Source organism: Panthera onca, chromosome D1 (genome assembly GCF_046562875.1).
Source record: "Panthera onca isolate mPanOnc1 chromosome D1, mPanOnc1 haplotype 2, whole genome shotgun sequence".
Classification (NCBI taxonomy): domain Eukaryota; kingdom Metazoa; phylum Chordata; class Mammalia; order Carnivora; family Felidae; genus Panthera; species Panthera onca.
The window spans coordinates 94,055,723-94,116,670 of NC_138348.1; the positions used below are offsets into that span (position 1 = coordinate 94,055,723).

Genomic DNA, 60,948 nt, shown 5'->3' on the forward strand with positions numbered 1-60,948 from the left:
TTAATGTGAAGGTTTAATAAAATAATGTATATGAATTTCTTAAAGAGAACTTCTTGGCACATTGTCAGAAATTAAACAATATAACTAACTTCTGCTTTCCCATTATACTGGTTATAATATAATAGTCATGCCATTGTTCTGTTTCACAAAGTACTTTTAGAGTTTAATATGCCTCATTCAATAAGCTATGTTAAATGCCTCTGTTGCTATCAGAGTAAGAGCTACAAATAAGTAGAAAACCTACTAAAAGGTAAAGTGGAAATCTATTGTTTTGGAGCAGGTATTTTAGATAATCTTAGGAACAAACAACTAAAGAAATTTCAAGCAAGTAGGTTATTAAAGACAGTGGTGGCTGATAGGTTCCAAATGCATGTCTGAAAGGTGAAAATAGGGTTTAAAAGGTTTGGCTTTCAAGCAAGGTGTAAGCAAGCAAGATTCAGTGTCAGGACAGAGAGTAAAAGTAATGGAGAAGAATGGAACCTAGAGAAAAGGGGTAGGAGTCTAGCCCAGTCAAGTCCTGATGCAGAAGACAGAATTCCTGTTCTTGGAGCAATGCTGGGTGGAAATGAAGGCAAACGTTCTGGTCTAGGAAAACAAAATAGGAATGCAGCATTTGAAAGGAAGTGAGGGATGGGGAACCATCTGGGTCATAGGAACAAGACATATCATGAATTCAGAACTTTAAGTTCTTTAGGGCATCCATGTAAAAGAACTGCTTTAGGTTGTAGAAGGACAGTAAGAAACAAGATAAGAAAAATCCATGCCTTCATGGAGTTTATGTTTTAGTTAGAAAGACAAACAATAAGTAGAAATAAATGTGATGAAGTAGGTGACTGTTTTAACAGTATGCTCTCAGGAGTCCTCTCTGTGCTTGTGGCATTTGAGCATCAAAGACTTAACTGAAGTGAGGAAGTAAGCTATGGAAATAGCAAGAAGAGTAGAAAAAATATATATAATTAAGTTTCTGGAGCACCGCCAATAAGGCAGATGAATACTTTGCTTTTGTGTTGTTTAATATGTACAGCAGCACTTGCAAGAAAAGTACTATCTTTATGTTATGGAGGAAGTAAACAAGGCTCACAACTAGTAGGGGACAGTGAAAAACATAGGTGAATTATTCCTCCTACTTACTAAGTGCCATGCTTTCTTTCTTCTACATGGTGATTTAAAGTTTTCTTAAAGATTTGTAAAGATTTGTAAAGTCTGATACAAAGCATACAGATATGGGAGACTGATTTGCTTAGGATTAGGAAAATTTCACATAGAAAATTATATTTTAACTAAATGTTTGATGATAAGAATGAGTTTGACCGGCTGAAGACTCTGGAAGGAGCACATGTGATAGAAAGAATAAAAGGCCCAGAGCTTAAGACATGTGAGTAGGAAAAACGTTCTCCCTTTCAAAAACATGAATCATCTTATCACCCTCACATGAGGCCCCAAACACTGGCTCAGTCTGGCAGATTCCCTGACTGCACTCTGATGCCAGAAAGAAGTAAGAGAAGAGAAGACTTGCCTTTGCCTCTGCCCCCTTCCCTCCCAATCTCCCCTCTCATCCCATCTCCCCCTTCCTTCCCATCACCCCCTTCTCATCCCATCACCCCCTTCTTTCCCATCACCCTCTTCCATTGCCACTACACCATTTCCTTCCTATCATCCCCTCTGTTCCCTCCTCCCTTTCCCTTCCCATCATCCCCTTCTCTTCCAATCATTTTCTTTCCTTTCTTCAAATTATTGTTTGTATTAGAAAGGCACATTTCACATGCTAAGCTCAGTAGGTAAAAGAACAAAAGAATGTTAGCAAAGAGAGCTAAAGTCACAGCCTTTTGGTAAGCAGAGAATCCAAAAGCAGACAGCAGTAGCAGCTTGGACTTTTTGCATTGACCCCTGGCTGTGCTGCAGATTTCAAAGACCAACTCAAATTCCTGATACTGAAAACAACAGAATTAGTCACCCTTTCACAGATTCTCCCTGTCTAGCCTCTTCACATTCTCTAGCGTCTCATCCACTGCCCCACCTCCCAGCCAATGGACTGTTTCTAGATCCAAGACTGACAGGCTTTGTAGGTGATCTCTGATTCACCCATAACAAGCCTGCCCCAGGTCTCATCCAGAGAAGCCCTTTTCCTTGACACAGCATCTTTACATTCCAGAAGTCACAGAATGTCACCAGGAGCAATGTGGTTGAAGCCCCCCCCCCCCCACCCGACTATCTCAAAAACTCCTAGACCATCAAATGGCAGCGTATCTGATGCAGGCATTTGAGAGAATAATTGGATAATCATGCCAAGATGAGGGAATGCTAGAGTAAGGGAAAAGGGAAAAGAAGGAGAGGATGTGGGAGGAGGAAAATAGGAAAAGAAAACAGAATGAGGAACAGCAGAACTAGGCTTTCTTGCAAAATGGGAAGAGATAATCCTTTGTAGGCAGCATAATTTATTAGTTATGTGGCTTTGAACAATCCACTTTATGACTTCAAACCTTAGCTTCTTTAAAAATTTTTTTTTAATGTTTATTTTTGAGGGAGGGAGGAGACAGAAAGAGAGAGAGAGAGAGAGAGAGAGAGAGAGAGAGAGAATCCCAAGCAGTTCTCTCACTGTCAGTGCAGAGCTTGATGCAGGGCTCGAACCCACAAACCACGAGATCATGACCTGAGCTGAAATCCAAGAGCCGAACACTTCACCGACAGCCACCCACGTGCTCCAAACCTTAGCTTCTTTATCTATCCAAGGGCCATTGATAACATCTGTGTCCTAGCAGTGTGGTGCTATTGAAGTGTAGTCACTAATCTCTATCATTGCTCAGGAAGGAAGGCTACCTGCCGTAGTACCTTCCTCAGAGAATATTTTACTTCTTTATTTCTCAAGCTGTAAATCAAGGGGTTCAGCATGGGGGTGACCAAGTTATTCAGGACCTGAACAGTTGCATTGAGCCAGGGATTGGGGGTGGGCTGCAGGTAGATGAGGACCACTGGCATAAAGGAGAGGAGGATGGCAGTAAGGTGGGCACTGCAGGTGGAGAAGGCACGGCGTCTGCCTTCACTAGAGCGGATCTGCAGGATGGAGCAGACAATGCGGCTGTAGGAGGTGAGGATGAGAAGGAAGCAGCTGAGGGGCATGAGGCCCACGCTGACGAACCCCACCCTCTCCAGGGCTGAGGTGTCAGCACAAGCCAGCTTCAGCATCACCGGGATATCACAGAAGTAATAGTCCACCTCATTGGGGCCACAGTAGGGCAACTGGAAGGTGAGAGTGGTTAGAAAGGTGGCCTGAATGCAGCCAAAAAAAGAGGTCCCCACGGCCAGGATGGCACACACCCTGTGGCTCATGATTACCGTGTAGCGGAGAGGGTAACAGACGGCGACAAAGCGGTCGTAGGCCATCACCGTGTACAGGAAGCACTCGGTACAGCCCAGGAAGTGGTAGAAGAAGAGCTGGGACACGCAGCCCGCATAAGAGATGGCCCGGCTGCTCCCCGAGAGGTAGAAGAGCATCTTGGGGGAGCTCACAGAAGGGAAAAATATGTCACACACAGACAGTTGACACAGGAAGAAGTACATGGGGGTGTGAAGCCGAGTGGAGGAGACAATCGCCAGTAGGATGAGCAGGTTCCCCATAAGAGTGAAGACGTAGCAGCCCAAAAACAGGACAAAGAGCGTAGTCTCCAGATCCTCCGTGTATGGGATGCCCAGCAGGATGAACTTGGTCACCACTGAAGCATTCCCCATCTTCGTCAGATGTTGGACTTCAAAACAGAACATAGGTGTCCAAAGTGTGAACACTGATGTAAAACTGAGAATCTCTCCAATGGATGGATGTGTAGGTTTCATGTTTTAACAATCAACAGTAAACCTTATGTAAGAGCATTTCTACATCAAAAGATAAAGAAAATAAAAATTTTTACTGTATTCTGAAAACTTTGGTTTGGGCCAAGTTAGATTCAGTTCACTATATTCTATCTTCCCCAGAGACTACAATTAAAAACTCTGGAGGGACGCCTGGCTGGCTCAGTCAGAAGAGCAGGCGAGTCTTGATCTCAGGATTGAGACTTTAAAGCCCCATGTTGGGTCTAGAGGTTTCTAAAATAAATAAAACTTAAAAAAAAAACCACCAGACAAAACACAAAATGTATTTACCTAAAAACTTTTGAACATAAACAGAAGGAAGCAGATTGTGAAAAGGAAATAAAACCTGGAGGAGAGGCCCCCACAGCTGTGCTTCCACTTTTTCCTTCTTTCTCTTGTGCTTTTGAGCTGAGAGGGGTCACTATTGCAGAATTGTGTGGTGGCTCCTCTGGATGCTGAAATTCCAATAGAAAACCCATCTCTTTGACAGGACAACTTGATAAAGGGTGCTTCCCAATCAAAGACCATGAAGAATTAACTGGTGTCCACCCCCGTCTTTTTTTTTCCAGCCCTGCCCCAAAGAAATTCTGAAATTATGTGGCAGCAGTATGAGCAATAAACATTTGCAGACGAATTCCAATTTATGGACAGAGGATTCTCACACTGAGGAGACAGGAGAGAATATTTGTGTGAAAACACACTGGGCTCTATATTTGCCATGTAATTTGAATGTTTGTGTACTTTAATAAAGCCATGAACTTAAGGAAAGAAAGAGAGAGAAAGAAAATTACCCAAAACCAACATGTAGTTACAATGCTAGATGCAGAGAAAAATGAAGACTCCAAAGAAAGAGTCCGTGACATCCTGAAAAAAAAATCACCTGTGTTTACCAGAAACTTGTTTCCTGTTACTCACTCTAGACATACTAGAAGATGGTCTGTGTGAAATTCTGACTTATCTGGATTCCGTCCTTGAAGAAGTTTCATCATAGCCTCGCCCTGGAAATCTTTCCTCTTTTGGTCAGTGAAGACTCAAGAGTTCTCTGACTGTAACCACGCGCAGTGATTAATACGCCATTCCATATTTAATGGCCACTAACTTGCCATTAAATATCCCATTCCAGGGATAATTTACGATCCCTAAGACAACAAATCTATGATCCTCTTGTTTTCTCAGTCCTTTTCAAGTAAGAGTCATCTTCAAGAATTAAAAACCTAACAACTCCCAACAACTGGATCCCCACACTTCGGTGAATAAGAAGCGAAAGATGTCTGTGAGAGGTGAGAAAAAATCTGAACACGCACCCTGTTCACAGGGAACATGGTGGAATTTTCTGTAGCACAATAACAAGATAACCCAAGTCACACTCTCTGGTTCCCAGAAGAACACAAAGTGCCCCAGCCGCAGGAACTGAGATTTAGGTGTTTATAAAATCAGGTACCAAGAGCATATACCCTCAAGACTTGAACACATTCATTCCCTCTGGGTCATCTCCTTCGGATCCCTTTGGACATTTCTCATGATTCACAGGGGTAGTTCTGAGGGAACAATTAGATTAAAATTAACCACATTTACCCCCAAGACAAAATAGTTATAGATGTTTTGAAATGGAAGACATCTACACCTCTTTCAAGTCTGCTGGCCTGGAGAATGGACTCCAATCTTGACTTCAAGGCTTCAGGCTGAGTACTTTTTTTTGCCTCCTTTACTTGCCTGTCTTTACATGTGGTAATATTGCAACACCTTATTTTCAAGGACGCAAACATTTTTAGGACTATGTAGATATTTACAATGAGTATCACTGTTGCAGATAGGATATAATCAGTAATAAGGAATTATTTAATTATCATCTTATGTGTTTTTTTCTAGCAAATGCACCTTACAAAAAAAACATTAATAAGCTAAGTACTTTCAAAGGAAGATTATAAATCGGTAAAGTGTCTTTAAACCATCCTGTATGAAAAAGATTTAATAAAAATAACAGTAATATACATTGAGCATTTGCCAGGTACTATGCTAATTTATTATTATTTTTTTGTTCTTTTATGTTTAAATTTAGGTCTCAAAACAATCTTATTAAATAGGAGAGGAAATAAAAGCACTGGGAGTTTTAGAACTTGATCATATAGCTGCAAAGTGAGCTGAGGTTAAATCTCAGATCTTTTCCAGATCTGATTCCAGACCAAAGCTTCAAACTTTTCCACTATGAAAGCTCCTGGGACGTTTTGCATACAAAAGCAGAGACATGACACTTATTTTCAAATTCATGAGCAGCTGCTAATTAGAATTATTACGTGCTTTTTCGCGGTGAATAACCAGTAAAAAAAAAGTGGAACTAATAAAAAGTTAGATTTCGTTTCAGTATAGAAAGAAAAAAATTAATGGGATAAAATGACTTGTGAAGGATTGAGTTTCTATCACTATAAGGGTTTAAGTATGAGTAAGAGGTCATGCTTACAGGGCAGAGGAGGCCTTTGAACACAACTGGTCTGGGCTCAAATGCAAAGTTAGGTGGAGACACACACACACACACACACACACACACACGCATGCATGCATGCTTGTGTAGAAACACACACACACAGCAATATAAAGGAATATTACTCAGCAATATAAAGGATGAGATCTTGTCATTTAGGACAACACAGATAGACCTGGAGGGTATTATGCTAAGTGAAATAAGTCAGACAGAGAAAAACAAATACTATATGATTTCACTCATATGTGGAATCTTAAAAACAAAAAAATGCAAAAACAAAAAAAAGCAGAAATAGACCCATAAATACAGAGAACAAACTGATAGTTGCTGGAGGGGAGGAGGCAGGGGATGTGAAAAATGAGTAAAAGGAAGACGGAGGTACAGGCATCCACTTATGAAATGAATAAATTACAGAAATGAAAGATCCAGTATAGGGAATATAGTCAATGGTATTGTCGCAGTGTTTTATGGCGAGACATGGTAGTTACGCTTGTGGTGAGCTTTGCATAATGTATAGAGTTGTCAGACCACTGCGTTATACACCTAAGACTAATGTAATGTGTGTCAACTATACTTAAATAAAAATAATAAAAATACATAAAAGGGGGAAAATCAAAGACCAAATTTTTAAAAAAGAGTATAATGTATCTCTACTGCTGGAAGCAATAACCAAGGCTTTATATTTAAATATTTAATGCCCTTTCTTCTTAAGTTTAAATAGCAAAGAATTTCCTCTATGCCAGTAGGTGGAATTATTTGGGTACGGTGGCCAGATGGGGTTGTTTCGGCCCCAGACATCATTCTACCACATGATTTGCCATCTTGACCCATTTGATTTCAAATCTACTTAATTTTTTTGAGTCTCTAAGGCTGCATACTTAAATTCACGAATAATTAGACTTGCTTTAGGGACTCCTTGATTGTTGACAGGATTTAATGACATAAAAAATCAGGTATTTGCAGGTTACCGTATCTATGCTGGGATTTGCCACAGAAGAATCTCAGGACTAGTATTTCTTAGTTTTTTTTTATTATTATTATTACATTTCTTTATTTTTGAGAAGCAGAGAGAGACAGAGCATGGGTGGGGGAGGGGCAGAGAGCAAGGGGGACACAGAATCTGAAGTAGGCTCCAGGCTCTGAGAGGTCAGCACAGAGCCCGATGTGGGACTTAAACTCACGAACCGTGAGATCATGACTTGAGCCAAAGTTGGATGCTCAACCGACTGAGCCACCCAGGTACCCCAGGACTAGTATTTCTTAGTCCTTGTACAGAAACAACTAGGGATGCTACAAGTTATCCTCGAGATCCTTAGAAAATTCTCCAAAGTTACACCTCATTGATTTAAACTGAAACCAGAAAGCCACATATATCACTTGAAGGGGTTAATGGGTGAAGACCTACGTTGGATAAATATTAGTTTTCATATGAATATTTTATAGGGGGAAAGTAATTACCAAGAAAATTATCAAGACCCTCTAGGTAGCAGGCATTGTGCTATTTGGAGATATGGCACTGAACTGCATGTACAGGGGTCTACCTTGATGGAGATTACAGTCTAGTGTGAACTTGGACAATACACAGATCATTGCAAACTAGATTAATGGATGCCAAAGCAGGAGGATATTGGATTGGGGACAATAACAGCACCTACATGGGCCTGTAACTCAGATTTAACGTTCTGTGCTTTTCCACGGTTAATAACCAGTAAAAAAAGAAAAAAATGGAACTAATAAAAAGTTAGATTTCCCTTCAGCATAAAAAGAAAAAATGTTTCTTAAGTATGAAAGAGAGGAAAAAAGTTTCTTAAGTTTCTTAAGTATGAAATAGAGGAAATAACTCAGAAAAAGAAAGTACAGGGTAGGATATAGTGGGAAAGAGGTTTTCCCAGGTTAGAGGTGTGCAAAAACTAGACATTACAGTCATTACATTGCTATGATTTTTATATTTTTGACTGCATAGAAAAAAAGGATATGGCTAAGCACTTCTGGAAGATACTTTCATTATGGTTGCAAACTGAGTTTTTATCAGTTTACCGAAGACAAGGGGAGGAGGTGATGGCAGTGGCATTAGTGGGTCCATGTATCCAGGTCATCCTTAGTACTTCTAATCTGTGTCTCAGTGATACTCATGGGAGAAAAATCCAGAGAGCAGTGACATCAAAAGGCCATAGGAGTAAGAAATAATGTGAATAGAATCCCACTAACTGAGGATGTGTATTGACAAATGGGCTGAAATTAAACACATTGATCCATACAATGTAACAGACAATGACTGAGACTAATAAATGATCCTCATGTTATTTCTAATCACAAGAATATTCTTCTCTCTAGCATTTTCTTCAGTGCGACATTGACATCTTTATTCCTCAGGCTGTAGATCAGGGGATTCAACATAGGCACAACAATAGTATAAAACACAGAAGACACTTTTCCTTGGTCCAGGGAGCTCACGGATGATGGCTGCAGGTACATGAACGCAGCGGATCCAAAGAAAACGGCAACAGCGGAGATGTGGGAGCTGCAGGTGCTGAAGGCTTTGGCTCTGCCTTCGGTGGAGCGGATGCGGAGCATGCTGGCAATGATGAAGATGTAGGAGCTAAGAATCATGAGGCTGGGGGCGAGGATATTAATTGCACTAAAGACTAGAATCAGTAATTCATTGACGTGGGTGCTAGAACAGGAGAGCTTTAAGAGGGAAAGAAGATCACAGAAATAATGGTTGATCACAGCAAATTTGCAGAAGTGAACCCTAAACAAGCAGCCTGTATGAACAAATGCACAAACCAGAGCTATTATATACACTCCCCAAATCAGGGAGAAACAAGCCTGATGGGACATGTTAATATTATAAAGCAGGGGGCTACAGATGGCAACATAGCGGTCGTATGCCATTGCAGTTAACATGTAACACTCTGAGATAGCAAAAACAAGGAAGAAATAGAGCTGAGTTATGCATTCAGAGTAGGAGATGGTGTTCATCTCTGTCACAAAGTTCACCAGCATTTTGGGGGTAATGACAGTGGAATGGCAGAGATCAATGAAGGACAAATTACTGAGGAAATAGTACATGGGGGTGTGTAGGTGAGCACTGAGCCCTATCAGTGTGATCATGACCAAGTTCCCCACCACTGTGACCACATAGATTCCTAGGAAGAGAAAGAAAAGGGGCAGCTGGAGTTCTGGCTGTTGTGTTAGCCCAGTGAGGATAAACGCAGCCACTGTGGAAAGATTTTCTGCTGCCATGTTCCTGTGAGTGGTTTCTGAAGGGGACAGAGAAAAACATGGTTGTTGGGAAAACTTCATTATTCTCTATTGAGAGGAAGATGCCCCATGTAGATGATTCTTGTTTTAGATATCCTCTTGGTCTATATGGTTATTTAACTCTAGGTCAATTTACATAAGTGAAATTCATCGTGATTTAATATTTATTAAGCCTCATTTTCAAATATAATAAATGTATGTATATAAAAATAACCATGTTTATAAATCATTAAAAATTTCCAAGTGTTTCCCATTTTGAACATTTCAATGATAATCAAGCCAATATTTCTAAGTTGAGACTCAGAAACCTAAATATTTAGAGAAGCCAGTGTAGATGAGTGAAACTGGCATCGTGACACCTTGAGGAGACCAAATACTGCTAAGCGCTAATAGCCTGCAATTAATTTCTGGCAGAAATGCATGAGATCTTATGATTTTCAGATCTTTACATTTTAAAAATAATTATCAGGAAATCTGAATCTCTACATAAAGTCTTCAGATGTTTAAATATTATTATTCAGATGAAACAACACCTACAGCTATCATTGTACAAATCTACCAAGTGGATTGGCCCACCATTAGTGGCTTTGTGGTCCTGGACCAAGTACTTCTGCCTTTGCTTGAAAGAAAGCAGTATGAGTAGTGGTTAAAAGGCAGGCCTTAAATTCTGATTCTGATACCATCATTTAGTTAGTAGCTGATACCCTTGGGACAAGTCAATCAATCTCTTTGTGTCTTGCCTTCTAAATCTATAAAAGAGAAATAACAATATTATCCACTTTGTCATAAAATTGGGAGAGATTTATCAATCAGAAAGAGAGAATAATCAATTACTGTGTTGTTTTTAATGATTAACAGTTTATCATTTGCAAAATAAGCTGTAACTTACTTCAAATTACAGAAACAGAAATGTTAGTATCTCAGTCCTTCTTTCTGTTCCTTCATCTTTGATATAAAGCAGAGGCATAAAATTAGAAAACAGAATTACAAATGTCCTCCCTATTCAGTTAAATGGCAAAAAGATTATTTTACCATTATGTGCACCAAAGTAAACATTTCAATGGATTAGAGTTGAATTTATGTAAATATAGAAAAGACTAAAAAATCTAAAAATTTCTATCTCGCCTCTGCTCCAATATAAACCTGCAATCAGATCTGAGCACAAAGACTAAAACATCAGAAAGAAGGGACTGAAGAAAATCTTTTAGATCATGGAGTAGTTTTAGATTTTTTTTAAAAAGGATATATATGTATGTATATATATATATATATACACAAGAATAATAACAAAAGCAAAAGATATAAACAACAAAAAACTAACCATAAAAATTGTTTACTTGTACTTCATCAAAATTAGGAGGGCACCTGTTGGGAGAAGCACTGGGTATTGTATGGAAACCAATTTGACAATAAATTTCATATTAAAAAAAAAATAAAAATAAAAATGACCATTAAGAAAATGAAAAGTGGGAAGACTGGGTGGCTCAGTGTCCGAATTCGGCTCAAGTCATGAACCCATGGTTCGTGGGTTGAAGCCCTGCGTCATGCTCTGTGCTGACAGCTTGGAGTCCAGAGCCTGCTCTGGATTCTGTCTCTCCCTGTCTCTCTGTCCCTCCCCCACTTGTGCTCTCTCTCTCTCGCTCTCTCTCTCTCTCTCAAAAATAAATAAATAAACATTAAAAAAAAAAAAAAAAAGGAAAAGAAAAGAAAATGAACAGTTAACCCCAAAGCACAAGCTTTGAGTTGGTGGGGCTCGAACTCACCAATAGTGAGATCATGACTTGAGCGGAAATCAAGAGTCAGTTGCTTAACCAACTGAGCCACCCAGGTGTCCCAATATTTGCAATTTTAATGTAAATACAAGCAACTTTTAAAAGTTTAAAATATATGAACAGATTCCTCACGAAAATGCATTTGAATAGTCAAGAAGTATATGAAAATATACTCAATATCCTTAGTCACCAAGGACACGAAAATTTAAAACTAAACGAGACACGTCTATACACCTACATTGGATTGGGTGATGAACAACCACAAATACCCTGGCAATACCAGATGTCGGTGAGCAGCAACTGGACTGATACAAAACTGGTGGGATACTAATATGGTTCAGCCACTTTGGGGAAGAAGTTGGCAATTTCTTGTAGATTGAAATAGACAATCCAACAATTAAAGTAAGTCCACATTAAAACAGATCTAGGGATGACAAGTGTGGAGCCTGCTTGGGATTCTCTCTCCCTCTATGCCCCTCCCCTGCTCTCACACACGCTCTCTCAAGCTCTCTCTCTCTCAAAATAAATAAATAAACTTAAAAAAAAAAGTTGTGCTCCCAACAATAGATAATAGCAAGTGGTCACGATATATATATATATATATACATATATATATAATATAAATATATTTATTAGATATATAATATAATTATATGTAAATATATCTGCATATATAAATATAAAAATTATATATAAATATATTTATAAATATATATAAATGTAAATAATTATATATAATTATATATACTATAATATAACATAAATATAAATATATATAAAATACTATATATATATAAAATCAGGGGTGCCTGGGTGGCTCCCTTGTTAAGCGTCAGATTTCAGCCAGGTTATGATCTCGCAGTTCCTGGTTGGAGTCCTGTGTCAGGCTCTGTGCTGACAGCTCAGAGCCTGGAGCCTCTTTCAGATTCTGTGTTTCCTTCTCTCTCTGCCCCTCCCCTATTCATGCTCTGTCTCTGTCTCTGACTCCCTCTCTCTCTCTCTCTCTCTCTCTCTCTCAAAAATAAACATTAAAATAAGTAAAAAAAATTAAAACAGATCTATTTAATCCAGTAATTCATTTATCCAAAACAAATGTAAGCATTTATATCTACAACAATTTGTACAAAAATGTGCATGCCAGCTTTGTTCATAACAACACCAAATTGGAAACAACTCAAATATATGTTCATCAACTGATGAATAGATGGATGAGTTGTAAAATACATTGCATATATACATACACACACACACATATACATACATATACACACACACACACACACACACACATATATATATATACACGTATATGTATACATACATACAGAGAATGGAATAGTACTCAGGTTTTCTTTGTGTGAGAATTTTAGCAAAGGATTGGATTCATTTAATAGATACCACCTATTTTTTCTTTCTTCTGAGTTTTCCTAAAATGAAATTTCAACGCATTCATCCACTTTGAAAATGATCAAATGTGTGGTATTGGGTTTTTCATGATGGTTTCTTTAACATTGAAAAATATTTTTGATTATGCAGAGATTTCTGCTTATTCATTTCTAAAATCAGCAAAGTATGGTACTTCTCTTTTTCCTTGATTTCTCATTCTAGAAGTTTTTCAATTTTATGAATTGATTTCAGTAAATCAACTTTTGGCTATGTTGATTTTATAAAATATATGTCTATTTTCTATTTAGTTTACTTTCTAATAACTATTTTTTTATTCTTTGTTAATTTCTTCAGCATGATTTCCTGTTCTTTTCCTAACTTCTTAAAATGGAAGCTTAAATCAGTATCTTCAGCTTTTTTTTTCTAGTGTGTACATATAAGTTATACATTTCTCTCTAAACTCCACTTCACTGAATCTCACGTTTTGATACATCAAATGTACAATATCATTTACTTTAAAATATAATTTCTGTTTCATTATTTTTACTGCTCCATGGATTACGTGGAAGTGAATTGTTACCTTTCCAGAAGTTGGGCTTTTTTCTTTTTTTTTTTTTTTAGGTAGTCCTGTTTTTAGATGTTTGCCTTAATTTCATTATGTCTGATGAACATACTGTGAATTATATAAATTATTGAAAATTGCTTAGAATTCTTTATAATGAAGTATAAGGTCAGTTGTTATAAGTATTCCCAGTGCATCTTAAGGCATGTTGTTCGTTTTTGAGGGTCTTGTGCTATATATTATTACAATTATTGAAATAAATCACATATTGAAATAATACACAGTCACTTATTAACAATGTTGTTTAGATTTTGCATATGCATAATGATTTTTTTGTCTGTTATTCTAATAGTTATTGGGATTAGGTATGTCAGTGCCTCCTACCAAATTTCAGATTGTCTCTTTAGTTGTTCAAGCCTTAAATTAAACCTTTTATTGTTATGGAATGGCCCCTTTTATATTTAGTAATGTCTTCTGGTTATAGTCTCCTTTGTCTGATATTAATACATCATCATGAAATTTATTTTTGGCTAGTGTTTGCAAAGCATTTAATTGTCCATCTATTTAATATTTTTGCATATTTTTTGAAAGGGGCAATAAGTTAAACAATTATTTTAAAATAGCATCGCATAAAATAACAACAGGTAAACTTCAAATACATCAAATCTAAGAAAATTTGTGCAATGTTTATACACTAAAACTTATAACTAATTCTGAGAGAAGCTAGAAAAAACCTTAATAAGGAGAGAAACTTGCCATATGCATGGATTAAAAAACTGAATAGTGTAAAGATATCCCTCTCAAGTATAGGGATAGTTTCAACATATTTCATTTCCTAGATATAATTTCCTTTTTTAATGTTTACTTGTATATTTTTGAGAGAGAAAGTGCGAGAGAAAGAGAGGGAGACAGAGGATCCAAAGCAGGCTCACTAGCCAAAAATACATACACACACACACACATATATATATATACACACTTATATATATATATAAGTATATAAGTATATACTTATATAAGTATATAAATATCCAAAGCAGGCTCACTAGCTAAAAATACATATATATATTATCTACTGTTGGGAGCATAACTTTTTTTTTTTAAGTTTATTTATTTATTTTGAGAGAGAGAGAGCTTGAGAGAGTGTGTGTGAGAGCAGGGGAGGGGCATAGAGGGAGAGAGAATCCCAAGCAGGCTCCACACTTGTCATCCCTAGATCTGTTTTAATGTGGACTTACTTTAATTGTTGGATTGTCTATTTCAATCTACAAGAAATTGCCAACTTCTTCCCCAAAGTGGCTGAACCATATTAGTATCCCACCAGTTTTGTATCAGTCCAGTTGCTGCTCACCAACATCTGGTATTGCCAGATGTTATATATATATAACTATAATATAATGTAAATATATATATTATATTTATTAGATATATAATATAATTATATATAAATATATATGCATATATAAATATAAAAATTACATTAATATATTTATAAATATATATAAATGTAAATAATTATATATAATTATATATAATATAATATAACATAAATATAAATATATATAAAATATAAAAAATATATATATTTGAGCTGTCAGCGCAGAGCCCAACGTGGGGCTGAAACTCACAATGAGATCATGACCTGAGCCGAAGCTGGCTGCTTAACTGACTGAGCCACCCAGGCACTCTTTCTATATAGAACTTCTAAACAGATAATCAGTATATTAACACACATGTAGGGTCCTGAAGGGATCATTTGGCTACTTCTGGTCATCTCATGGATTTATGGAAAATATCAACTTAGTATAATATCAGAGGAGAATCATGATATTGATTCTCAAAAGGTTTTAAATATTGTACTATAGAAACTCTAGCATATTTTCCTGTGCTAGACTTCATTCTCTATATCCCTTTCTCCTTATATCTGTTTTTACTTAATTTATACCTATTGGATCAGTAAATGCCTTTCTTTCTAGAATCCTATTTGTCCAAGTCAGAAGAATTTTATGTCAGTTGTTCAATATGAACACAGACACAATTTATTGTTATTTCATATAGGCAGGTGGCACAGGTAATAATACTAATAAGCTGTAGGTAATACAGAATTCCATGGGCTGGTTGCTCTACAGACTGTGCTAGACTTCAGCCAGATGTAGAAGACCATATCTGAACACAGAGTGGTCAAGGATTCCTCAATATGGTTGATCGGGGTTATCTAGGGAAATTACAGTATTTACAAAAATGATGACTGTAAACATAATTATAATGAAAAACAGAATTTCTTGAATCACCCTCCCTGTGCTGTTGGTCTGTTCCTGAGCAATAACATAATGTCTGCAGAATATCTCTGGTAAAGTTTTTTTTTTCCATTTTTTTCTGAAGGTTACCTCCAGAGTTCTAAATAATATGTTCATATTGCTATTTCTAGAATTATCAACTTTGAACATTAAACAAACTTTCCATGTCATAGGTAAAATTACTTTTTATTAAAAAGCTAAGGGGCGCCTGGGTGGCTCAGTCGGTTGAGCGGCCGACTTCCGCTCAGGTCATGATCTTGCGGTCCGTGAGTTCGAGCCCCGCGTCGGGCTCTGTGCTGACAGCTGGGAGCCTGGAGCCTGTTTTGGATTCTGTGTCTCCCTCTCTCTGATCCTCCCCCATTCATGCTCTGTCTCTCTCTGTCTCAAAAATAAATAAACATTAAAAAAAAAAATTAAAAAAAAAAAAAGCTAAAGTGGTAACCATCACCTTCCCTCTCATTCCAATATCTAGTAGTTGGATTCTATTTTTGATATTTTCTTAATCACTTTTGCATATTTAAAAATATTCTCAAAACTCCTTTATTCATAACTTTCAAAATTGTCTCAACTCATCTGGAGAGAGTTTGTTTGTTTAATATAAAATTTCCACCCCTATTCTAGACATTGTGAATCAGAATCTCTGAGGGTGAGAAAGTTTATAGAACTGAACTTTCTAAAAATAAAATTAAAAGAAAACAAACAAAACTATCTGAGTAATTCTGGTGATTGTTGGGGAATAATTGGATTAAGAAATTAAAGTCAGTCTATTGGTTCAAATGGAAAGCTTCTTCTTTCTTTGGTTTAATTGAGCAAAAATTACTGAGAGACAACAGAGTGCCCGACACTGGGCTGAGGTATAGAGATATGAAAAGTAAAATGACATACTCCTTGTTCTAATAGAATTTAAAATCTAATTCCTATTTTGTTACATATTTTTCAATACCTTCTAAAGATTAAGATGTAAATGTTGTGATCATCTAACTTAGGGATTAAATGAATTTGGGAGGAATAGCCTAATAATCAATAGTGAAGTTGACTTTTAAAACAACCCAACAGACCTGTGCTAATAGCTAGAGAAAATATTGTGTAGAGATTTGATTTTAAGGAGGCCTAATATTCCTTATAATTAAACATAATGTGGCAATAAAATCAGAGTGAAGTCAGAGAGAAATAAAAATTTTGGATGGTTTCCTTAACTGATTCAGAGTTATGAACCTAAATGTATTTGAGTTTTTATTTATTTAAAAATGTATTTTCTAATCATTTCTCAGCCTTTTGACTAAGATCAAGTGTAAAAATGTATTTTCTATAATTTGTCATAACCTAATGTCCATAGGATCAATATAAGGCTCTGAAAAATATCTTTGCTTGTGAAAAAAACAATGCCCCCTATAAACATAAAGACAAATTAAGCATATAGGGGTCCCTGTCTATTACATTCAAGTTTGGTCATTAAAAATTCAGCATATATGATAATGGCAATAAAAAGTCCGGCCAGAGCCAGTTTAGAATATAAATCATGTAACATCAAAGAATGAGATAAGGTCACTGAACATTATAAATATTGAAGGCTTTTCCTTCTACCATTTACTTACTTGGACTGTAGTAGTCATGGTGGGGAGTACAGTTGTAAAAAGCATTGTGGAATCAAACTCTGTGGAGTTTTCCTTTTGTGAGTTCAGCTTGGTTTGAGAAATTGCCACTCCCTCGTCGTATGGTGTAAATCCTACCATCAACAATACCATCATACAACTATAACTTCTGGCCTAAAGGACTACCAGGAAAATGAACCCAGACACTGAAAATAGTTCAAGCAGTCATACAGAGAAAGACAGATACCATATGTTTTCACTCTTACGTGGTTCCTGAGAAACTTAACAGAAGACCATGGGGGAGGGGAAGGGGAAAAAAAAGTTACAGAGAGGGGAAGAGACAAACCATAAGAGACTCTTAAAAACTGAGAATAAACTGAGGGTTAATGGGGGAGGTGGGAGGGAGGGGAAAGTGGGTGATGGGCATTGAGGAGGGCACCTGTTGGGATGAACACTGGGTGTTGTATGGAAACCAATTTGGCAGTAAATTTCATATTAAAAAAAAAAGAAAATAGTTAAAGCAAACAAGTTAGAACTCGGTGGAGAAAATAATTGTTAACTTCTAACGTAAGTTAAAAAAAATTCTTCCAGTACACAGTATGTGGTTTGAACGTAATTCTTATGAAAACATAAAATAAGCATATTCCTTATTAAATCAGTAAAGCCCATAGAATAGTGGGTGAAAGAAATGGCAATGGGAGATTTTGATTTCATTTATAAAAATGCTAGACTATGATGATGAATAATCCACATAAGATCGATAATATAGCTTACCCCCAACTCAAGCGCTGAAGAATTGGAATATCATGAAATGATCACAATGGTGAAGTATTGTTTTTTAGCCCTCAGGATAGTGGGGGCAGCTTAGGACATACAGAGCCTCTTAGCTGGTCACCAACAGCCACAAACTATCTCATCCCCTTACCCCATTATGCCACATCAATATTAAATATTCCAGGTGTGCCATGAGGCTAGGAAGCACTGTGCTACACTTATATCCATTTATATCCATAGTTCTGTATTAGTTATGGATTTTTTTTTTTTTTGAGGAGGAGGGGCATTGACACTATAGAAAGCATGCAGAAGTATCAAGAGTTTGGAAAATATTTGAATGTAATGGGATAATTTGCACTATCAAACAGGAAAAGAGTTCATTGTGTGTATGTGCTGGAAACATTCATGAATATATATACCCTTTAACCAATGTAAGGAAAAATATTCTAACATTTATTAGAAATGGAATGAGCTATTTATTGTTAGTGATAAAATACACTCAACCATAAACCAGTTGATAATCCCCATTCAGGGACACTGGAGAAAAGATTTCCTTAATTGAATTTAGGATTAAGTACAAAAATCCACACTCTTGCCCTTCTCCACCCTTAGTTTTTGTATCGTCTTCCTCCACCACAAAACATTTGGCTTCTGTCAGCTCCTGGACTATGGCATGTTTTCTCAACTGTCTACCTTTTTTTATTTGCTATTTTTTCACATGAAATGGCTTTACCAATTCTTTGTCTCTCTGTTGTCTGTTAAATATCATTTTCCTTTTCAAATCTCATTTAAATTGAAGAAACTTTTGAAACATTATCCAATTCCTTGTAATTGATCAGACCTTTCACCTGCATTCTCAGAAAACTGTCATTTCTAAACAGCACATTTTCAGACTTGAACTACCCTAGAAGTCAGATGATGGACCAAACCAGACCTCTTCTCCTCTGTGTCCCAAGTGTGTAGCACAATGTTTGGGACATTAAGGAGAATTGCCAGAAGTATTTTATAGATCAATCAATCAATAAATGTGTTGAGGAATATTTGCCTGAATTCCAAGGTATTTACTTCCAGACTTAACCATCTCAAATCACAAAGGTAAGATGAGCACAGTCACCTCTCTTCTTCCTAGAAACCTCAATGCCAAATTGTATTTCTACATGCTCTCAGAGCAGAAAACACTCACGCCGGTACTGGGGACGCAACACTCCGCTATCTTTAGTGCCAAGACGGCAGGCACAGCCTCTGGTCCCTGAGCCACTTTTTGAGCAGGTCTGTGACACAGGCCAGCGTCTCCAATTGTAGATCTCCAGTCTGTGTTTCTCCAGCTTCAGAGTAGCAAACCCCTTACCTTCACAGTTCCCTGATCACTTCCGATCGCTGCTCTCTGAAAATTGGTCCTGGATTTAGGCATGCCAGACACCAAATAACGTGGGGACAAATACTCTTGAGGATTTCCATGTCTCAGGCAAGCAGCTCTTGAGAAAAGAAGCAATTGCAGTTGGCATTCCCAGTTGTGTAATTTTTTCCTTCTAGAGAGATTCTTTTTCAATTCTGAATTTACCAGTTAGTGATAAAGATTTGCTCACAGGAGCACCTTAGGATTTTTTTTTTAATGCAGAGAGTGATCCAGCAGGATCAGATTATGCATTTCTTACAAACTCTTAGCCAGTGCTTTTGGTTCCCAGTCCACACTGTGAATAGCAGGTTTTAGAGGGTCAGGGCATATCCTGCCAAGGTGTCTTATGTGGAATAGGGTTACTAATTTTAAAATAATGGATTAAACCATCTATTTCCTCGCTCAAAATATGTGTAATTTATTTTATGCATAAGTAGGTAATATACTTACTTGATTCAAAAGTAAAATCTGTGTATAATTGAATTTTGAAGTTATGGGACAAGAACTCCGAATATTGATATAACATTTGCCTTTTTGAGGTCCTTGTTACCAATAATTCCATTTGCTAAATTGTGTATTTAAAGACAGTACAGTAAAACCTTGGATTGCGAGTAACTTGTTCTGTGAGTGTTCCGCAAGATGAGCAAACATTTCTAAAAAATTTTAACTTGATAAATTATCCATGTCTTGCAATACAAGTAGTACATGTGGTCGAATGTCACGTGATCACAACTGAGCCCATGGTTCTTGAAATTCGCTTTGATATACAAGCACTTTGGATTAAAAGTACGTTTCTGAAACGAATTATGTTCTCAAACCAAGGTTTTACTGTATTTTATTATCAGGCATCTATGTTTCATATTCCTTTCCTTTATTATATATTTTCAGACTTTTTTTTCATTAACAGGAATATTTGAAAGCATTCCAATCTGAATCAAGGTAAATTGGATGCTCACATCAGGGGAACTCTTATAAAATATGGTTAAATATATCAGGTTCAATTCTCTTTAAAGAAGTTTAAGGTTGGTTTCATCTTACTGTTTCTCAATTTTAGAATTTTAGATGCACATTTTAAAACATCAAAAAAAAGTTTTATTAATCTCAATACCAAGGGTGTATTCTATATCAATTAAATCAAAATTTTAAAGTCCAAGGTCAGATATCAATATTTGTTAAAAAGCTTCTCAAAATTTAGTGTGCATGAGCATAATCCAGGGATCTCATTCAAATGCAGATTCTGAATTAGTAAATCTAGTGTATGGCTAGAGATTATGAATTTTTAACAAATTCTCAGGCTATTCCAATGCTGTTGGTCTATGGATCACCTTGAGAAACAAGATGTTAGATGATCTCTTGTTTTGAATCCCTTCCAGTATAATTCTTTCAGATTCAAGCAAAGTCCCACATGTCCATGCATTACAAAGCTTCTTTTTAGCTTTGGAATAGCAGCGGCTGCAGGATTCTGGAATGTTCATGGAAGAACACTATGTGTCGGGAAAGCCACTTTACAAGTGAACAGACTAAGATGTGTCCTGAACGAAAGAAGTGGGTAGGGAGTTGGAACTTGGTTAAAGTCAGAAAAGGGAAGGGTAGGAAGAGACCTTTCCATAAGTGATTGTACAATAATGAAAACTATTAAATTCATAGTAGCTACAGTGTTCATTCTGTCAGTGTATATGTACAGATTCAGGAGAGAATATAGAAAGAGAAACAAGGAGACAGAAATTTGAATGTTATCAGGACTTATGTGTCCCAGTTGCGTCGCTATGAATTGTTACTTAGGTTTAGTGAGCTTAATCTTGAGAGTTAAACAATCGTCACCCTTCCATTTAGTAATCCAAATTAGAAATTTGTATCCATTCTCACAGTTTCCTGTGCCTTCAACTCACCTCGGTTCAGCCATGTCTGAACAATCCACTTTTCAAAAATCTCTTGAGACTTTCCTTCCTTTCTAGCTCCAATGTCACTGCATGAGGTGTCCTGTTTAGAACAATCAAATGGCTGCTGACCGGTCTTGATTCAGCCTTGTTGTCTTTCCATTATCTTCCAACCAGCATAAGTGTGATACTACTAACATGCTAAGCTAATTGTTTCACTTCCCTGATTAAAAAACGTGTAGCACCTCCCTTCACTAAAATAAGGAGATATGTCTGACAGTGACCCAGAGGTGATTCATGAACTGTCCTCTGTAACTTTTCTCTTTTCATAGCTTTGCCACATCACCCCAAATGTAACATGATTTTCTGGGTCTGCAGAGGCTTTTCCCTTCTTAGTGATGAGACCATTACCTTTCACATGGTCTGTATTTCATATAGAAGCTTAAGCCCAGGTAATTCAAAGGTCTACCTACCAGGACTCTTTTTGTTTGTCCTATGTGAGTCTTTCTGTGTCTGTTGGACAGAACACTGGACTAGGAATCACACCTAATGTGTGTGGTGCACTTGTAGCCTTTTTCCCTTGCCTCATACAACTGATGAAAATTGAGTCAAATAGTAAATATGACGGCTTTTTGAAAATAAATGTTTGCAATCAGTGAGTGGATACATAATGCGTACAAGAGTGGTAAGATATTTATTTGTGTCCTATATTTGGAAACTATGTGTAAATACTGCAACTTTTTATATCAGGTTAATAACAGCACATTATCCTAAGGACATTGATCTGACAATAATGATGTGGATGGTGTGACCCAGGAAGAGACAAAAGACAACAGTTTAGACTATTATGTAAATGTATCGTTACAAGATCTTAAATGCCCAAAAACAGAAGAACAAAATATGAAAGGAAAGAAGAGTTGTCTCAGACAATTGTCATGAAACGGCAACTCTTTCTAAATTATTGGGGAAAAGAACATGAACCACAAGAAAATGATACAACTGAGCAGGACAAAACCGCTTGTTTTCAAGTATAATAACGTGAAACTCTGTAAAGAGATTCCTCAATGAGTCTCCGTGTTTGCTCTGTTTTGGCTTTTATCTGTACAGGTTTGAAAGATTTTTATTATTTTCTTTGTATCGTATGAAATAAAAGTGCAGTTCACGTTGAAATTATTTATAGGAAAGCATCAGTCACATAGGGAACTGGAGATGATATATGTGTAGAAGGAAATTCTCAAGGATGTCTCAGACCTATCCACCATCATCCGGGGCCACTTTGAATAAAATTGTGGGCCATGGAGTCAATTTTGTAGAAAGATCGTTATTATGTTTGGGACCAGGGCACCTACAAACCAAATAAGGTTCTATATCCTCATCTTTCAAAGGAAAATAGCACATTCTGTGACAGAATAAATATTAAATAAAGTTATTTACTTAAAATGCTTGACACAGTACTTCAAATTTCATAGGATATCATAACATATGTTATAATTATTATCTTCATCATCATCATCATCGTTATTATTGTTGTGTATGTTATTATTAAACATAAACCTGAGGCTCCTTTCATACTCAAGAGTCTTTGATTTCATTCTTAGTATTTCTCCACACATAAATACTGTAATAAGGTTTACAGGAGTGGCCTAGAGGGGAATTTAGGAATTGTGTTCTTTGGGGAAGTGTCATTGGATTTCCAAAAATTTGAACAATAAACCTAACACATTACATATCTCAGCAAATCTGAAAGACCTGCTTCTGATATGACATTATGATATTGATTCTATTCATGAACATTTTCTACTGCCCTGAATTTTCTTCAGGGCAAATTTGACATCCTTATTCCGCAGACTATAGATCAAGGGGTTCAGCATGGGCACAATGATGGTATAAAACACAGAGGACACTCTCCCTTGGTCCATGGAGCTCACGGATGATGGTTGCAGGTACATGAACGCAGCGGATCCAAAGAAAACAGCAACAGCGGAGATGTGGGAGCTGCAGGTCCTGAAGGCTTTGCACCTGCCCTCGGTGGAGCGGATGCGGAGGATGCTGGCAATGATGAAGATGTAGGAGGCAAGGATGGTGAAGGCAGGAGTCAGAATGTTAAATGCACTCAAGACTAGGACCAATAACTCATTGATGAAGATGCTGGAACAGGATATCTCCAGGAGTGGAAAGAGATCACAGAAATAATGGTTAATCACATTGCGCTGGCAGAAAAGGAGCTTCATCATAAAACCCGTATGGATTGTAGATCCAACGATGCCCAAAATATAAACTCCCACTGTGAGCCGGAAGCAGATGTGTGAAGACATGACGACATTGTAAAGCAAGGGGTTGCAGATGGCAGCATAGCGGTCATAAGCCATTACAGCTAACATGTGACACTCTGCAATACCAAAAAGGAGGAAGAAATAGAGCTGAGTCATGCATGCTGAGTAGGAAATTATGTTCTTCTCAGTCACAAAGTTCGCCAGCATTTTGGGGGTAATGACAGTGGAATGGCAGAGATCAATGAAGGACAAATTGCTGAGGAAATAGTACATGGGGGTGTGCAGGTGAGCACTGAGCCCTATCAGTGTGATCATGGCCAGGTTCCCCACCACCGTGACCACATAGACTCCTAGGAAGAGGATGAGAAGAGGCAGCTGAAGTTCTGGTTTCTCTGTTAGTCCAGCGAGGATGAACTCAGTCACTGTGGAATGATTTCCAGAGTCCCTTATCTTTGCAGCAGGTTCTGATTCTAAAAGAGAAAAAAATGAATATTCCTCTGTATGTGTATTTGTGTGTACACATATATGTTTGTGTGAGTATATGTGAAGAGAAGAATAATTCCATGAAGATCATTATTCCTGATCAGAAGAGATTCACAATTCAGGGATCTATTGAGTCTTTCCTGCTGATCAATCAGTGATTCTGGTTGAACTGGAGAAGTAATTACAGACTTCAAGAACCTTATAAATTAGAAGTTTCATAACCTTTTTGCGGCACCTGAGTGGTTCTGTCAGTTAAGCATCTGACTCTTGATTTCGACTCAGGTCATGATCTCACAGTTCGTGGGTTTGAGCCTTGCATCAGACTCTGCACTGAGAGTTTGGAGTCTGCTTGGGATTCTCTCTGTCTCTCCCTGTCTCTCTCTCTCTCTCTCTCTCTCTCTCTCTCTCTCTCTCTCCTCAGCTCTCTCTCTTTCTCTCAAAATGAAAAAATAAACTTAAAAAAAAAGATATCTCATAACTTTTTAAGAGAAAACACCAATTTCCAGACTTTTAAAGTCAGTCAGAAGGGACATTACAACTGTTATTTGTGTGGCCTCTTTCTTCCTCCCATGTTCTATATGTATATATTAATATCATGCTAGTCAAATGGCAAACAGTTTTGATTTATTCAGAATAAATAATAGTAGCATGTGCTTTCTATAATGAATAAACATAGGATTCAAAAGTCCGCAAAAAGTAATTATGTTAGTCTGAGCTTTTTTCCTTACTGTATCTCATCTCAAAATAGCTGAAGGATGGTCAATTACTGATATCTTTCCACTGGAGAATCTCTGCTTTATATGCACCAGCTCTCATCCCTCAGGCCGATCACCCCAAGAGCAGAAACATACTGTTTGGCAGACATCATGCTTGTATCTCAACAGCTGTTCCCAGAACAAAGAGCCATTCTCCCTTATTCTAATTTGGTTAATCCCAGGCTATCATATAATGCCTTAAATGTAGGTCATGTTGCCCACCAATATGACCAGGGGTGCATATGATTGGTCTAAGCAACTTGGATTTCCTGCTTTAAGTGGTGGAGGTCAGAAAACTATTTATATTCTCAAAATATGAGAAGGGATTTTGAAGACAAACTGTAGGTTTTACTCTCCTGGTCTTGTTTTATAATCCTGTAATTTGTGTGTGGTTTTTACAGAGTTCCAAGACAGTGAAGATATGGATCACTAGTGCACACACAAATACAATTAGAACTTGTAGGTTATGTTCAATGCCAATCTACAGTGTGATGTGTTGTTTTTGTTTTTTTTTTTTTAAAGACCAATGTACCTTGAGTTTTGACTTGGAAAGAAAATGAGTACATTCTAGAAAATGCAAATTCATATTCTTAATATTCAAGCAATTGTTAGATTAGTGTTTTTAGGTTAGGGTCAAATACTTTATGTGATATAGAAAAATTGGACAACTTCAGAAAACATGATCTAGAAATTTGTCATTTTAAGAGTGGGCAAATAACCAAAGATATTTTGCTGGCAAAGCAAAAATTCATGTGGCACGTGACAACATGACATGTTCAACAGTGTCATCTGTTCAATGTGTCACTGTTCAACAAATTGCTTTATTTAAGAAGTACTGGAAAGGTGCCTGGGTGGCTCAGTCAGTTAAGCATCCAACTCTTGACTTTGGCTCAGGTCCTCAGCTCATGGTCTGGGCTGGACATGGAGCCTGCTTGAAATCTCTCCCTCCCTCTACCCCTCCCCACCTTAAAAAAATAGAAGAAGAAGGAGAAGGAGAAGGAGAAGGAGAAGGAGAAGGAGAAGGAGAAGGAGTACTGTACTCATTGCCTATGTCTCCAAGAGAGTGAAATAAAGCTAACTGCTTGAAACTCTGGAGAGAAATCTTTGGTTTCACAACAAAGATGAACAGTCTCAGAAAGATCCTTGATCTTACAGTCAGAAATGTTTGAGCACAGCCTGAATAACCATTTTCCAAGCTGATATTGTTCAAGGACACAAGCACCTAATGGGTGATGGGATTAAATCATTCTTATCACCTCGTCCAGTTTCACTGGTTCATGATTCGCTAATTCTAGCGGGTCTTGATAATTAAGTTAGACCAGAATGCATTGAAATCTCAACTCAACCCCATACTTGCTGTGCAACCTTGGGATAATTACATCCAATCTCCAGACCTCTGAAAAACAAAAAATGCTATCATCTGTCTCCAATGAAAACTAAATTAAACGATGCCCACAAGGTGCTAAGCACAGTTCATGGTTCTTGGTAAGAACTTAATAATGTCAATGTTAATTTAATTTTAATCTTCTGAATTTGCTCTGTTTTATATTTTATTTGATCAGCATTTTCTTTCCTTATTGATGACCGAGTTCATTTTTTTCCTTAGCACATCTTCTTGTCCCTCCTTCCTACACTGACACATACAAAATACAGAGAGTTGATATTTTGCACTGAATACTAACTTCCTATCATCAATCTTTTTCATAGTCTTCACATAAAGTCCAAACTAATTTCCTTGTCATTCAAAGATTTATATCATCTGGTAACAAAAAGAAAATTTTTCTTTTTCATTTCCCGGCAAGTATTACATGATTTAACCATATCACAAAGAGCATTTTGTTGGCTCTCATCATATTCTTTTAGCTTTTTACTTTTTTCATTTATTCCCTGTGCCCTGTGAAATCTATTTAATAGTTAGGGCCCTTTAGTTAAGGGCTTTCATAGTGAAAGCTCCAATTAATAAGACCATTTTCTGCATGTTCACGAAGATGTTTCTTATGTTTACATTTAGCATGTATATAATTCTGCATTAATTATTATGAGTTATGTACTGGTTCTTTTCAACTAAGCTATAAATCCAACATAGTACTTGCCACATACAGCAAATATCAGTAAATACGTGTTTTTAATAAAAGTGTTAAAAGGATGTTAGACATAACCCAACATAGACTCAATATAAGTGAACAAAGTCTTCACACTGCCTGGTGTGAATAAAAAAAAGTGTTCGCCAGAATTCTATTCAGTAGGGGACAAGGAGATGATAAGTCTACCTTTTTGTTCACCTGATAATGTGAATATTAGAGTGATAACAGGTAGAAATAAAGAATGAGTGCACTGGGAGGGAGCTAGAGTAGAGAACTCTAAAACTTTTAAAGTCAAGGACTGGGACATACTCAGACATACCCCTCTTGCCCCCCCAGAACTGCAGCCATGTATAATTCTCTCTTCCATTCTTCTGAAGGGAAAAATGATCTGGTGATGCTGGTAGATAGTTCTGAGTACTAACCTGGCAGGACACCTTGGTGCTGAGGGGGCCTTGGACTAAAAGTCTTCATGGCAATAATTTGGGGTCACTGATCCTGATCTGTAATGAAGCTGATGGCCTTCTGCAAAGGTTGGTTGAGATGGTATGATGATTTTATACATTGGGCAGTGATGCCAAGAGTCTGATTAGGAACAAGGAATGATAATGGGCTCCCACTAGAATCTCATCCCATGGGTATCAACCTTTGGGAAAAGAAACACTCAGAATTTCCCTTTTCCCCTATTGGTTCTCAAGTGTTTGATAGTGTCACAAAGGTGAGAATCATTGTTCTTGTTAAATTATGGATTGAAAACGAGGAAGTATTAGATTTTGTTAGAGCTTGAGTGAATATCATGCCAACCTATTTAAAAGGTCAAGAATTCATGTAACTTTTAAAACATACTCTAAAGGAATTTTCTGAACTGATTTCCGACAAGGGATAAATAGAAAATCAGGGAAAACACTTTTGTATGTAAGATTTGAAAGTTTTTGTGTTCATTGACCTCTACTAACTGTATTTAGATATCATAATGTGCTCATAGAATGGCATTACTTGGAATATTTCAACTTGGGGGCTGAATATAAAAGCATCTACTAGATATTGCCATAACCCCATGAGAAATTCCTAACATGCCTAACAAGGGAGAAGATGACTTATTTTCCTCTACAATTAAAAGAGATTTGTTGAGTAACAGTGTAGATACATTGTCCCTGAGACAATCCATATGTCTCCCCAGAATTTCAACATTTGACCATTTTGAAACTTGCATAAAACAAGACACAATGGACTTTCCATTTTCCTGTTGTGAATTCCTAAGAGACTCTTCAATTAGGAAGATCTGCTTCCTTCTGGACCCAGCTATTCTCTGGTTATTCTTGCCACCAAATGGGCCCTGGATATAACATTTAAACTCAAAGAAGCAAGATCTTAAGGCAAAATGGAAAAGTACGGATGGGATCCTTTGGTTGTATCTGGGGTTCTCTCAGGATTCATGGAAAATACCAGCTCAGCTACCAGATCTATCCTGGAAAGTATGATTCTCAAGAGGTCACAATACTGGAGTCTAGAAGCTCAAGGTAGATATTTTAGTGGATTATCCTTCATGCTCTATACCCCTTTCCCCTAGAATCTGTGTCCATTTAAAATCTACGTGTAGGATCAGAAAACACCTTTCTTTCTACAGTCCAGCCTGTCTCACCTCACAGAAATTTTACATCAAGGCCAACATTTCGGTTGCTCAAGGTAGACATGACACAGACACCGTTCATCATCTCATACAGGCAAGAAGCATGATATGCTTGTAAGACAGAGTTCTGTGAGCTATTGCTTTACGATCAGATATAGAGCATATTTGAGTGTTGACTAATTCAAGATTTCTCCACCTGTTTGGTCATCAGACTCACCTAGGGAGACTACCGTATTTATAAAGCTTATGACTGTAGAAATATAAACATGATCAAATGAGAATCAGAACTTCCCGAAACATCTTCCCTACACTCATTACTCCAGGGACAATTTAATCTCGGTAGAGGAGCTCTGATAAACAGTTTCTCTTTCCATTTCTTCTCCCCAAGATTACCTCCACAGCTCTAAATAATTCATACATCCCGCTATTTTTAGATTGCCAATTTTGAATGTTATCTCAACTATTATATTACATATGCAGTTGCTTTACTTGTTATTGCCACTGCCTCCTTTCCATCCGCCTATTTGATACTGATAAAAATTCTTTTCGTAATGGTTTCTAGACCTTTAGAAATATTCTCAAAACTCTTAATTTGTCAACGGTCCAAATGCTCTCATCTGGAGAGATTTGTATTACAGACTTCTTATTCTAACGCCAGAATTAGTGAATCATAATCTTTGAGGTCACAGATCAGTGTCTCCAATTGTAGGTCTTCAGTCTGCATTTCTCCAGCTTCAGGGTAGCAAACTCCTCCGCTTCTCAGCCCCCTGAGCCGTTCTGACCAGTGCGCTCTGAAGGTTGGTCCTGGACTCAGGCATGCCAGGCACCAAACAACAAGGAGACAAATACTCTTGAGGATTTCCGTGTCTCAAGGAACAAGACTTTGAGAAAAGAAGCAATTGCTGTTAGCATTTCCCAGGTGTCTAACTTTTCCCTTCTAGATGTCCATTCTAGGGATTCTTTGTCAATTTTGGATTTATCAATTAGTGATAAAGATTTTTCACGGGATCACCTGAATTTTTTTTTTTTTTAATGCAGGTTCTGGTCCAGCAGGTCTGAATGGGGTTTGAGATTCTGCATTTCTTACAAGCTCCTAGCCAGTGGGTTTGGTTCACAGTCCATACAGTGAATAGCAGGTTTAAGAGGATCAGGGCACATCCTGACAGGGTATCTTTCTTTTAACAGGGCCAGAATTTTTTTTAAGTTGATTTATCTATTTTGAGAGAGAGAGAAAGCACGAGTCGAGAAGGGGCAGAGAGGGAGGAGAGAGCGAGAATCCCAAGCAGGCTCCTTACCAGCAGCACGAAGCCCAGTTGGGGCTCAAACTCACGAGCTGTGAGATCATGACCTGAGTGAAGTTAGACACTTAACCAACTGAGCCACCCACGTGCCCCAATAGGGCCAGAATTTTTAAATAATTAATTGAACCATTTTCTTTTATAAAATATGTTTATTTTATGCATAAGTAGGTAATATACTTACTTGATTCAAAGTCAGATCTATACATAATTGGATAGGGTTACGGGTAAGAATTCAGAATTCTCGTGTAATGTTTGCTTTTCTTGAGGTCCTCACTGAAAATAATTCCACTTGCTAAATTGTATATTTAAAGAAAATATTTTATTATAGCCACCAGTGTTCCATATTAATTCCTCTTCCTTACATATTTTTGCTTTTTTCCCCCTAAGCTGGGATAATTGGAAGCACATTGAGTGCAGTATGATTTAAGGTAAATTGGACACTCATATCAGGGGAGCTCTTATAAAATAGCATTAAATGCATTAAGTTCAATCTTCAAAGGAGTTTAATTTTATATTAGTTTTGGGTTATATTAGTGTTTCTCACTTATGGAGGCACATTTAAAATAATCAAGGGTGTTTTTAAAAATCTCTATATCTCGGGGCGCCTGGGTGGCGCAGTAGGTTAAGCGTCCGACTTCAGCTCAGGTCACGATCTCGCGGTCTGTGAGTTCGAGCCCTGCGTCGGGCTCTGGGCTGATGGCTCAGAGCCTGGAGCCTGCTTCCGATTCTGTGTCTCCCTCTCTCTCTGCCCCTCCCCCGTTCATGCTCTGTCTCTCTCTGTCTCAAAAATAAATAAACGTTAAAAAAAAAAAATTAAAAAAAAAATCTCTATATCTCAATTGTACCCCATATCAATTAAATCAAAATCTTAGTATCTGTGGTCTGATGATAATATTTTTTAAAACCCCTTAACTTTAATGTGCGCAGGTATAACGAGGGAATCTTGTCGTTCAAAAGCAGATTCTTGATTTAATAAGGCCAGTGTAGGGCTTGAGATAACTGCGTTTTAACATACTCTCAGCTTTTGCCCATGCCGCTGGTCTGTGGAGCAACCTCAGGAACGAGGCATCAGAGGATCTCTTGTTTTGAATCCCTTTCACTATCTATGATCCTTTCAGTTTCAAGCAATGTTTTACATTCCCACACATCCCAAAGCTTCTTTTAGCTTTGGAATAGCGGTGGCCACAGGATTCTGGGACATTTTTAGAAGAAACTATATGTCTGGAATGCCACTCTACAGGTGAGCAGACTAGAGCTGCCTGTTTCCTCAGTGTGCTGAGTTAACGAAGTGGGAAGAGAGTTGGAGGTGAAGACAGGAGTGGGAAGGGTTTAAAGAACCATTTCCATAAATGATTATACAATAATGAAAGGTACTGAAATTCGCAAAGCCACGGTTTCCATTCTGTCAGGATATATGTAGTGATTCCGGAAATTTAAAAATATGTGTGTGTGCATGTGTCCATTTTTACATATGCATAGATAGAGAAACTGACAGAGAGAAATATAGAGGGAGAGTTGAATTTTACAGACTTATGTAACCCAATTGCTTTGCTGTGAAATGTTACCTAGAGCCCCATCTTGAGAGTTCCACCATCATTGTCCTTCATTTATTTATTCATTCATTCATTCATTCACTCATTCATTCATTCTTTTATTTTATTTTATTATTTTATTTTATTTTTTCAAGTTAGTTAACATAGAGTGTCGTATTGGTTTCAGGAGTAGAACGCAGTGGTTCACCACTTACAGACAACACCCAGTGCTCATCCCAAGAAATGCCCTCCTTAATGCCCATCACCCATTTAGCCCATTCCCCCTTACCTACCCTCCTGCAACCCCCAGTTTCTTCTCTGTTTTGAAGAAGTCTCTTATGATTTGCCTCCTTCTCCGTTTTTTTCTTATCTTTCCCTCCCGTCCCCTATATTCATCTGTTGTGTTTCTTAAATTCCACATATGAGTGAAATCATATTTGTCTTTCATCATCCTATTTAGTAATCCAAACTAGAAGTTTGCATCCATCCTTAACACTTTCCTGGACCTTCAACTCACCTCGGTTCAGCCATGTCTGAACAATCCACTTTTCAAAAATCCCTTGACACTCTCCTTCCTTTCTGGCTCCACTGTCACTGCATGAAGTGTCCTGCTTAAAACAATCAAATGGCTGCTGACCGGTCTTGATTCAGCCTTGTTGTCTTTCCATTATCTTCCAACCAGCATAAGTGTGATACTACTAACATGTAAAACTACTTTTTTCACTCCCCTGCCTAAAAAAAATTCAGCACCTCCCTTCACTAAAATGAGTGATGTCTGACAGTGATCCAGAGGTGATTCATGAACTGTCCTCTGTCTACTTTTCTCTTTTGTAGCTTTTCCATATTACTCAAAATATGACATGATTTTCTGGGTCTGCAGATGCTTTCTTCCTCTTTCTTGATGTTGCCATTACCCTTCACTGAGTCTGCATCTCATATAAGAACTTAAGCCCCAGTAATTCAAGGGTCTACCCACCAGGTCTCTTTTTGTTTGTCCTGTGTGAGTGTTTTTGTGTCTGTTGGACAGAGCATTGGACTAGGAATCACACCTAAGAGTTGCAATTGTAACCATTTTTCTTATCCATTTTTGGACCGATGAAAATTAAGTCAAATAAAAATATGAGGGCTTTCTCATATGAACATTTGATATCAACGAATGAATGGTTAATGGAATACAAGAGTGGTAAGATATTTTTTTTTCTGTCTTTGGAAACTATATGTAAACACTGCAACTTTCATATCAGGTGAATAAAACAGCATACTCTCCTAGGAACATTGATCTGACAATGATGAGGTGGCAGGTTTGAACTGAGAAGAGAGAGAGAACAGTTGAATATTCAGAATTATCAAACAAGTCCTCAGTTACAAGATTTTAAATGTCCAGAAGCAGAAAAGCAAAATATGAAGGGAAATATGTTTTAAAGATAAAATTGACATGACATAGCAATTGTTTGTAAATTATGGGGGAAAGAGCATAACCACATGAAAATGATACAACTTAGCAAGATTTTTAGCTTTTGTAGCAGTTACTTCATAAATAGCTGCATGGTCACTGGTATAAAGACAACACAGTGTTGGTTGAGCTACTATACAAATTATTGCTATCAAGAATAATAACTTTAGTTTCTGTAATGGGACTCCATAAGGAGTCTCCAATATTTTGCTTTGATCGGCACAGGTTTGAAAGATTCTGATTATATCAAATGAAATAAAAGTGAAAATAGGATTGAAGATATCTATAGGAAAGCAGCACTGTCATATAAGGAACTAGGGAAGCTGTTTGTGTACAGGAAATTTCTAGGATGTCTTAGACCTGTCTACAGTTACTTGAGGCCAAAGTACCGTTTAAGTAAAATCATGGGTCCTGGAGCCAAACTGCCTAGGATTAATAACTTATTATGTTTGGGACATAGGGCATTTACTCAAACTAAATAAGGTTCTATTTCTTTTAAAGGGGAATAATACTAGGGCTTTTCCTCAGGGAAAACTAAATATTTGGTAAGTAAATGCTGTAAACAAAGTTGTCCATTTAAAGTGTTCGGCATATTGCTTGATATTTCATAAAATCTTAATAATATACATATTGCTATTATCTTCAAAATATTCATTGTCATCTTATTGTTGTATTATAATTAAAATAAAACTAAGGCTACTTTCATACTCAAGAGTCTTTGACTTTATTCTTTGTATTTCTCCACACATAATCACTTTAATAAGGTTCAAAGGAGTGGCCTGGAGGGGAATTTAGGAATTGTGTTCTTTGGGGAAGTGTCATTGGATTTCCAAAACTGTGTACAATAAACCTAACACATTACATATCTCAGCAAATCTGAAAGACCTGCTTCTGATATGACATTATGATATTGATTCTATTCATGAACATTTTCTACTGCCCTGAATTTTCTTCAGGGCAAATTTGACATCCTTATTCTGCAGACTATAGATCAGGGGGTTCAGCATGGGCACAATGGTGGTATAAAACACAGAGGACACTCTCCCTTGGTCCATGGAGCTCACGGATGATGGCTGCAGGTACATGAACGCAGCAGATCCAAAGAAAACGGCAACAGCGGAGATGTGGGAGCTGCAGGTCCTGAAGGCTTTGCACCTGCCCTCGGTGGAGCGGATGCGGAGGATGCTGGCAATGATGAAGATGTAGGAGGCAAGGATGGTGAAGGCAGGAGTCAGAATGTTAAATGCACTCAAGACTAGGACCAATAATTCATTGACGAAGATGCTGGAACAGGATATCTCCAGTAGTGGAAAGAGATCACAGAAATAATGGTTAATCACATTGCACTGGCAGAAAAGGAGCCTCATCATAAAACCCGTATGGATTGTAGATCCAACGATGCCCAAAATATAAACTCCCACTGTGAGCCGGAAACAGATGTGTGAAGACATGACGACATTGTAAAGCAAGGGGTTGCAGATGGCAGCATAGCGGTCATAAGCCATTGCAGCTAACATGTGACACTCTGAGATAGCAAAAAGGAGGAAGAAATAGAGCTGAGTCATGCATGCTGAGTAGGAAATTATGTTCTTCTCAGTCACAAAGTTCACCAGCATTTTGGGGGTAATGACAGTGGAATGGCAGAGATCAATGAAGGACAAATTGCTGAGGAAATAGTACATGGGGGTGTGCAGGTGAGCACTGAGCCCTATCAGTGTGATCATGGCCAGGTTCCCCACCACCGTGACCACATAGACTCCTAGGAAGAAGAAGAAAAGGGGCAGCTGGAATCCGGTCTTCTCTGTTAGCCCAGCGAGGATGAACTCAGTTACTGTGGAAATATTTCCAGGGTCCATTATCCCCTCATCTGGTTCTAAGCTTAAAAAACAGAAAATGAGTGTACTTGTGGTGTGTGTGTGTGTGTGTGTGTGTGTGTGTGTGTGTGTATGAGACAGAATAATTTTATGGAGATCATTATTTTATTCCTCATCAAGGGACATTCATAATGTTGGTATCTCTTGAATCTCTTCCATCACTCTAGGGCAACCTATGATTCCAGCTGACCAGAGGAAAATTCAAGATACTTATAATTAAGATATTTCTAATTTTTAATAGAAAACACCAAGTTTTAGATTTTTTTTGAGCTAGTTAGTAGGAAAGTTACTACCATTATTTCTTTTTTTTAAGTCTTTATTCAAATTCCAGTTAATTAACATGCAGTCTAATACTAGTTTCAGGTTACAATATGGTAATTCAACTACTGTTATTTCTAATGACTCTTTCCTATATCCTTTGGGGTATCCTATATGTATACATTAATGTCACACTTATCAAATGGCATAATGATTAAATTTTCATTTAATTCAAAATAAGAAAGAGTAACTTGTTTTATACAGTTAATAAACATAGGATTCACAAGTCTGTAAAAAGTTGTTATTTTGACCTGAATCATTTTCCTTACTAGAACTCGAACTCAGAATAAAAACCTGAAGAAGTGGGCAACTACCAATACCATCCCACCTGGAATTCTGCTAGTCTGCTTGTCGAGGGTTCCTTCACCCAGGAAGAAAGCTGCTGCCTCATAAGGTAAGAACATAGTATACTTACACCTCAACAACTTCTCCCATAGTGAAAACTGTCTTCCTTTGTTTATAAATTCAACTAATCCCAGGGGAGTGACACAATGGCCAAAATTTAGGTAATATATTGCATCACTATGGCCAGAGAAGCAGAGGATTATAAATAATTTAAGTTAATTGGACTTCATGTTGGTGGTGGAGGCCAGAAAACTACACTTATTCCCAAAATATGAGCAAGGTTTTGGAAGAAAAACACCCTGGTGTCTTCTTATCATGTATTTCTCACGTACTCTCTACAGAATGGAAAGACGATAGAGGTATGGATTATTAGAACACGTGCAAAATACAACTACAAATTTTAGATTAAATTCAATACGAGACAACGATGTGATTTTTTTTTAAAAAAAGGCTAATATATATTTCATTTAGATTGCAAAGAAATTAAAGAGATTCTAGAAAATGGAAATTTATTTTCTTAATACTCAAGCAACAGTTGGAATATTGTTTTCAATTTGGGTTACAATGCTTTCTGTGATTTAGAAAAACTGGAAAATTTCAGAAAAACTATCAGAAATCTTGTCTTTTAAGGAATGGCTGAAGTAACTGAGGATATTTATTAGCAAAAAAAGATTTATGTGACACATAACAGTTACTGCCAAATGTTCAACATAATGCTACATTTAAAAGATGTTGGATTCATTTTTTTAAGTTTATTTATTTATTTTGATAGAGAGAGAGAGAATGCTAAAATTGGGAAAGGACAGAGAGAGAGGGAAAGAGAGAATCCCAAGCAGGCTCAGTGCTGTCAGCACGGACCCCCAATGCAGGGCTCAAACACATGAACTGTGAGATCATTACCTGAGCCAAGATCATGACCTAAGTCGAAATTAAGAGTCAGATGCTTAACTGACTGAGCCACCCAGGCTCCCCATTTTGATATTGGACTCATTTTATATGTCTCCAAGAGAATGAAGTCAAATGACCTGCTTGAAACTATTGGAAGAAATATCTGGTTTCACATCAGAGAACATTACAGTCACACATAATCTGATCTTATAGCCAGAAATGTTCAAGCACAGCCTAAAAGACCATGGAGCAGCTATTGTTGATGGATGCAAGGTTTAGATGGGTGGTTGGATTAAATCATCCTGAATATCTCTTTAAATTACAACTTTCATGACTGTGTACTTCTAATAGGTCCTGATATTAGCATAGTAGCCATTGATGCAAAAAATTCAGTCCTACATTTTCTCTAATGTTCTAAAAAATGAAAACAGTAATTGCTGTCCCGTGTGAAAATTAAATTAAATGATACCTGTAAAGTGAGGTCCCCAGCACAGTTCCTGGCTCTTGGTAAGAACTTAATCAATGTCAGTGTTGTTTCAATTGTAATCTATTTAAGTATCTCCCTGCTCTGTTTTTCATTCGCCGAACACTGTCATTCCCATAATGGCAGTAAGAGTTTCCAATTTCTTTCCTCAGCAGATCTTCTTGTTGTTTCTTTCCATGAACACATGATAATACAGAGATTTTCAACTTTTTTACTGAATAGTAACCTTTTAAAATAATCAGTATTTTCCAAGTTCTCCAAATAAAGTTCAAACTAATTTGTCATTCAAAGATTTACAACAATAACAACAAAGTTTTCTTTTTTATATCCCAACAAATACCATGTTATTTAGTTATTTGGTAGACTGTTAGTTTTTACTCACCATATCCCTTTAGCTTTTCTCTTCTTCCATTCCATCTACCTTATGACGTTTATTCAGCAGTTAGGATCATTTAGTTAAGAATTTAATATGAGAGAGGTACCTGGGTGGCTCAGTGGATTGAACGTCAGACTTCAGCTCAGGTCATGATTTCGGGGTTCATGAGTTCCAGCCCCACTTTGGGCTCTGTGCTGACAGTTTAGAGCCTGGAGCCTGCTTCAGATTTTGTGTCTCCCTTTCTCTCTGCCACACACACACACACACACACACACACACACATACTCTTTCTCTCTCTCTCTCTCTCTCTCTCTCTTTCAGTCTCTCAAAAATAAATAAACATTTAAAAAAATATTTGAAAAGTTTAGTAGGAGAGCCCCAGTTAACATGACCATTTTGTGTGTGTGCCTATGAATACATTTCTTGTGTTTTACATAAGCACTTACTTTATATTAATTAGTATGAGTTATTTACTGGTTTCCCTTCTCTACTAGACTGTAAAATCAATACAGTACTTAGCACAGTGCTTTGCATCTAGTGACCCTCAATCGATATGTTTAATAAAATTATGGGGGCGCCTGGGTGGCTCAGTCGGTTAAGCGTCCGACTTCAGCCAGGTCACGATCTCGCGGTCCGTGAGTTCGAGCCCCGCGTCAGGCTCTGGGCTGACGGCTCAGAGCCTGGAGCCTGCTTCCGATTCTGTGTCTCCCTCTCTCTCTGCCCCTCCCCCGTTCATGCTCTGTCTCTCTCTGTCTCAAAAATAAATAAACGTTAAAAAAAAAAAATTAAAAAAAAAAAAAAATTATGAAGGAAGGTTAGAGATATATTAACATAGACTCAATCTAAGTCAGCAAAGCCCTCACACTGCCTGAGTTGAAATGAGTAAACAAAAAAGTTTCTGCCGTAATTTTATACTAGAGGGGACAGAGAGATAACAAAGGGGCCTGTGGTCATGAGAAAGCGTGAACAATAGAACGAGGACAAGTGAGGATGAAATGGCTGTGTACATCTCTGTGTGTGCTGGGAAAGGAGCCTGAGTGGAAAGCTAAGATTTTAAAATCCAAAGACTGTGATTCAGACATAGCTTTCCTTCTTCACAGAGAATTCAGTGCTGTGTACTTTTCTTCTTCATTGTTCTGAAGGGAAAAATGATCTGACGATGCTGGTGGATAGTTCGGAGTACCAACCTTGCAGGACTCTTTAGTGCTGAGGGAGTCATAGCCTATAAGTCTCCTTTGGCCATTGTTTTTAGTCACTGATCTTGATCTCTGGTGAAGCTGATGCCCAAAACTGTCTGTCCCCCTGCAGAGGTTGGTTGATATTATCTGAGGATTTTACACTCTGGGTATAGATGCTACGGGTCTGATTAAGAGCAAACAATGATAATGGCCTCCCACTAGGATCTTATCCCACAAGTATCCACTCATGGGAGAAGAAACAATTAGAATTTCCCTTTCTCCGTTGGTACTCAAGGGCTTAATAGTGTCACAAAAGTGTTATTCATTGTTCTTATTAGGTTACACATTAGAACCAAGGATGTGAGAGATATTGTTAGAGCTCTGGTGGATTTCATGCCAGCCCATTTTTAAATGCAAAATTTCAGGAAATTTATAAGACATACACTAAAGTTTTCTGAAGTCCCTTCCCACAAGGGCAAAGTAGAAAATCAGGGAAAACAACCTGGTTATGTAAGATCTGAAAGTTTTTTTCATTGGTCTCTGTTAACTGTATTTAGATTTCATAATGTACTCAGAAAACAGTGATGTTTGGAATATTTTAACTTGTGGCCTAAGTGAAAGCATATGCTAAATATTGCATAAATCCCTGGGAAGTTCCTAATTAGAGTAAGAAGGAGATATGGTAACTTTATTTTTTTCTAAAATAAAGAGAAATGATGAGGAGCAAAGAAATATGTGTGCTATACAAATTATTTTATTTCTGTATAAATACTGAATCATTTTATTTGTTTGGTAATAAAAACCGATGGTTTAATCCCATTAAAAATGGCCAGGGGACCTGAATAGACATTTTTCCAAAGAAGATGTATAGATGGGCAACAGCACATGAAAAGATACTCAACATCATTAATCATCAGGGAAATGCAAATCAAAACTACAATATCATCTTATACCTGTCAGAATGACTAAAATCAGAAAGACAAGAAATAAGTTTTGGTGAAGATGTGGAGAAAAGGAACACTTGTGTATTGTTTGTGGAAATGTAAATTGGTACAGCCACTGTGGAAAACAGTATAGAGGTTCCTCAAAAAGCTAAAAATAGAAATATCATATGATCCAATAATTCCACTACTGGATATTTACCCAAAGGAAACAAAACATTAATTCAGAAGGATACATGCACCTTTATGTGTAATGCAGAATTATTTACAATAGCCATTCAAGAGTCCATGGAAGCCATTCAAGTGTCCATCAATACATAAGTGGATAAAGATGATATAGCATATCTATACAATGGAATATTACACAGTCATAAAAAAAAAAAAAGATCTTGCCATTTGCAACAACATAGATGGACCTAAAGGGTATTAGGCTAAGTGAAATAAGTCAGACCAAGAAAGACAAACACCATATGATTTCGCACATATGTGGAATCTAAAAACCAAAATGAATAAACAAAAAGTAGAATCAGACCTGTAAATACAGAGAACAAACTTTTGGTTGCCAGAGGGGAGATGGATGGGGTATGAGCAAAAAGGGATGAAGGGAAGAGGGAGGTACAGGCCTGCAGTTATGGAATGAGTAACTCACAAGAATAAAAGGCACAGCAAATGGAATGTAGTTAATGGTATTGTAATAGTATTGTATGGGGACAGATGGTAGCTACATTTGGGGCAAGCATAGAATAATGTACAGAGATGTTGAATCAGTATGTTCTATACCTGAAACTGAAGTAACATTGTGTGTCAACTATATTTGAATTAAAAAAAAAAAAGAGGGAAAGGAAAGCTTACTGGTAAAACCTTGGCTGGCAGGTAGTGTATGTTACCTATTGTGGTTAGTCATAGTCTTCATGCCAAACATGTAAAATTAAAAGTTTATTAACCCTATATTTTAATAATGCTGATTTACAATATACCATCCTTTCCTATAACTAGTAGAAGTTAAGTCTTGAAAAACATATTAAAATATAAGGCAATAAGTATTATCAAAGGAATTGTACTTGACTTATTTCATCAATTTAAGTTAGCAAATAACCATTGTTATGCATCCTATATCTAGGAGATATCCTAATTCTGCAAATTTTGTTTGCATGCACTTTGCTTTCTAACTCTATGTCCAATACACTAGGTGTGCTATCGTGTCCACATGGTGCCCAGGTCAATGTCTAATATACCCTATCATATGGTGATGCTGTCCATGTGACTGGCATGAATCCTGTCCATGTGACTGACAGGACTATGAATCCAGTCCTCCCGCACTGTTCTTCAAAATTATCAAGTAGAATGAACAATTTCATTACTTGTGGACATACAGTGTTGTCTCTGGATTGCTTCCTTATCAAACCTTCTCTGAGAATTACAAAGCTTTTCTCAAGCAAAATACCCATTTCCTTCTATTTTCAAGGATCTTATTCAGGACAACTCTGACATCTTTATTCCTCAGGCTGTAGATCAGGGGGTTCAGCATAGGCACAATAATGGTGTAAAACACAGAAGACACTTTCCCTTGGTTCATGGAGCTCACAGATGATGGCTGCAGGTACATGAACGCAGCGGATCCAAAGAAAACGGCAACAGCGGAGATGTGGGAGCTGCAGGTGCTGAAGGCTTTGCACCTGCCCTCGGTGGAGCGGATGCGGAGGATGCTGGCAATGATGAAGATGTAGGAGCTGAGAATCATGAAGCTGGGGGCGAGGATATTAAGTGCACTGAAGCACAAAACTACCACCTCGTTGATATAAGTACTGGAGCAGGAGAGCTCCAACAGTGGGAAAAGATCACAGAAGTAATGGTTGATTCTGTCAGCCTTACAGAAGAGCACTCTTAGCATGCAGCCTGTGTGAGCTGTGGCACCAGTCAAGCCCATGATATACACCCCAACTACCAGCCGGGAGCAAACCTGATAAGACATGGTGACATTGTAAAGCAATGGGTTACAGATGGCAACATAGCGATCATATGCCATTATAGCCAACATATGACATTCCGATATAACAAAAACAAGGAAGAAGTAGAGTTGAGTCATGCATGCTTGGTAGGAGATGAAATTTCTCTCTGTCACAAAGTTCACTAGCATTTTAGGGGTAATGACGGTGGAATGGCAGAGATCAATGAAGGACAAATTGCTGAGGAAATAGTACATGGGGGTGTGCAGGTGAGCACTGAGCCCTATCAGTGTGATCATGGCCAGGTTCCCCACCACCGTGACCACATAGACTCCTAGGAAGAGGAAGAAAAGGGGCAGCTGGAGTTCTGGGCTCTCTGTTAACCCAGCAAGGATGAACTCAGTCACTGTGGAATGATTTCCTGCTGTCATTTTCCTCTGGGAATTTTATGTAGAAAGAGAAGAAGAAAAATTGTGGTAGATATTTATTGTCCCACCATGCAATGTATTATGAAACAGAATTTGTCTTTTCAGCCATGTAGCTTCAGTTCTGTCTGTCCCTGATCTATGTTAGCGCTCAAAGACGCTGAGGTCTCCATAATGTGGGACATGTAAATAAATATCAGTTAGAACTGTCCCTTTTTTGTTCTATGCTGTAAAAGTTTGTCTTATGCACTTCTATGTTTATGCAGCATTATTTACCCTAGCCAAATTGTGGAAGCACCCCAAGTGTCCATTGATAGATGAATGAATAAAAATGTAAAGATTTATATATATAACAGAATATAATTCAGCCATCAAAAAGAATGAAATCTTGCCATTTGCAATGACACGGATGGAGCTAGACAGTATTATTACACCAAGCAAAATCAGTCAGTCAGAGAAAGACAAATATCATATGATTTCACTCGTACATGGAATTTAAGAAACAAATGAGCAAAGGGAAAAAAGAGAGAGAGAGAGTAAACCAAGAAACAGACTCTTAACTATAGAGAACAAACTGATGGTTACCAGAGGGGAGGTGGGTTGGGGGGGGGGGGATTGACTAAATAGGTGATGGGCATTAAGGAGTCCATGTGTGGTGATGAGCACCGAGTGATGTACGGAATTGTTGAATCACTATATTGTACACCTGAAACTAATATTACAATGTGTTAACTAACTGGAATTTAAAAAGAAACTAAAAAAACAAAATGAAAAGACTGGTGATATTACTGTGTATTAGGTACATAACGGTTTGCTGTCCAGGCACTTTAGAAAAGGTATCTGATTTATTTTTCCCAGATGAGAAAACTAAAATTCGGGGACTTCAGTTACTTGGTAGTGGAGACTCTGTGGCTTTTCATTATAGGTGTGGATGATAGTTTCCTAATAGCACAGGTGAAAAATTCAAAATAGCCACGAGAAATAAAAGTGATAATAATGGGCTTGAGCTAATACTGATATCTGCCAGAAACACCATTCTTTCTAAAACCAAAGCATGTACAAAACACATGCTAGTTCAAAGAACATAAGAGATGGAGAAGAAAATCATAATAGTGATACTAACATTTATTGAGTGATTCTAAATAGAGCAGAGTCTAGGTAAGATTCTATTGAGATGAATCTGATCCTGGTTACCTATCTATGCATGGATTGCCCAATGAATAGTGTATGAATAAAGGGAACCAACTGGGTTCACAGCATGAAATAAATAAAAACAAAAAGCCTTTGTCAGTTGCACGTAAACTATTAGGAGCTCGGTGCCATTCTGCCACTAAAATATCTGTCTGTGGTATTTATGTTTACACTGTGCAAGATATGGCTGGAAACAGATAAAGCCAAAATTTAATCTTCTATGTAGTACTCTGTCTTCCAGTTCCAACATTTTTTTAGTATAATACTAATGATTGTTTCTATAGCAAAATAATCTCAGTCTTTGGAATTTACAGTTTTCACATGCTTACTATTTTGTTAACTATTGCTTAGTTATGTAAAAGTATATCTCAAATGTTTTTAAATAGGAAATGGTTTTCTGCCATTCTCTTACTGTTGACACTTTCATCTATAGGCATGGAATTCACTTATGATGGTGAAGACATCTTTAGGTAGCAGGCCACTGGTGATCTTTAAAAGTTATTTATCCAGATTTTAGTGATAGCACCATGTAAAACTGTTTGCCTTCTTAGATATAAATTTATTTAACTTAAAAAAAGTGAAATTTGTAATATATGTATTTGCTCCGATACTCCCTCCCCACCTGGATCATCATTCTTTTTTTTTTTTTTTTTAAGTTTATTTATTTATTTTGAGAGAGAGAGCAGGGGAGGAGCAGAGAGAGAGGGAGAGAGAAGATCCCAAGCAGGATCCACACTGCCAGCACAAAGCCCAATGTGGGGCTTAAAGTCACAAACTGTGAGATCATGACCCGAGCAGAAACCAAGAGTTGGACGTTAAACCAGCCACCCAGGTGCCACAGTGGGTCACCATTCTTGAAACTGTATTGGGAAAAGAGCTTTTGTCTTAAATCTTCCCGAGTCGGCTCACAATGCAGCCTGCCTCACTGCTGTCTTTAGGTACATTTTCCAACAATAACTCCTTGTTGGGCCTTTCCCATCTTTGCCACCCATTAGTGACTGGAAGTGATAAAACTGCCCACGATGTTCTTCCTTTTTTTTTAAAGCACCATTAACACATGACCATTGGATATAATACATTTTTACTAAAGGCTTAGTCGTAACGTAGTGATTATACCTTTGGCAGAATACAACTTCAAACTGAATGTTACAAAGTCATGGTGTAAGGAACTTCTTTCTTGCAGCGGCCAGTGCTTGACTGCCACATTCTCCTCTCTTTCTAGAAAAGGAATAGCAAGTTAGGCAGAAGTAGTTCAGTAGCTATGTTTTATCTTGATAGCACAGCTTTAGAATATGTTACAGAACATGGAGTTTTCAAATCACCACTCTCTATAAACTTAAAACCTCTATATACTTCTGCTACCTACTTGACCCATGAAAGTATTTGAGTTTGTAAATCTTCTCTAAAACTTTCTCTCCTGTCCTCCTTTAGGAAACAGACTCTCCCTTGAGAGGAATAATGACAACTCTAAAATTCTCTTTTATTCAAATGATCAAAATTAAATTTTTTTTGATTTCCTCATTTGTTTGTGGTAAAAAAAAAATCACATAACATAAAATTTACAATCTTGACCATTTTACGTATAGAGTTCAGTAGTGTCAAATATGTTCACATTGTTGTGAAACAGATCTCCAGAAATTTTTCATCTTGCAAATCTGAAACTCTGTACCCATTAAATAAATCCCTTTTCTCTCTCTCCCTTGGGCCCTGTTAAGTCCTATTCTGTATGTTTCTATAAATTTAACTACTTTACGTACCTCACATAAGTGAAATCATACAGTATTTGTATTTTTCTGACTGACGTATTTCAATTAACATAATGTCCTGAAGATTTCTCAAACTTAAATGACTCAAAGGACCGCCTTGATTTAAAAAAAAAAAATAAGATGTTGGGACACCTGGGTGACTCAGTTGGTTAAGCATCCAACTTCGGCTCATGTGATCTTGCCGTCAGTGAGTTCGAGCCCCCCGTCAGGCTCTGTGCTGACAGCTCAGAGCCTGGAGCCTGCTTCTGATTTTGTGACTCCACTCTCTCTGTCCCTCCCTTCCTCATGTTCTGTCTCTCTGTCTCTCAAAAATAAATAAATAAATAAATAAATAAATAAATATTAAAAAAATAAAAAAATAAAATAAAAATTAAAATGTTATGATGCAATTTGAAGAGCATATGCCCTGTCAAAAAATATTGTTTTATATTTTAAATAACATCAACAGCATCCACAAAAAAACACAGCTAACGTTGTACTTAACGGAAAAAAGATTGAATATCATCCCCTCAGATGAGGAACATGGCAATGATGGCCATCCCTCTACTTCTACTCATCCTTATACTGGAGATTCTATCTATATCAATCAAGGAAGACAATGGAATAAAACACATCCACAATGGAAGGGAAGAAGTAGAACTATCTCTGTTCACAACTTACATGATGTAACCTATAGAAAATGTTAAGGAATTTGCAAAAGAAATCTTAGAAGTAATTAACAAGTTCAACAAGGTTGACGAATACAAGATCAACATACAATGTTCAACTGTATTTCTATACACTTGCAATAAATAATCCAAAAAAAATTCCATGTTTAATAGCATCAGAAATAATAAAATACTTAGAAGTAAATTAAACAAAGAAACACAAGACATGTACACTGAAAATTACAAAACATTATTGAAAGAAATTAAGCAAGACCTACATGAATGAAAAGATATCCCATGTTTATGAATCAAAAGCTTTAACATTTTGGGGCACCTGGGTGGCTCAGTTGGTTGAGCATCTGACTTTGGCTCAGGTCATGATCTCATGGTTTGTGAGTTCAAGCCCCACGTTGGGCTCTGTGCTGATAGCTCAGAGCCTGGAGCCTGCTTCGGATTCTGTGTCTCCCTTTCTCTCTGCCCCTCCCCTGCTCATGCTCTGTCTCTCTGTGTCTCAAAAATAAATAAAACATTAAAAAAAAATCTTTAACATTTTTAAGAAGGCAATTCTTCCCAAATTGAGCTACAGAGTCAATACAGTCTCTATCAAAATGTTAGTTGTTTTTGCAGATATTGAACAGCTCTTCCTAGAATTCATGTGGAGATATAAAGGATTCAGAATAGCCAAAATAAACTGGAAAGCGAACAAAGTTGGAAGACTCAGACTTCCTAATTTGAAAGCTTGCTATAAAGCTACAGTAATCAAGACAGTGTATCACTAACATAATGGACACATATATCAATGGAATTGAAATTAGAGTTTAGAAATGAACACATACATCTGTGGTGGATTGATTTTGACAAGGATTCCAGAACAATTGACGAGGAAAGAATAATATTTTCATTAAATGGTTCTGGAATAACTGGATAACTACATACGTAAGAATATAGTCAGATCCCTTTCTCACACCATACACAAAAGTTACTTCAAAATGGGCCTTAGACCTAAACATAAGAGCTAAAACTACTACACTCTTTAAAAAATATGTAAAAGTAAGTATTTGTGCCTTAGGAATAGGAGATGTCTTCTTAGATAAGATGTCAAAAGTACAAGAAACCATGTAAAAAATAAATGATATCATCAAAATTAAAAGCTTTTGTGTCTCAAAGAATATCATCCAGGAAGATGAAAAGACAACCAACAGATGAGAGAAAATATTTGCAGGTCATATATCTAGCAAAGAACCTGTATACAGAAAATATAAAAACTCTTACAACTCAACAATAAAAAGACAACCCAATTTTAAAATGGGTAGAGGATTTGAGTAGACATTTTTCCAAAGAAGATACACAAATGACCAATAAGCACCTGAACACCATCTTTTGTCACTAGGGAACTGCATATCAAAACTACAATGAGATACCACCTAATACACATTAGAATGGCTATAATCAAAAAGACAGACAATAACAAGTATAGGCAAGGATCTGGAGAGATTAGACCCCTCATAGAGTGCTGGTGGGATTGCAAAATGATACAGCTGCTTAGAGAACCAGTTCAGTAGCTCCTGAAAGTGTTAAACAAAAAGTTACCATATGACCCAGAAGTCCTACTCTTTTTTTTTTTTAATTTTTTTTTTTAACGTTTATTTATTTTTGAGACAGAGAGAGACAGAGCATGAACGGGGGAGGGGCAGAGAGAGCGAGACACAGAATCTGAAACAGGCTCCAGGCTCTGAGCTGTGAGCACAGAGCCCAAACTGGGGCTCAAACTCACGGACGGCGAGATCATGACCTGAGCCAAAGTCGGCCACTTAACTGACTGAGCCACCCAGGCTCCCCCAGAAGTCCTACTCTTAAGTACATACAAGAATTGAAAATAAATGTCCGCATAAACGCTTATATATAAATGTTTAGCAATATTATTTATAATAGTCAAAAAAACGAAAACCATCCAAATGTCTATCAAATGATGAATGGATAAACAAAAGGTATACCCATAAAATGGAATAGTATTCTGCCATAAAAAGTAATGAAGTATTGGGATGCCTGAGTGGCTCAGTCGGTTAAGTGTCCAACTTTGGCTCACAGTTTGTGGGTTAGAGCCCTGCATCGGGCTCTGTGCTGACAGCTCAGAGCCTGGAGCCTGTTTCAGATTCTGTGTCTCCCTCTCTCTCTCTGCCCCTCACCTGCTCGTGCTCTGTCTCTCTCAAAAATAAATAAACATTTAAAAAAATTTTTTTTAAGTAATGAAGTATTGAGGCATGCTACATCATGGATGAACCTTAAAACATTATGCTAAGTGAAAGAAACACAAAGGGCCACATATTGTATTATTCCGTTTATACAAAGTGTCCAGAAAAGATAAACTTATGTAGAGAGAAAGTCTCTTCCAGGGGCTGGGAGCAAGGGAGAATGGGAAGTGACTGCTGATGAGTACAGAGCTTTATTTTTGAGGGGAGGGAGGAAGTAATGAAAATGTTCTAAAATTAGGACGTGGTGATGGTCGTTCAATTCCACGAATATACTAAAAACACTGATTTGTACACATTGCATGGTTGAATTATATAGTGTGTGAATTACATCTCAATAAAACTGTTATAAACAAGTAAAACAACCACAACAAAATGATGGTGATAACATTCTGACTATACAAAACATTTCACCACCACCTGCGAATTTGCCATTGTCCTCCAAGCCTTCCCCATCTAGGTTATGCCGGTGTATACCTCTTTATTATGCCAAATTTCCCTACTGAATGTTTTCTTCAAACAATGAGATCTTCCCCAGCAAAAAATTATGCAACAGTGGCTCAAAAATTATAACCATATTTTACAATTATATTTTTTCTCTCTGGTAGATAAACAAGAAAAATATAGGATTTAACCATAAATTGTTAATAAGTTAAAGATATAAGAAATAAATATGCTCTATTTAAAATGTTTCTCCTTTGTCCTATGTCTTCATCAGAGAAAAAAAAATCAACAAGTACAAAACAAGTAAAGTAAACATAGTCAAGATGGCCTGAAAACACAGTACCTAGTACTGAAAATACCCAGTAGTTTGCTGCTTGGTGTCTGTTTTCCTTTTACTCCTCGATAAGCAGAAAGCTTGCCATCTCCAGCAGAAACTAACCATCCTTGGTTCTGGGTCAATTCTATACTTTACTGTGAAGAATTTAAGTATGTCTAATGCACAAAACTGTCCGTTCATGATCAAGCCAAACCTGTTGCCAATTTTATAAACCCAAAATGGTAGTTTCCCCATTATCTTTTACAAAAATCCCAGTTATTTCTTTTAATCCATCCCCTAATTTTACCTTACCTGATATTAAAAAGACTGAGTTGCTACATCCTTCCATATTTCTCTGACTCTTTACAATGGCCACTGACTGTTTCTCCTATACTCCTGGCCCTTCACAAAAGTGAGCCAGTAAATACTCCTGCCCATCACAGAAGTTCCATTATATCTTGTCCAGTCTTTGTAATTTTGACTGAAGATGTTGGGCTTTTATTCATTATGTGTGACCATCTCCCTCTGAAGTCTGACTCTCACACATGGTCACAGTTTCTATTATTTTCTGTTCTGTCCAGGTAACAATACCTGTCTGTTTGAATGCCCATTACTCGTACAAGTGGATAATTACCAACATTGCATCCATGGTCTTTTCTTATCTTAGTTTGATCTATCTGACAGATGAATGAGTCCTGAGGAAAACACCAAAACAGATTAAAAAAGAAAAAAAATTTTGAGCTCTTATAAAAGAAATATTATGACTTATAACCCAGAATTTTTGTTTCTCTAGTTTTACTAGGTTAATAGACTAAAAGAATGTTCTAGTCCTATCTTGATTTCTAAAAAGTTTTTGCTAAATTTCTTGTGAGTCTATGGACATAAGTAATGTGTGGTAGGTAAAAATATAGAACAAACTTCATAGCTGCATGAATTCAATGAACATCTAAAGATAAATCATAAAATGAAAAAAATTAAGTTATTATCCCATAGGACTTGCATACTTAGTCTTGTCTTGAAAAACATTCTATCAGTAACTTGGATGATACCATGGAGGAAATCATTATGAAATTCAGAGACAACATTAACAAAGAAAAGAGTAATAAACACTTGTATGATGATAATGATTTAAGAAGAGAATGTTAGGTGAATGTAAACTGATATTAAAAAGAAGAATTTAGGGTCACATGGGTAGCTCAGAGGGTTAAGCATTCGACTCCTGATTTTGGCTCAGGTCATAATCTCGCAGTTTATGAGTTTGAGTCCCACATCAAGCTCTGTGCTGGCAGCACAGAGCCTGCTTGGGATTCTCTCTCTCCCTCTCTCTCTCCCCATCTCTCTCTCTCTCAAAATAAATATATAAACATTAAAAAAAGAATTTAGAAATCTTGCCATTTGCAATGACATGGATGGGTCTAGAGAGTACTACACTTAGCGAAATCAAATCTCTACACTCAGAGAAAGACAAATATCATATGATTTCACTCATATGTGGAATTTAAGAAACAAACATAGGGGAAAAGAGTGAGAGAGAGCGACAAACCAAAAAACAGACTTTTAACTATAGAGAACAGTTGGTTGGTTACCAGAGGGGTGGGGGGTGGGGGATGGCGGAAATGGGTGATGGGGATTAAGGAGGGCACTTGGCCCCAGGTGTATGGAAGTGTTGAATCACTAAATTGTACACCTGAAAATAATATTACACTTTATGTTAACTGATGGAAATTTAAATTAAAACTTTAAAAAGAGGGAAAATTTAACAGTTTTATAAGCATAAAATTTTTCATGAGCACTCAGGCTAGAGATGAATGAGAGAATCCCTGCTCTTCAGAATGTACAATCTAGGAGCGGGGAGGCAGACTAAGAGATGTGACACGTGATTGCGCAAGTCTTACAGGAACACAATAAATGTGGTGCTAACCCAGAATAGGCATCAAGGAAGGCTTCCAAAAGAAATATGAATCTAGGACAAGTAGGGATAAGCCCGGTCTGCAACACATTCAAAACTGAGAGGCATTGGCCTCACAGCCCTCATGTTCAAAAGATCCGGATCAAGAGAAAAAAAACACTTAACGATGCTATTAAGTTCATTAAAAGAAACATACTAAGGTGATAGTCACACAAGATAAACTGCATCTGGTGAATTGTGCTTAGTTCTGGGGGCCGTATTTTATGATGACAATTTACAAACGATAATTATCCATGAAAACTGAAGATTTGGATCAAAATAATTTACATCAAGTGTCTACATGACTGGTAACAGGAATTGGAATTCAATTTTTTGTGTGTTACTTCAAAGGGAGGAGCTATGGCCAATGAGCTGTTTCTTTTTTTTAATTAATTAGTTAATTAATTAATTAATTAATGTATTTATTTATTTATTTTTAATATGAAATTTATTGTCAAATTGGTTTCCGTACAGCACCCAGTGCTCATCCCAACAGGTGCCCTCCTCAATACCTATCACCCACCCTCCCCTCCCTCCCACCCCCCCATCAACCCTCAGTTTATTCTCAGTTTTAAGAGTCTGTTATGGTTTGGCTCCCTCCCTCTCTAACTTTTTTTTTCCTTCCCCTCCCCCATGGTCTTCTGTTAAGTTTCTCAGGATCCACATAAGTCATACAGAGAAAGACAGATACCATATGTTTTCACTCTTATGTGGATCCTGAGAAACTTAACCTGTTTCAAAATCAAATATCTAACCATTAAATATGTATGGGTTGAGTTATGAAAAAGATCATTTTCTGTGTTCAGATGCATTCTAGCAAAACATGAATAACCATCTTCTAAAAGCTTTAGGAAATTTTTTTAATGTTGTGAGGAAGCTAAACTCCTTTAACATTCTGAGATTAAAAATTCTAGAATAGAGAGAACTCAGATACTCACCCTTTACTTGGAAATTTTACTCTGGGTTAAATGTATTATTTAGACCATGTATCCTCCAAGGAAAATAGCTCTTGAGAATCACAGTAAAGGCTATTCAAAAATAGACATTTCTGGGCTCTCCTTTACTGAAGGAATCAAAGGCAGGTCTGGATTTCTGAGATGTTTACATAGATAATATGTATCAAAACCCATGATTCCCTATTGTAGTCTCATAATGCTACCAAAGTCACTTGCCAAAGTGATTTGTTTTTATCTAGGGTAATATACAAGAGGTATCATCATATAGTTTCATATATATATATACATATATATATATATATATGTATATATATATATACACTCCCTCAAGATTTCCTTTCACCAATTAAAATTTGATTTTTTTTTTAATCCTCGGATGATACTCTCATTATCTCCCATGTGTATAATATTGTCAACATAGAAATAAATACATTGACATTAGGTTAAGAACTAGAAATTAAAGCTTTGCAGACATTGTTCTCGAAAGTCTTTATGACAATAGTTTTCTGGATATAATTTCTGAAATATTTAAAATCATGATTTCAATTTTTTTTCCTGTTGAAGTTTGGGGAAATAGTTAATTATATATAATTATTAGTGGTGATTGCTCTGTATAGTTTTCAAAACACTTCATTATTGCGTACATAAACCATGGTTTATAATGATAATGGCAAGTGTTTATTGAACATTTAACTATATGCCATATATAATTCTAATCTTTTTACATTCACTAATTTATTTTATTTTATTTTAAATTTTTTTTCAACGTTTTTTATTTATTTTTGGGACAGAGAGAGACAGAGCATGAACGGGGGAGGGGCAGAGAGAGAGGGAGACACAGACTCGGAAACAGGCTCCAGGCTCCGAGCCATCAGCCCAGAGCCTGACGCGGGGCTCGAACTCACGGACCGCGAGATCGTGACCTGGCTGAAGTCGGACGCTTAACCGACTGCGCCACCCAGGCGCCCCTCACTAATTTATTTTATTCTCACAATAGCTCGATGTAAAAGATAATATTAGGCTAAATCAGGTAACAATTTCATATGATTCAACCTAACAGTAATATATTTAATGTTTTAAAAATAAAGAATCTGAAGCAACAAAGATTAAGTAATTTGCCTAAGCTTACCAAGATAGTAAATTTGCTCATAAAATGATTACATCTGGTATATTACAAATATTTTAAAGTATTCAATCATTTATTCCTTCAATAGAAGTGCAAAACACCATAGTATGTGTTAGGACTGTCAGCACGAAATGGGCAAACCTTTTAGAATTTCTAAGAGAAAGGAAGAGCGTTTTATTTGAGCCAAATGAGGACCACTGCCCAGCATACACAATCTTCACAAAGAAAAGAGTGCTCCCGGGAAGGAATGTTTAATACAGGGTTATATATATATATATATATATATATATATATATATATATATATATACATATATATATATATATATATATATATATATATATATATGTATATATTAGAGGTGACCCCTTGGGTGATAGTCTTGAACCCTGAAGGTGAGTCCCAGGTTATGTTACATCCATCTTGACAGTGAGGTGGAAAAGGCCTGAAGAAATCCTGGCATCCACACCACTGAACTGAAATGGCTTCATCCACGAGATATTTCTCATGTATCATTTCAAGGAATAGTTCTCAAGCCTTCAGCATTCTGACTGCTTTGGCGGGCACTGACTTGACCATGTCAATTTCCTATTAAAAGGTGTCGCCCAGAAATTGTCACAATGTAACATATGTCACCTGACAAGCACTTCACAGTTTAACCTATAAATTGTTACCTTTAGGCTTTTCCTGACCTTAAACCCTCAGTCATGTATATCAATCATAAGATTTTCTCTAAAATTACTTTTCCATCTCTTGGGAAGGACCTGCGGTACTGATTAAGCACATGAACTTTGGAGTCACATAATTGGGGTTCAAGCCTTTCTTCTACTTCTTACCACCTGTGTGACACAGAGAGTGATCGAATTTATGTAAAAGTCAGTTTCCTAATGGTTGAAGTGGTGCTTATTAACATGGCACATATATCATGAATTTATAGCTAGGATTGAATAACAGCATTGCAAACATTAAATAACACTGGAATATGATAAGTATGCAGAAAAATTTAGTTATTATCATATTTAAGCCCTTTGGCTAACACAAACTCAAAGGAATTTCTCAGAAAATTATTCTAAACATCTTTAATTTATTTGCTGCAGCTACACTAAACATTCTAATATTCACCAACCCCTTCTCTTGTTTCAAAGGTACTGTTAAGTCCCTGTCACTAGCCATTTTTCATCTGTTTCTGTCTAAACTATATAGAGATACTATATCAATGTGTAACAATGTTCTTATCAATCATGTCCTCCTTTACTTTCTATGTTGAACTAGCCAACACCAGGTATCCAGACTTGCATGCTGACTAAGGGTTTGAATTACAACATGTAAAGAAACTGAGCGCTGTCATTCCTGTCTGTGCAAGAAAAAACTAGGCAAACTGAAAATTAATGGCTTTTCTTGGACCCATGAGAGAATAGAGGCTGTAAGGCAAACTGCCAGCCTGACATCTAGAAACGGATGTATCCAGACAGAGGCAGCCCTCATGATTTGCTTACCTGTAGCAGAAGTCACTGAACTCCATAAACTTGTAGGAGCTCTCAAATAATAATTGTGATGAACTTCTGGAGACTGACTGGAGACTAGCATGACTGTTAGAAACTCCTGGGGAACTCAGTCATAAGGGGACCCCATACTTACAGGATTGCCCTTTAGGAATCCACCACGTTCTCATGGTGGTGAGATGAAACAGATCATCTGTTGGTTCTGGCAAGGAATCAAGAGTCGCCATCTTGGAACGCCCCCAGTGTGTTCTCCCTAAGGGAAGACCCAACCCCCAGGGCGAAGGTATTTGATAGATAGCAAATCTGAAAGCTTTTCCCCAGTCAGGGACAGGAATGCTGCCTGAGCTTTGGACTTCCTTTCTTATCTTAAAAACAAAAACAAACAAACAAACAAAAAACATGGTAGAGGTCTTCCAAAATAGATTGCGAATGATGACCCTAGGTAAGGGAGTAGCAGACAAGAGGAAAGAAAGTTATAGCCATTGATAGAATAACAGAAACACTTTAAAAAACAATTTTTTTTTTAATGTTTATTTGTTTTTGAGAGAGACAGAGACAGAATGCGAGTGGGTTAGGGGCAGAGAGAGAGGAAGACACAGAATCCGAAGCAGGCTCCAGGCTCTGAGCTGTCAGCACAGAGCCCAATGCAGAGCTTGAACTCACGAGCTGTAAGATCATGACCTGAGCCGAAGTCCGTGGCTCAACCGACTGAGCCACCCAGGCGCCCCAACAGAAACACTTTTGAAGGCCACATCCTTGAGAGACAGGCCCACTAAAGGACTAAGGCTCAATTAGAAGGTTATAGAACACTCCCTCAACCTCCCTACCAATGCTGTGGCATAATTATAGTCAGTAACATTTTAAAGAGCTTCAAGACAGCTTATCTCTAAGGAGCAGGACATAAAGACCCAAAGCTAAGAGAGCACACAAAAACAAGAGATAGAGAAATCTGAAGCCCAATACGTAGAACTACAAGCACTAAACACAGCCTCATTTCCAGCCATATTCATATAAATCTTCACACGTAAGAGCCTGTTTACCTCAGTCCATATTAAGAGATAGAACATGAGTGGTTTTCAACAAAAGTCACCAGACATGCCAGATGGCAGGGATAAAGCATTCTGAAGAGACCAAGCAACATGAGAACCAAACTCAGATATGATAAGGAGATTGGAGTTATCACAGCAAGAATTTTTTGTATTGGGATTATTTACTCTAGCCACAGCTGTTTGGTTTGGTTTTAATCTATTTAATAAAGGTCTGAAACAGATGATTTCTTGAGGTCTCTTAATGCTAAGATCTGTGACTACGAATACATAGAAAACCATGGTTTATCTGAAGCCTAAATTAGATTTGCGGCATTCTTCTAATTGGCTTACACTGACGGGAGCCATAGAGATAATGATCAGTGAAGGTGAGTCAGGATAGTTCTTACAGACATCAACCAACAGCTTGGGGGTGTCTAGGCATTCCATTTTTTAAAAGATACAACTTGACATCTTTTTTTTTTTTTAATTTTTTTAATTTTTTTATTTTTTTATTTTTTATTCTTTTTTAACGTTTATTTATTTTTGAGACAGAGAGAGACAGAGCATGAATGCGGGAGGGTCAGAGAGAGAGAGGGAGACACAGAATCTGAAACAGGCTCCAGGCTCTGAGCTGTCAGCACAGAGCCCGACACGGGGCTCGAACTCATGGACGTGAGGTCATGACCTGGGCCAAAGTCAGACACTTAACCGACTGAGCCACCCAGGTGCCCCACAACTTGACATCTTGAGAGTGAAGTTGATCCATGATTTTCTATTAACTCTTAGGTGGGTTTAAGAGTCTCACACGTGTGGCATAAAAAACTAGATTGTTCACAAAAATAATAGATCGATAAGGCAAGGTAGACATTTGCAACGGGAAGTGGTTCGTTCATGGAAAGCCTTGCAAAGCCCGGGGATCTAACCTGGGAAAGGGCATAGCAAAGCCAATCACTCCATTGTTCATAACTTTGCAATATGACCATAAGAAGAAGAAAAAGAAAAAACAAGATTTCAGTCTGGTTCAGTGTTCTTTATTATATTTTTTATTGTATATTGCCATCAACATAGGAAAATGAACTATATTAGCTCCAAAGTTCTTCCCATTTTTTCCAAGCTTTGAGAAAATTGGAATATGCCAAAAAAGGGACTAAATTATACACTTATAGACTATCACATGCTGGTCTAGATGACTAACAGAGAATACAAAGGTTGTAGTTAATGACTGAGTTTTCATTTCTGCCTGGGCATAATGGACTGGTTGATGGCCTCTTGATTTTGTGTGTGTAAGGGTTTTTCTCATATTTTTAAGTTGGGATCACCCCTGCTCTGTTTTTGCCATATACAGTCTCAGCTCTGTTATTTCCTTGGGCTGAAAATGGACTCTACCCCAAACCCACAATTCACCTACAAGGCCTATGTCTCAAGGAGCTCACTGCCAAGCTTTGCCTTGCACTCTCAGAAGACGAGGAGCTGTGAGATTAATTATAAATGTGTGCTATCTCTCCTGAACTTTTAGAGGGTGCTAAAAGAGTTCATCACTGAGGGAAAATAAATCTGGAGCTTTTTTAGTCTCCAGACTTTAATTCTCTCAGAGTATGAGTTCAATTCAGGAAAGGGTTATTTAACCTGACTTAAATTATTCTCAGTGTCTATCATTATACAGCAAGATGTCTTTATTTTGACTTTTTTTCTGTTCTTGAGAGCTAATGTAAAGTCAGTTCCATTTGTGGCCATCTATTCTCTACATTTAGAACAAACATCAGCCTATCCATCCATAGAGATAGCGAATTCCCTTTCTTGCTGCTTGTTATGTCATGCTTTCATCTCCTTGTTATGTCTAGAGAGGGAGACTTCTTCATTCTCCACTATTCCCTGTTTTAGTTGGGTGGTTACCCAGCTGAAGAAGCACAGAGTTTCCATTTCATGTCAGTTTCAGGCCACAGGCTGGCCTCCACCATCCTCTATATACTGAGCGACTGTGTTCGTGTGAGGAAGGAAGAAAAGATATTACTAACACCAGTATATACTTCGAGGCTTTAAGTCAGTTCTACTTCTCCCAAAGGGCTGTTCTTTCCTCTCATTTGCGCAGAATTTGCCACTTATAAAAACACATTCTCATGCATTATCTAATATTAGTGACTCCCTGTGAAGGCATGGTGTGAATTGTGAGTCCTGTTCTACAGATGAAGAAAATTAAACTCAGGGAATATTAGTGATTTTTTTTTTTTTTTTTTATATAGTTGGTCTTGGAGTTATTTTTTGTGGATTTTGTTTTTGTTTTTGTTTTTTTGTTTTTTTGTTTTCAATTTAATTTCTTTGGTAGATACTCAGATTGCCTATCTCTTCTCAGGCGAATTTTGATAATTTACAAAACTGGTCTATTTCCATATAGTTTATTATAAGTTTAGGCTTGCCTTCCATGGGTTGTGATTCTAATGTCAGTTCAGTTTTGGAACCATCTGCTATGTTATTTGGATCCTCTCCTGCATGTGGGCCACCATGTGTAGGTTTGGGACCTGGCTAGTGTACCCCATATTTCAGTTATCCAAACATTTGACATGCTGTTTATGGTCAGATTCGTGCATATACAGCAAAGGGATGAGCCCGAAGTGTCCATATACAAATTTTATTTGATTACCATGTTTTAGTTTTCTTCATGCTCAGAGAGCTATACTTTTAGCTCCAGTTAGAAAATTGGAACTTTAGTTTTCCAACTCTGCTGCACATTTCTGTGATGGTATCTGCCTTCAGGGAAAGTGGAAGAAAGAGAGAAAGTGCAAAAGAAATTATTCCCACATTCTTGAAACCAGAATTCTTCTCAGAGTTCTGTGTCCTTCATAGGCTGCCACTGCCTCACTACTGCCACCATCACTGATGCCTCAGTATCTTCTGGGAGCAGGGGGAGTAGGAGAGAATAGAAAACACACACACACACACACACACACACACACACACACACACCAGAATAAATCCAGGGACTTTCCACCCTCTCTCTGGCCCTTGGAGTTTCCCTTCCAGCTGTCCAAATCAGAAAGTGCTTCTCTAAGAGCTCTTTCTGTCTGTAAAATGGTGTGATTTGGGGATTCAATTTGCCTTTGAATCCAGGCTAGAGGACACTGAGGTGGGGGAAGGGACAGGAAATTCACTGCTGTATCCGTCCTACTTTGAGTCCCAGTTTCTCTCCCCCATCTTCCTGCCACTATCTACTTTTCAGAGTCCTCAGATAGCAACTTCATGCATTCAGTTTGAGAGATTAGATGGAGTGTGGTTACCTCCTCTTAATCAGAATCTTTTAAGTGATTCTGATGAGCAGGAATGTTTAGCTTTCTAACTGCAATTTGTCTTTTCCAATAAATTTAACAACTTAGACAAAATTTACACATTTCCTAAAAAGCATAACTTTTTAAAACTGACATAGGATGATGGGGCGCCTGGGTGGCTCAGTCAGTTAAGAGTCCGACTTCGGCTCAGGTCATGATCTCGCAGTCCATGAGTTCAAGCCCCGCGTTGGGCTCTGTGCCGACAGCTCTTAGCCTGGAGCCCGTTTCAGATTCTGTGTCTCCCTCTCTCTGACCCTCCCCCGTTCGTACTCTGTCTCTCTCTGTCTCAAAAAATAAATAAACGTTAAAAAAAAACTGACATAGGATGAAATAGAACATCACATTAGTTCTTTAACCATTAAATGCATTCAATTTATAATACAAAACTTTTTTTAAAGTTGCTGTAAAGGAAGCTCAAGGCTCAGTGTCTTAAAACTTTCAAGAAGAAATAATGTAAATCTTAAGCACACTTTTACAAAAGAGAACAGGAGAAAACACATTCTAATCTATTTTATGAGGAAAGTATAACTCTGACTCAAAAACCTGACAAAGACATTACAAGGAATAAAAATTAGAAGGCTTATGTCCTTAACAGTATTATTATTAGCAAGAGAATGCCAAAATACAACACAACAAAGTGGGATTTGTCCTATGAATGTTAGTTTGCTTTAACATTTGAAAATCAAGTAAATGATTCAATAAGTTATGAGACTAAGGAGAAAAACCAAATGATTATCTCAATAGATACAGGATTATAACATAATATTTAATGGTGAAATATTGCATGTTATTCCCCTAAGATTGGGAGCAAGTCTAGGCTCCTTTCTTTGGTTAATGTTATTCAAGATTGCACCATAATTCTTAGCCAGTACAATAAGGTGATGACGGGGGAAGGCGGTATACAAATAGAAGATACAGATAATTCTTTATTTGCAGATGACATGATTTTCTGTATAGCTGAGGCATCTATAAAGCAACTCTGATACCTAATACATAAATTTAGAAAAGTTACAGGATATAGTGTCATTATACAAATATCAAGTATATTCTTACATATAATCATAAAACAATTAGAAAATGTAATAAAATAATTATATTTATAATAACATCAAAACATATCAATTACTTCAAAGTAAACTTAAGGAAAGAAATGCAAGACCTCAATAATAAAAATTATAAAACATTGTTGAGAATAATTAAAGGAGACCTAAGTAAGTGCAGAGATATTCCATATTCATGGATATGAAAATTCAGTTAGATTTATTTTTGCTGGGGTGCCGGGGTGGCTCAATCAGTTAGGCATCCAGCCCCTGATTTAAGCTCAGATCATGATCTCACAGTTCGTGGGTTCAAGTCCCACATGGGGCTCTGCACTAATATTGCAAAACTTGCTTGAGATTTTCTTCTCCCTCTCTCTCTGCCCCTGCTTGTGCTCTTTCTCTCAAAATAGATAAATAAATTTAAAAAAATATTTTTTATTTTTGAAAATTCACCTATATATTCTAATTAATACCAATAATCATCCTAGCAAGTATTTCTTTTGTTAATGGAAATTGATGAGCTGATTTCAAAATTAATATGACACTGTAGAGAACCTAGAATAGATAAAACAATGTTGAAAAAGAACAATGTTGACAGATGGACTGCCCAACCCAGATTCTCTAGAATCAATGTAATGAGAAATGGGTATAAGGCTAGACAGCTATATCAAATAAATATGAAAAAAAGTCCAAAATAGACTCAAATTTCATTGTTTTACCATGACCTCATAGCAATTCAGTAGGAAAGAAAATCTCTTCAAGAAATTATTCTGAAAATTAAATAGCAATATGGGGACAAAACAACCTCAATCTTTGCTCCAGGCCATGGAGCACAAAAACTAATTTAGGTCTAAATTAATCACAGATCTAAATAGAAAAGAAAGGCTCTAAAGCTTCTAGAAGAAAACATAAAAGATGATTTTAATGAGCTGGTATCCCAAATGTAGTGTTTTGCCCTTTTTCCTTACATTATTTTGTAGTCTTTTTCTCGTGCTGCTACATAATTTTAATAGTTGGCAATTTTGAGAACCATATAATATTATATTAACTCAATGTTACAATTTATCTAACATTATCCACGTCTACACATTTAGGCTATTTCCTTTTTCTGTCGCTATTTGAAGTGAGCTGGCATTATAAAGTATTTTCCTTTGGAACATTTGGTATGATGGTTTCTCAACATTCACCTTGCTGTACTGAGAGGCTTAGAGAAAAATTACCAGGTGTACTCACAACTGCAAAGAAAAGATCTTTCCCTTCCCCCGCTGTTCCCGAAACCAGCCAGGGCGCGCCCTGTCGTAGTCTGACATAAAGGCGGGAACCAATCAAGTTCTGCTGAATGGTTTGAAATAAAGGCGGGAACCAATCAAGTTCTGCTGAGCGTTCAAATTTAAATGTCAACCTATAACAACTCTGTAACCTCAAAAAAAATCCCTAACTTGTTTGTGCCTGTCTATAAAAGAAGCTGTAAGATCCTTGCTCGGGGCCTCTTGCGTCACCGGCAATGAGTGCACGGAGGACCGGGTTCGAACCTGCAATAAACGACCCTTGCCGCTTGGCTTTGGCTCTGGACTCTGGTGGTTTGTTTTCGGGGGGTCTCTCGAATCGGGGCATATCAGTACCAAAGTATTTGAACACATATATTTATTTATCTTGATTTGGATTATAAAATTGCTTTTCTAAAGGATGCACCAATCTACCTTAAGCCCTTCCAGGAATCATGCTGCATTCTTTTGTGTTTTCATTAACCTTGCCCACTTGATCTCTTCACGACTAGACTTGAAGAGTTAGCTCTTATTTTCTATTTACATTTAAGATTTCTTTTCTCACTGGAAATTTTTCTTGATATTTCTTCCATTTTTTATTTTTTTATTGTTTGAAATATTTTAA

The 60,948-nt window shown here is 37.2% G+C and overlaps 5 protein-coding genes across 5 annotated transcripts; all 5 read right to left on the reverse strand.

The window, feature by feature from the left end:
• Positions 1-2,793: 2,793 nt before the first annotated feature.
• On the reverse strand, positions 2,794-3,726 carry LOC132662307 (olfactory receptor 10D1B-like). Its single transcript, XM_060607788.2, has one exon. The coding sequence runs from the start codon at positions 3,724-3,726 to the stop codon at positions 2,794-2,796; it is 933 nt and encodes a 310-aa protein (XP_060463771.2).
• A 4,906-nt stretch (positions 3,727-8,632) lies between these two features.
• LOC132662306 (olfactory receptor 8G5-like) lies at positions 8,633-9,583 on the reverse strand. Its single transcript, XM_060607787.1, has one exon. It carries the CDS (start codon positions 9,566-9,568, stop codon positions 8,633-8,635), a length of 936 nt encoding a protein of 311 aa, XP_060463770.1. The 5' UTR covers positions 9,569-9,583.
• A 13,443-nt stretch (positions 9,584-23,026) lies between these two features.
• Positions 23,027-27,308, reverse strand: LOC132662272 (olfactory receptor 8G2-like). The gene is made up of 2 exons (XM_060607761.3): positions 27,260-27,308; positions 23,027-23,985 (listed from the first exon to the last, which is right to left on the reverse strand). Exons 1-2 carry the CDS (start codon positions 27,306-27,308, stop codon positions 23,027-23,029), a joined length of 1,008 nt encoding a protein of 335 aa, XP_060463744.3.
• A 6,362-nt stretch (positions 27,309-33,670) lies between these two features.
• Positions 33,671-34,609, reverse strand: LOC132662305 (olfactory receptor 8G2-like). The gene has a single exon (XM_060607785.2). The coding sequence runs from the start codon at positions 34,604-34,606 to the stop codon at positions 33,671-33,673; it is 936 nt and encodes a 311-aa protein (XP_060463768.2). The 5' UTR covers positions 34,607-34,609.
• Positions 34,610-40,571: 5,962 nt separating this feature from the next.
• On the reverse strand, positions 40,572-41,540 carry LOC132662304 (olfactory receptor 8G1-like). Its single transcript, XM_060607784.2, has one exon. The coding sequence runs from the start codon at positions 41,529-41,531 to the stop codon at positions 40,572-40,574; it is 960 nt and encodes a 319-aa protein (XP_060463767.1). The 5' UTR covers positions 41,532-41,540.
• Between the last annotated feature and the right edge of the window lie 19,408 nt (positions 41,541-60,948).

Bases quoted from the DNA above. Each gene is read 5' to 3' on its own strand.
- LOC132662307 (XM_060607788.2), bottom strand. From the start codon at position 3,726: ATGGGGAATGCTTCAGTGGTGACCAAGTTCATCCTGCTGGGCATCCCA.
- LOC132662305 (XM_060607785.2), bottom strand. From the start codon at position 34,606: ATGGACCCTGGAAATATTTCCACAGTAACTGAGTTCATCCTCGCTGGG.
- LOC132662272 (XM_060607761.3), bottom strand. From the start codon at position 27,308: ATGAAGACTTTTAGTCCAAGGCCCCCTCAGCACCAAGGTGTCCTGCCA. The intron at 23,986-27,259 runs GTTAGTACTCAG...TTTCTCTTTTAG, and splicing joins GCACCAAGGTGTCCTGCCAG to AATCAGAACCTGCTGCAAAG.
- LOC132662304 (XM_060607784.2), bottom strand. From the start codon at position 41,531: ATGACAGCAGGAAATCATTCCACAGTGACTGAGTTCATCCTTGCTGGG.
- LOC132662306 (XM_060607787.1), bottom strand. From the start codon at position 9,568: ATGGCAGCAGAAAATCTTTCCACAGTGGCTGCGTTTATCCTCACTGGG.